Raw genomic sequence first — 70,148 nt, forward strand, 5'->3', positions numbered from 1 at the left:
GCGATAGCGGTCGTGTTCGAGCTAGCATGCCCCGTTGCATTTGACATGTGGAGATCTATGACATTTCATGTCTTCGTTGACATCTGCACTCCAGAGAAGATTTCGTCCACTCATCCCTTCATGGCATTGCCAAAATATGATGTCTTGAGGCAATATCGCACGTGCCATGCAAAACAACGGCTCACTTTGGCATCGGATGCCAAACCTTTCTCCAAGTGTCACTACAGTAATACTCACATTCCTGCGTCGGACACCAAAGTCTGTGTAAATAACGGACTCCGATTTCGGCCTTTCGACACAACGACAGGCGCATGGGTAACAAACGCACTACTACGATGCGACGTCACCAAGATGTGCACTTTCATTCTCCCGAAGGGACCATATAGTGGTTTGCAGCAGTACCTTGCAGGGACATCCCACACGTCAAACGAAGTCATAGCCAATCAGGCGGACTGTCACAAAGACGTGACCATCCACGAGTTCATCGCATTTGGAACCTTGCGGAGTGGACCGCGTTTGCAATGGATGAATATCCTACGTGAACTCCGTGGAAGGACACTCAATCTTCGACGCGAGGAGGTTCATCTACTGTTGGCCCAAGCTATTTCACAGGTTGGCCCATTTTCGTCCGACGACAGCCTTGTTTGGCACGAGGAATTGAACAGCGTGCCCTTCCTTGGTGCAATACTCGGAGAGCTGGAGGATTTGGTGACGGGCGTTGAAGGAAATTGGTTGGAAGGTGTCACAATCAGCACTATCGTCATGCTTGTGTCCCGCGTCTTGTCCTCCACTCAGGAAAAGAGTGTCAAAAGTCACGGATATCTGCTCCTTCAAAGGATACGAATTGCGACTTTTACGTTGCTGACGCAACTATTAGAGAAAATGCATGCCAGCAACGAGGAGACGGTCAGCCGAGATTTACAAGGACGCATTCGGGATATGGCAATCACCTGTCGCAGCACTTTCGATGTCGACGGAGACACTTCACTGCTCCTGACGTCGAACGATGACATCAAGGTATTTGCATATTGTGCGGTCATGATCTATGATAACACTCCAAGCCAACTGGACAATCTTCCGCAACATTCCAAGTTACTGCTAGAACGAGACAAGAGATGTTGCCACGCGTTAGAACCCGCTATTCGTCGATATGCAGAGTTTCACAGGGAGGGTCTTGATTGCGCGGTGGCCAAGATTTGGGGCAGCTACAGACCAGGAACTCCCTGGAGGGCACTGGCAGCTCCGAATTCTCGTTGGCTCCTGGCGCAGACTGCGCCTTCTCATTCCCAATTACCACAGGACGTGCACTTCAATTTGATTAGCGGATGCTTACTTGTTGACGGGAAGGAGCTGGGCAAGCTCCCTTCAACGATAGTACAGCATCCCACTTACCGATCGATTTTCGGCAATGTGAGTCTTTGAAACTTGTATCTTGTTTGATACAGGCTCATTTATCAACTACAGAAAGTTCTGGACATCGTTCCGGCTGATATTCGTGGAATGGAATATGCGACACGCGGGAACTTCTGTGACCATCAGGTTAGTGGTCTCTCTCATTGTAATCACTCAGTAACTAATGACGCACTCGCTTGTTCCTGAAGGTGTCTTTTGCTCTCCGTGACTCGAACGATCTCATCATCCGTGCAAAGCATAAACACGACTCCACTATCCTTCAGCTCATTCCGAGCCAAAAATTCGTGAACGACCTGCCGACCACCTTGGTTGTGGGTCATATTCATTGGCTTAACCTGCGCACAAGTGAAATTGAGATTCGGCCAGCAGAAAATGCGTGGAAATCTTTATCTGACAATTGGGTCTTGCAATTTGCTGTTTCGGGTTCCTCAACGATGCAGAATTCCAGTGGTGCCACACTTGTCGACATACGCAGCAAAACGTGGGACATGATCTCCAAGAGGCTGCGTCCTCTAGAGGATGCCGGCTTCATCATAGTCACATATAACAAAGCATCCGGCAGCACTCCCTTGTTGAAGGCTGATTTACCTCGATATGGCCTCGAATTCTTCGTTGATGAGGATGGAAATTTGCAGTCCCGTAACATGCGCAACATGGTCGTTGATGTCATTCAGTCTAGTGGCACCATGTTTGGATTGGTCAATCAACTCATCCTGCGCCCGAAGTTGCAAGTTACGGATGAACATCTTCGCACCGTCATCATTCCGGATGGTCGTATCTCATACGCTGCTGATGGTCACCATGTCCGAGTCACCATAGCTCCTGAAGGTACTCGAGTGACATACCAGTTGTACAGGGTCGACACAGATCTACGTTGTCTCACGGGGAACGCAGGTCTGACGAGTAAGCTCTATCAGGCGCTCCTTCACGCTGTTACTAGCGGTTGTCTCCCTGATCCCCTGACAGGTCGAACAGGGACAGAGGAAGCGTTGCATCTCTTGCATTCCGCAGCTTGCCGTTCATTTATGAAGCTTCGCTCTCGTGACACAGGTCTTTTACGCGAGATCAGTTCGCTGTCAACCAGGCGCGTCTGGTATCCCACTCATCTTCAGAAGATGCAGACAATTTCGTGGTCTTGCCTTGCGCCCCTTGCACAGCACCACGGTTTTTATCCAGCCGCGAAATCTATCATGGACTACGGAATGAAGCTTTCGACTTTCTCAGAAGGGTCTGCAAACCTTCGGGCTGCCTATGAGCTTCCGCAGTTCACCAACCACCTTCTTGAGCGCGCGTCAGTTCGTGCTTCGGCGATCTATCCTGATCAGTTTTCTCTTCCACTTCCGCTTGGTGATACCGATGTCATCTATGCTTCACGTCATATTCCCAACAAAATCGCGGAAGAGAGGGCATATCAAAGCGCCTTCATGGTACATCAGTGGCCCAGCAGACTTCCAGTACAACGGAATCTCGTCAGGTTATTGGCTCAGTGGCAAAATGTCAAGGGCGTTGGCGAGCCGCTCAGTTTGCAGTACTCTAAAGACTGGCTTCAACCGACTTTTCCGGACGTCTTCCTTTCTGCGTACGACTGCTGTCGTAGGGCTACAAGGGAAGACACATTTCGGCTGGTGTTTACCCTGGCTTCGATATCATACAGCTCGTTGAATGATCATGCGCTCGTGCCAACGCTCCTAGCCTTCGCCACAGTTCCCGAAATTCGCAGTCTGGAAGACCCACCGGACTTCACCTCCTATAATCTCTCGGACGGTTTGATGCCGTCCGATACGAGATTGGACAAAATCATCAGTTCGTGCTCCAAAAATTATGAAACGAGCCAGGAGAGGCACCTACCTGCAATGCCTGGCGAAACTGAAAAGGCTCTAAAGAAGCGCCGTCGTTCAGCTTTCCAAGACAGATGTCTCTTTGAAAAGCAAGTCATTCTCCGCATGGTTCGGGATATCTGGCCATGCGAAAATTCTCCAGCACTTAGCATGCTGCAAGTGACGTGCCACAATCTCAATGAACTACAAGGGAAACTTTCCCCAATATTTCGCAGCTGTTGGCGAAATTGTTGCCTGAAGCTGCACCTGGATGGCCTGCAGGAGATACTCAACCGATTCTACACGCCCGGACCTCCTTCGAAACTACCCTCTCAATATCATCTTAATGTCCGCCTTGAAAGCTCGAATGTTGCATCACCGGCCTCATCTGTTAATGCCCAGTACCTGTTCGATAGAGATCCGCCTATGACAAACCCATGGAAGTCTTCCCAAATTCTACCCAACGTCAATCGGAGAGATTTGGTATTTCCAGACTCTCAAGTCACAGCGAGGTTGCAACAGCTGATCAACAGCTTTCGCGCCAGAGGATGTGACAAGTTTCGCCTCAAATACGCCGACGATCTGGACCAGAGTCGGTCGATTTACTGTGACGAGAAGATTGTTGCTGTACCGGACTCCACACCGTATACGATGGAACTATTGCTTCAGTACCACTCTCTCCATAGCCAACAATTTCAATATTCACTCGCATCTATCTTACATGCCCTCTCCCCTGTCTCTGCTGCCGAGAACACGTTATACAATGCTGGATTGTGGCCTCGAGTTACACCAAATTTCCTTTTCACTCGCATGGCTTCTGCAGCCGGAAGTTCTTTGGGGACGGCTTGGCGTGCTGCTCTTATTCGGCTGTCGCAAACACTTTTGCAACTGCAACGCTCGCGAAGGCTGCTGGTCTTTGCTGTTAACAAGAACTGGGTCGAGTTCTTCAAGGAGTTGGAGAGCGAAGAATGTGAGGTTGATTCGCAGCAGTACCCTGACTGGCTTTTAATACAGGTACACTCCAAAGAAATCGCTGATTAACAGTAACTGATGTTGTCATTCTTAGATTGAAAGTCAGTTCCTGGCACGGCCAGTTCAGGTCAAGGTTGCGCTGGAGATGATGTCACCATGCACGGGAAGAAACACTTCTCTCCAACTGAACATGGGCGAAGGCAAATCCTACGTTATCGTTCCCCTCGTAGCAGCCGCACTTTCTGATGGCCACAAACTGGTCCGAGTAATCGTGCTGAAGTCGCTGTCGGCTCAGATGTTCCAGCTCCTGGTCGAACGACTAAGCGGCCTTGCACAAAGGCGCATTTTCTATATTCCATTCTCCCGCGCCCTCTCTATCAACTCGTCAAAAGTGCAAATGTATCGTGACCTGATGCAAGAATGCATGGATGCCAAGGGTGTCTTGGTCGTGCAACCGGACCATATCCTGTCGTTCCAGCTGATGGCTGTCGACCGTCAGCTGTCCCTTCAGACTGAAGCTGCTAAAGATATGCTGCACACTCATATGCTACGGACTCAGCTATGGCTCGACAATCACACACGCGACATCCTGGATGAAAGTGATGAAATTCTGCACGTCCGCTACCAGCTGGTGTACACTGTGGGTTTCCAAAGGTCGCTTCAAGGTCATCCAGAAAGGTGGACAACGACGCAACAAGTGCTGAGTCTCGTTGCGAAGCACGCTGCTCGGCTCATAAGCGAATTTCCCTCTCGTTCAGAAGTGTCCACTCGTGAGCACGGAGGGTTCCCCTTTCTTCGTGTTCTGCACCCGACAGCAGGTGAAGCATTGGTCCGATGGATTGCAGAGGACGTCATCAATGGCGCCCTTGGAAACATCAGCTTCGATCAAGCATCTCTTCCTGTGAAAGAAGCTGTTTGCCGCTTTATCGTGACTGAGCATATATCCAACGCTTGTGTCAGCATAGTAGAGGATCGCTATAGACACACTACGGTCTGGCCAGGCCTCCTAGTCCTGCGTGGACTGCTGGCATGTGGTATCTTGGTGTACGCCCTCAAAGAACGCCGCTGGCGCGTCGACTATGGCCTTGCCCCAAAACGAACTATGCTAGCTGTTCCATTTCGCGCAAAAGACATGCCCTCGCTACGGGCAGAGTTTGGCCACCCGGACATTGCTGTCACCCTCACGTGCCTGTCATACTATTACGGGGGTCTCACACTCCAGCAGTTGATGTTGTGCTTCGAGCTCCTGCTGAAGCAAGATAATCCTACCCTCGAGTATGAATCCTGGGTTGCTGGACTTCATTCCGTCCCAAAAAGTCTGCATCAACTTAGTGGAATCAATACGGAGTCCACAGAGCAGCTCCATGTCCTTCAACAACTGTTCGAATCCAACAAGGCAGTCATAGATTTCTACCTTTCCCACGTAGTTTTTCCAAAGGAAGCAAAGGCATTCCCTAGCAAGCTCACCTGCTCCGGGTGGGATCTCGCTCAAGAGAAGAGACATCTCACGACCGGCTTTTCTGGTACCAACGACAATCGCTATCTTTTACCAAGCTCGATGGTGCAGCATGACCTTGATTACCAACGCAGCACAAATGCCCGAGTCCTGGCGTTCCTTTTGCGCCCAGAAAACAATTGCTACAGACCCATACCGTCGGGCCAGAAGGTGCAACATTTCATCGATACCTTAGTTGCACAAATCCCCGAGGTCCGCGTGCTCCTGGATGTGGGTGCACAGATGCTGGAATTGAAGAATCAGGAGTTGGCCGAAGCCTGGCTTCGAGCCAAGCTCGACGCTCAAGCTGCAGTGTTTGTGAATGACGATGATGAAATTGTTGTTGTTAGTCGGGATGGATCAGTGGAGCCCCTTGTGTCGTCCCCCTTCGCCCAACAGCTCGACCAGTGCGTAGTATATCTGGACGACGCGCATACCAGAGGAACGGATGTCAAGCTGCCTTCTGGGTTTCGAGCTGCAGTCACACTTGGTCCGAAGGTCACGAAAGACCGCCTGACACAAGGTTCGTGATTTCAGAGTCCATGCCTATCGATTTTGACAATAACCAACGACACAGGATGCATGCGAATGCGGAAGCTGGGCAATGGACACTCAGTGATGTTCTTCGCTCCGACTGAAGTTGACCGAAGTATTCGCTTGGCAACTCAGATGGCTGATACAGACCGTCTTGACGTTGCAAATATCCTACACTGGGCGATGCTCGAAACCTGTCTTGACATTCAAATGCGTTCATTCCATTGGGTTCAACAAGGATCGGATTTCAACACACGACATTCCGCATGGACTCAATTCTCGCGCGTCCCTACCACTTCGATTTCCACCCTGAAAACAGCCTGGTTGCAACCAGAGGAGCGCTCATTAGAGGATATGTACGCACCACGCAGTCCTTCGCAAGTATCCCTCGTTTGCGATGCAGACATCCGAAGGAAGTGTGAAGAGCTCGGAGTTCTGATGGGACCCGAAAGGAGCATGGATGAGGAACAAGAAAGGGAGGTAGTCCACGAGGTAGAGAGAGAACGTCAAGTTCAAAGACCGTCCAAAGTACAACCTGCAGCTCAGGACCTGCATGTGGACGTTTGTCAATTTGTCAAGACCGGCCGAATTCCCACAGGGTCCCCCGCATTCATTTCAGCGCTGTCTAGCCTTGTCAACACCACTGCTGGATTTCATGAGGGCGACCAGTGGGCACACAATGTTTTAGTCACCCGTGACTTCGCTCGTACGGTGGGAACTTCCCTTACCAAGCAGAAAGTGGATGAATACCTGCGTCCCGTCAACTGGATCGTATCCAGTGACATTGGAGTGTTGGTAGTCATGAGCCCGTACGAAGTAAACACGCTGCTGCCTGATATCCGCAACAGCAACGCAGTTCAATTATATGTCTATACCCCTCGGACCACAAACACGATGAAGGCATGCGATGATCTTCGACTCTACCGTGTTCCTTCGACGCCACATCTGAGACCATCGAAATTGCTAATTTGCCAGCTCAACTTGTTTGCGGGTCAACTCTACTTCTCGAGTTACGAGATGTACCTCAGCACTTGCAACTTCTTAGGGCTCAACGCGCCCGATCTGGTGGACGAGGACTTGATAGCCGACAGTGATGGATTCATCAGGGAGGAGAATCGCCCTTCTGCGAGAGCATCGTGTTCGTTCAAGCGATCCCAGCTTCCTCCGCTGAAGGAGTTGATTGGAATGAGAAGGAAAGGCATGGGGTATATGCCAACTCACCTCGGAAAGATGTTCAATGGTCGCATTCTGACCGAAGGGGATTTTCTTGACTGAGCGCCAGGTCTATTTAGCGTAAGTTTTCGCGCCTTTCTGCCAGATCATCAACTGACTGGTCAACAGCAATTGTGTCAACACTAGCCTTCATAATCTAATTCTGTGATGTTCTTCATGGATGTACTATTTGTAGTCAGATCTGAAACGACGTCCTGCCGCGTCACATACCTACACGTCAATCAGAATGCTTGGGTATTCTGCCCTGTAGTTGAAAGACTTGCCTGATGCATTAGTAGGTGTGGTTGTGTACTCATTCATACAGTTCTTCGATCAGTCATTGCTCGTATAACATGCAGGTGCAAAGTAATGCAAATGGTCGACGTGAGTCGCAGAAAATGTAATCAGTGAAATGCTGACCTTATTTTCATCTCAATGTCTTGCTTCCATCTTGAACGTTAGCATGAATGCCTCACACACGTCAAAAAAATCCGTAAAATTGCATGCACGACACATTCATCAGATCAAAATGACCAGTCACGACGTAATATATATCTATACCATTATGAGTTCTCCACGATCCAAAATTCGAAAGAAAGCATTGACATCAATAACAAGATGGATATGGATGTGGGCGTGTAGACTGGTTTGCCTCGTAGATGGGCTGGTCACGAGTCTGTTGGACGTGTACGTGGTAACATGCGGGGTCGAGTGGAGTTGTATTTAACATCCGAGATGCTCAACGCGTGTTATGCGTAGATGACGGTGGTGGCCGTGTGCAAATGTCGATCGTATTGTGCATATATGCAAGCGGTTGTAAGGGTACAAGGATATCGGTGAGTGGATATGCGTGTATCTGGGCAGGCGTTGGCACCAGGTGGAAGGCGTACAACAACGAGGTGGCAGTGTACACCACGAAGTGGCGGTATACAGCGAGGACAGGTGTATGAGGTACAAAGCCCATGATGTGGGAATAATCAATCAATCAGATACAGCGGTTGAGATGAGACGGGCCTAACGCGCCCGGTCCTGCAATAGCGCGCTCATACGGCGCATGAGCTTGCAGCTCGCCTGAAAAGCGCCAGACGAGTTCGCTGGTATAACCAAAAATCCTATAATCCTGATATTGATCAAGAGAAATTATCGCTACATTGATATTGCGTTGAGTCGTGTTGTGAGGTTTTGGGGCGGGTGTGATGTGAGGAGCGTGATAGAGTGGAAAGGTACAGGGCAAGGTGTGGCGAAGAGGTGAATGCGAGGAGGTGAATAAGACGATGAGGTGAATGCAGGTACAACAAGGTATACAACAAAAGAGGTGAGCCGCGAGTGCTCTGATCCAGCGAACGACGGCCAGCGCAATTCACCCAAGCGCAAACCTCAGCGTGCTATCCGCTTCTCCAATGGAAACAGGCTGTGTCATCGAGCCCATTCCTAGTCCTTGCCCGCCTGCGCTCATGCCTAGATTCTGTGCCCCCATACCGAGACCCTGCGTCCCGTCTAATCCAGTCTGCGCCCCTCCTAAACTCCCCACCATACCTTGTGTCCCTCCTAACACGCCCAGATTCATACTCTGCGGCACGCCATCAGCACCCATGCCCTCACCACTTCCCTGCGCACCAAGTTCATACCACCCCGCGCTCCCCGTCCTGTCCCCTTCAAGCATGGCGAATAGGAAACTTGTCCATTCACCTGGTACAGCGTGAGCGTGGGCATGTGTATGAGGTGGGTCTTCGTGGGGGTTGGGATGCGGATGTGAGTCTTCGTGTTGCTGCAGGGGTTGGTGCTCGGTGAGTTGTAGTGGTTGTGGGTTCTCGTGCCTCGCCATGTCCTCTTTACGCAGTTGCCCCATGCCCATACCCAAGCTCTCTGCGCACTGTATAGGCTGCAAATGCATATGATCTCCCCCATGTCCCAAACTCAACCGTCTCCTCTCGCCGCCCTTCCCATATACTTGCACACACCCCCACCTGCCCCACTCGCTCAGTCGTCTCCTGTCAGGAGGAGTGCCGCGCCCCATGAATGCGCGAGGAGGCTCTGAGAGAAGGGTTACATGGAGAGAGGAGAGAGGTGGAGTGCGTGGGAGGGTGGGTAGGTGTATTTGAGGTGGTGTTTGGGGTGAGTGTATTGGAGGTGGTGTTTGGGGTGTGGGCGTTGGATGTGATGGTGGAGGAGTTGATGTGGAGGGAGATGCTGGGGTTGAGCAAGAGGTTTGTGTGGGCGTTGATGCTAAGGGAGGGGTAGAAAGACGCTGAGGAGTAGAAGGAGGAGAGGGCGTTCGACGTGGAGGCGAACATGGCGGAGACCCACACAAAGGGCGCGGAGTTGGGATCGTATCTAATAAAGACCGCCCGGGCGGCGATGTAGATCTGGGAGGTGATGTAGCCTGTTTCTGCGGTGTAGGCGTTATCGGCGGCAAAATCGACGGAACCGTCGGGACCGTAGGGGTCACAATCGCCGGGACACAAGGCGCCGGAATTGTCTTGGTACCTTCCACATCCATCGAAAACAAGCCGTCCTCGGCCTCCGCATCCTCTTCGTCATCATCATAATCATCATCATAGTCACCGGAAAGGTCGCATTCATCCAAATCTTCATCTTCATCCTCTTCGTCGTCCATATCAAAATCAATAGCTTCAAATGCAGTTGACTTGTAGGTGTAGCTTGCATGTTCGAGGTAGGAAGCAGGTGTGTAGAGACGGAAACGGGTGTTGGAGGAGTGGGTGGATGGGGAGGGGAAAGGGGTACGTGCTTCGGATGCGACGAGGGCTTTGATTGTCTCTATGCCGTAGCGACGGAGTCTGAGGGACGTCAGTGGTGTGGAATCAAAATGAAATTAGAAGACTCACAGAAATTCTACTCGTTCTTGACATGCTAATTTCCAGATGTTGATTTCTCGATCGCGGTGCGGTGCGGGTGTGTAGTCGAATGAGTTTGATTGGGAGAAAGTGGCTGGGGTTGTGTTATGCGATGGTAATAATGAAAAAAGGAGGAACATACGTTGTTGGGGGTATCCATTGGACTGGTTGTATCCATTGGTATACTCTTGGGTGGGGAAGGCTGGATTTGAAAAAGCACTGTCTTGAGAGGGAGAAAAATCGGGTTGGGGAATGAACTGGTTAGAGAAGCCACTGGAAAAGGAGGTTGGGAATGAATTTGACCCGAAAGGACCGGGCTGAGATGATGGGAAGGGGATTGTATTTGAAGAGAAGGGGTTTAAATCTGTGGGTGGGGGAAATGTGGGATTTGACGCAAAGTCTGAAGAGTTGGTATAAGCTGGGTCACTTGGAGGAAATTCGGGTAAAGGATCTAATGGGATTAAAGAGTCAAGATCAAGTGGCGTCGACGACGGCGTTTGTTTTGTCTCCGTCATCACTTTTGACTCTGTCGTTGGTATTGACTCCTCCTCCGACTTGTTCTCCGTCGTCAACTTGGGCTCCGCTGATGCAGGCTCGTCATGATCCTTGGGCGCTAAAATACTTGGTTGATCCGCAAGGACATTCCGAAGGGATTCTTGAGTCGTAACTGGTTGTATAGGTAGATCGATGATTGTTGGTGCTAGAGGTGGGATGTGGCGTGGCTTTGGCACGTTTTGAGCACGGGTTCTAACTCGTACTTGGCGGATGCGTCGACGCACCTCGCCGACGTTACCATGAGCGATATTCGTATTATCATTCTCTTTACGTCTCTTTCTCCTATGATTAGTCTCAATATGAGGGAGTAGAAGACCGTCCGTGTCGAGCGCTAGACGCTGACGTTTGAGTGCTCTGAGTGCACGTGGAGTGAGCTCGTCATTCTCGCTGGTAGTAGAAGTATGTGGTTCTTCTAATTTATTCAGAGGATGTCGTTTAGTTGTATAGTGGTGGTGATGATGATGATGAGGGTGTTGTGCTATTCGGGTGGAACGGCGAAGGACGAGGTCAACGGCAGCCATAGACAACGAGTCCAGTACAATTCGATCAGGAAATAGAAATTGCAAAATGAATCAACAATCAACGAATCACGTAAGCGTGCACGGACCAGAGTCACGTGAATTATGACCTCATCAGGCCTAGGGTTCCCCGCCGCCCGCGTCCTATGTTCCCCACACTGCCCAAATAACAATCACCTCCCATCGAACAGTGAGTGTTAGCATTGATCTTCTAAGAACATGGCCGGGCTTAAAACGATACAACAAGACGTACAGTAGATCGAGTGGCGGTCCGCGGCAGTGGTTGCGGCTGTTGCCGCAGCAGTGGCGCACAATGCCCTCGGCCTCGGCTAGCTCAAACCACTTGCTCAGTTGCTGTGTGGTCTCGAATCGCTAAGTGCAACCAACTGTCTATCACGTAACCATATGTCATGACGATTTTGAGTATAATGAGCGTTGAACAGTCATAGTAAGTATATTTAACGAACACTAGATCGTTGTGCACCCAACATCCCTCACCCATCCCTCGAATATGACTGTAATCATAAATGATCCAAGTTGGTGGCCGAGAATCAATTCAAATGTTTTTTATAGCTATTGGATAGGTTCGTCGCATCAAAATGTCTCGATCTAGTGACATTGACTTCCGGTGTCGCAGTTGCCGCTGGTGTCGTGGTGGTATATGATTGGAGTGAGCAGGACATTGTTCCAAAAATACTAATATTCTTATGATATTTCTAGTTCTAATACTTGAACAAGAGGTAGGTCAGTGCTATTGCCGCAGCCTGCAGCCAACTCGCTAAGAATGGTGTCATAGATTGAACTGATCTGGGTGAGTGACAGTCAGCATCAGCAGAAACACAGGAAAATACAACGAGTTCACTACAGAAGCAACGCTGGTCTCTCATGACAGTCCTGTATTTGGTTGTTCGTACTTCATATTGTGCTATAGCGTGGTTGTCAAGTTGTGCTGACTCCAGACTGTTCTAGATACGCTGTATTGGAATACCATATTCTGCTGTGTCGAGGTCAATAAATTGACACTGTGCTAATACCTCGTCTCTCACGATCAGTATGTATATACTGGGTATGTTTCATATGCGCTGTGTTCGATTCCTCTGACTGGCGGCACACAGAATTTGCGCCATTTGTCTCTCTGACAAATGCAGTAAGTGTTACACAACCATCTCATTCCCATCCAAGTGAATACACTGATTTGTAGGGGTGAGTGAAGGTCTTAAAATTGAACGTGGCTCAACATCATGACTACACAGGTGTAAGTCTGAGTGTTTGATCCTAATATAAGGGTGATCACTAATCAGGTGTTCCAGGCAACATTTTGTATTACGCAGTAAATGGGACAAGTGTGGTCATAACTGCCATGGTGGGCGGTGAGTCACTCAGCTGCAATACCTCGGTGATAATGATCTGACTGAAACATAATCCAAGTCATCATAATTGCGCGGTTACATGCCATGTATGAAAGATCTAGAATGATCCTTATCGTTCTTGTTATTATCTTCCTAGCTGTTAACACCGCCTGCGGAGTCATCACAGCAATAGGACTCAAGGATACCGTATTTGGTAAGCTTTGCTTGTGGACTTGAAGAACACAACTCATTGAATAAACGCCAGAGGAGCTGATCCTGTCTGGCACGTATTCATGCGATCTTGGATATGAGGGGAATATTCGGCTTCTGAACTCAATGAATTGGATGCTCTACATTGTTTGGGAGGTACTCGCACTCTGTCTTTCAGTCTGGATAGCTGTGAAACACTTCCGTGAACTGCGACGATTTGGCCAACGGACAGGGTCGACCATCGGTGACTGTTTCAGAGTGCTGATCAAATTTCACCTGCTTTATTTTGCAAGGTGATTTTGTAATGTGAATGTGGTTATTTTTCTATGCTGAAGTTCTTCGCGTGCTAGCTTCGTTTGTGTCTCTTGCCTCGAGCTTGCAATTCTCTCTCCAGAACTTGCGACTTTCACTCCAGAGCTCACGGTACGCTAACCTGTCGCTGACATCTGCGTGTAACTACTTCTCATCATTTTTGTAGAGCTCGAATTCTATGGGAAATCAGATACTTGTTGGTGTTGGTGCACTTTCAATTTTCTTGGGCGTGCAGATGTTTGTGCTGGGACCTCGTCTTATCCTTAGCATTCGAGAACATCACACTAAACTCGTGGCCGGCTCTGACGCAGCAGAAATGAGTATGACTTCGATTGTCTTCCTGGAACGTGCTCGTGTATCAATTAGCAGCGCTGTGTAATACCTTCGGATCTAATATCTTCGTTTACTTATCGACAATGTCTGCGATCGGAAGGAGTTCGGGTTTTTCTTCAATTTCAAGCACGTACCGTTTAAAGATTGTGAGATACAAATTGTCATGAAGTTCATGCTATCGACATGCGTTCTTACTCCAAACCCCTAGTCAGACCATCGAAGACACTTGTTCCTTAATCCTGATCACACTTAAGCATATCAAAATTATAGAATGTGAATGACCATGACGGCCCTCTGACATCACTACAACTTGACGTGCCTCTGAAATCACATCAAATAAGCCATCTGTCTCTGTCTCTCGCTGTCCTTCAGCAGCCGTTGGCAATACTTTGTTGAGCCAGGTATCGCCAACGTACATGGCATGTTCCCGGTGCAAGGGTTAATAATCTCTCCCCCCTTAGAAGGAGTGAACTGGCGCAGGAGGCTGACTCTGCAATGGAATGACTGGCAGTCTGGCGAGGCCATCATGGTACGAGTCTGCATGGGAGGCAACCAGGGCGCTCGTGAGTGTTAGCATTGATCTTCCAAGAACATGACTGGGCTTAAAATGATACAACAAGACGTATGCCAGATCGAGTGGCGGTCCGCGGCAGTGGTTGCGGCTGTTGCCGCAGCAGTGGCGCACGATGCCCTCGGCTAGCTCAGACCATTTGCTGTGTGTATATCTAGAGGGTCTCGAATCACAAGTGCAACCATCTGTCTAACACGTAACCATATGTCATGACGATTTTGAGTATAGTACGAGCGCTGAGCGCCGAACAGTCATAGTAAGTATATCTAACGAACACTAGATCGTTGTGCACCCAACACCCCTCACTTGCTCGCACCCATCCCTCGAATATGACTGTAGTCATAAATGATCCAAGTTGGTGGCCGAAAATCAATTCGAATGTTTTTTATAGCTATTGGATAGGTTCGTCGCATCAAGACGTCTCGATCTAGTGACATTGACTTCCGCTGTCGCAGTTGCAGCCGGCGTCGTGGTGTTATATGATTGGGGTCAGCAGAAGATCGTTCCAAAACTACTGATATTCTTATGATATTTCTAGTTCTAGTACTTGGACAAGAGGTAGGTCGATGTTATCGCCGCAGCAGCTAACTCGCTAAGAAAGATATAATAGATTGAACTAATCTGGGTGAGTGACTCACAAAGTCCCATATCAGGAGAAAAACAATGAATTCGCGACAGAGACAACGATGGTCTCTCATGACTGTGCTATATTTGGTTGTTCGTACCTCATTTTGTGCTATAGCGTGGTCGGCAGTTGTACTGACTCTCCAATGTTCTAGACACGCTATATTGGAATACCATATTCTGTGTATGTGTCGAGGCAAACAAATGTATACTGCTAATACCTTATCTTTCACGATCAGTGTGTATATACTGGGTACGTTTCATACGCGCTGTGCTCGATTCTTCTGACTGGCGGCACACAGCATTTGCGCCATTTGTCTCGCTGACAGACGCAGTAAGTTTTACACAACCGTCTCATTTCCATCCAAGTGAATACACTGATTTTTAGGGGTGAGTGAGGTTCTGAACATTGAACTTGGCTCAACATAATAACTAAACAGGTGTAAGTCTGAGTGTTTGATCCTAGTACGAGGGTGATCACTAATGGGTATTTTAGGCTATAATATGTACTACGCATTAAATGGGACAAATGTGGTCGTAGCTGCCATGTTGGGCGGTGAGTTAATCAGCCGCAATACCTCAGTAAGATCGACTTCACTGAAATGCTATGCAAGTTATCATGATTGCTCGGTTGTATACCATGTTTGAGAGATCTAGAATGATCCTTGTCATACTTGTTGTTGTATCCCTGATTGTTAACATCGCCTGCGGAGTAATGACGGCAATAGGACTCGGACATACTCTACTAGGTAAGCTTTACTTGTTGAATTGAAGAACGCAATTCATTGCATAATCGCCAGAGGAGCTGATACTCTCTGGCACATATATATGCAATCTTGGATACGAGGGGGATGTCTGGCTTCTGAACTCAATGAATTGGATGCTCTACACTGTTTGGGAGGTCCTCGCACTATGTCTTTCAGTCTGGATTGCTGTGAAACACTTTCGTGAACTGCGACGACACGGCCAATTGATGGGATCGACCATCGGTGACTGTTTCAGAGTGCTGATAAGATCTCACGTGCTTTATTTTGCAAGGTGAATTTTTAGAATGTGGTTATTTTTTCTATGCTGAAGTTCCTCGCTTACTAGCTTCGCTTGTGTCTCTTGCCTCGAGCTTGCAATCCTCTCTCCAGAGCTTGCGATTCTCACACCGGATCTCACGGTGCGCTGACCTGCCATTGTCATCTGCGTGTAACTACCGCTCATCATTTCCGTAGAACTCCAATTCTATGGGAACCCAAATACTTGTTGGTGCTGTTCCAATCTTGTCGGGCGTGCAGATGTTTGTGCTGGGACCACGCCTCATTCTTAGCATTCGAGAATATCACGCTAAACTCGTGGTCAACTCCGATGCAGAAATTAGCATGACTTCAATTATCTTCCAGGAACGTGCACATGTATGAACTAGCATTACTGTATAGTACTTTCGAATCTAATAGCTTTGCCTCCTTAATCGGTAACGTCTGCGATCGGAAGGAGGTTGGGTTTTTCTTCAATTCTAAGCACGTCATCGACCTGCGTTCTTACTCCAAACCCATACTCAGACCATCGAAGATACTTGTTCCTTAATCCTGATCAGACACTTCAACATATTAAAATATAGAATGCGAATGACCGTGACAGCCTCTGACATCACTACAACTTGACGTGCCTCTAAATGACATCAAATAAGCCATCTATCTCACGGTCTCTCGCTGTCCTTCAGCAGCCGTTGACAATACTTTGTTGAGCCAGGTATCGCTAATGTACATGGTATGTGCCCGGTGCAAGGGTTAAGAATCTCTCCCTGCTTAGAAGTAGTGAACTGGCGCAGGAGGCTGATTCTGCGTTGGAATGACTGGTAGTCTGGCAAGGCCATCAAACTCGTGGCCGACTTTGATGCAGAGATTAGCATGAATTCTATTGTCTTCCAAGAGCGTGTACATGTACCAACTAGCGGTACTGTGTATTGAATATACACTCAGTTGGCTATACAAGCAACTGTATTAGTATATGTACCTATTGAATATACACTGAATGAAAGTATTAGCTAGGTAAGTAGACCGTAAACGAAAGTGTCTCACCTCAGTTGGCTATACAAGCAACTGAGGTGCATATAGATGACAATGAACAAAGAAAAACCGTACGTGATTATGTAAGTAAGCAGTCACGTGTTACGATAACCGTTATCGTCGTTTGTACTGACTTCCAACACTCCTTCTCAAACGATGACTCTAACTCCTAGCTCGTGTGCGAAATGCTTCGCCTTAACGCTTGGAAGGGCCTTCGCTAGCGTGTCGGCGACCATGTTCTCCGTCGGGCAGTATAATAGTTCGATCGAGCCGTTCTCGACGCAGAAACGAATGTAGTGGTATTGAATATCGATATGCTTGGTGCGTGCATGGTAGCTTCCGTCTTTGGTGAGTGCGATTGCTGACTGGTTGTCACTGTATAGTGTCGTTGGGTGCTGCAGCAACCGAAAAACTTCCCTGATGAAACGACGAAGCCATTGAGCTTCCTTGGCTGCAGTGAGTGGCCGCTATGAATTCTGACTCTGCAGTTGACAGGGTTACTAGCTCTTGCTTTCGTGAGCCCCACGATATTGCACCGCCGTCAACCAAAAATGCGAATCCGGTTATGGCACGTCTGTGCTCTTGACTGGTGCCATCAGCATCAGTATACCCGACTAACCCTGCACCACTCGTCCCAAAAGTGAGTCCCAACTTCCTCGTTCCCAGCAGATAGCGGTATACCTGCTTCACTCCTTCCCAGTGCATCCACCCTGGCTTGTCTGCAAACTGCGCAAGTGTTGAGATGGCAAAGGCTATGTCTGGACGTGTTCCGATGGCCAGGTACATTAGGGATCCGAGTGCTGAGCGGAATGGGACTCGTTTCATTTCAGCAACTTGTGTCGTCGTGGTAGGGGATTGGTCCTGTGTGTACTGAATACTTGGGTCCATAGGCACTGCTGCGGGTTTAGCATCAATGAAGTTGTACTTCGTAATGATAGCGTCGACAAATGATTCTTGGGATAACGAGACGGTGCGTGCTTCACGGTTTCAAGTGACTTTCATGCCGAGTAACCAGCTGATGGGTCCTAGGTCTGTTATTCTAAATTGTGATGTGATTTTCACCTTGAACACTTTAATTAGCTCCTTCGAGCTGCCAGTTATGGTGCAGTCGTCGACGTGTGCTGCGAGGATGAGCAGGTCTTCTCCTATGTGTGCTGTGAACACTCCCCAGTCACTTTCCATCCGCTCGAACCCTAATTCGGTGAGTTCTCTGCACAAACATTTGTACCATTTTAATGTGCCTTGTTTTGATCCATACAGCGCAACTCGAAGCTTCGCGACCTCGTCCTTTCCTCCTAAGTCCACTCCTGGTGGCAACTCCATATAGATCTCTTCATCCGCATCAAGCTTGCCATTCAAAAACGCACTGTGGAAATCGAATACGTCAATGTCCCAGTCTTGGCGCACGGCGATAGCGAGAATCAGTCTCAACGATGCGAGACGAGCCACTGGTGCATAAGTCTCGTAATAATCAACACCGTATACTTGAGTGAAGCCTCGTGCGACTAGCCGGGCTTTATACTTATCGATTTCTGTTACAACTTGGATGGTATCTGTTGGCGACGCTCAAACAGAGCGTGTGTCATCAACGGTCGAGGACGTCCTTGGGCTAGCCCAAGGTTAGGGGTCTTACTTGGCGAGGCTTCGGCAAGTAAGATTTGATGCCTATGTCCGAATCAGGTAGCTTACGTCAGGCGGGTGCTAGACGATGAGCTGTATCTGCCAAGGCTTACGACACCCGAAGGTTAATCGTAAGATCGTCGTTAATTAGAAGGACGGAAGTCCGACTAGTTAACAGGGGCTTTGCTCGTCGACGAAGTCGATGAGTAAAGATCGAGACTATAGGCTTATCTGCGAAGAGCAGATAAGAAGATAGAATATAGACTGCTGGCTAGGCAGAAGGGATCACTCTGGTGAGAGTAGGAGGTCAAGAACCAAGTAGATTCAAGTTAGGGAATATAGTACATGGTAGCGAGTTTATATAGAGGACTGGAGGCGTATTAGTGGGTGATAACTCGTACTACCAAGAGAGGCAAGCGGTAAAGGGCATAACCATAAAAGGAAAGCACGTTCGGGTTGAGACACGGGTGAGCCAGAACGTGCTTGATAAGAAAGTGAGTCAAAGTTCGAAATAAGAAGTGAAACGCGCAGGGGCACGATCGTGCAACTGCGGAGCTAAGTATAAGTCGCATGTGCGACTGTGCACTGAGTCAGAGATCAAGAAAGGGAAAAGGGCAAAGGGGATGCATCGTGCATCATATCATAGGTTACCGTCCAGATGGTAAGGGCAGAGGGACTGTCCACAGGATCAGTCAGGTGGTGGAACGGAGCATGGATATGCTTCGTCAGCAAACGGATCTGGCCAGATGTACTGGCTCTGCTGAAGCGACAGGTAGAGAGTGAAAGGGAATGAGAGGATGACAAGGATGACAAGGGTAAGGTTGGGGTAAGGGTATGACACGAGGGCTGATACGAGGAGGATTAGGAGAAAAATGGTAGGGGCCCAAGCGTCTAGATGTTCTTGTAACAATTTCTCCTGCAGCGTTCCTTTTAATCTTGAAGACCCACTTGCAGCTGACAACATTCTTGTTCTTGGGCCGCTGAACAATGTCCCAGGTACGTGCTTCGTTGAGACTCTGTAGTTCCGCATTGACGGCGTCTCTCCACTTCGCCCAATCAGATCGTGTCTTCGCATCTTCGATGGTGCTTGGTTCCAGGCCTTCAGCCTCACTCATTCCTGCGAACATTGCATAAGCGGTAAGTTCTTCATCAAATCCCAATTCTCTTCCTAATCCTTCTCCAGACGCTACCATGCCACCGCTACCTTCCTCTCTCTCTTCCTCTACCCTTTGCATCCCTCTAGGAATGATTGGCTCGCCACTCCTACCATCGTGAGTACCTTCGCCGCTTCGTAACCTGCGCATATATGGTGATTCTGTTCACTGACGAGTAGATCGTCTAGGGCCAGGTGGCTGCTGTTTGAAGTTTGGACCTAGTGGATCGTTTTGAGGGTCTGGGTTTGGTGGGGGATTTGGATCCTGGTGTGGATTGGATGGGGCTTGGGGATTGGTCACTTGCTGATTGGCTTTTGTAGTTTCGCTCTCCTTCTCAATCGGCGAGTTTGGCCTTAGCACTGGACCTTCCTCGTGCTGCCTCGCGAACGTTACATTACGTTCGACGGCAATACTCCTCCAGTCCTCAAAATAGATCCGATGGGCTCCACTCTCGGCGTCAAATCCTATCCATCGACCTGCGCATGCGCGCATGTCTAGCTTCGAACCGGTTGGGTCATGCACCCATACCTTGTTCCCCCAGATTGGTAAGTCTGCTAAGTTTGGTTTCTTGCTGTGCAACATCTCATATGGAGTTTTCCCTTCTAGCGAGCGTGTGGCAGTGCGATTCTTCATGTAGACAGCGTGTTTGATGCCTTCACCCCACATATTCTTTGGTAGACCACTTGCATGTAGCACTGCACGGACACGTTCAACGAGTGTGTGATTCAACCTTTCAGCAACTCTGTTGTGTTGTGGGGTATCATGGGTGGTGAGTTTCCGTTCTGTCCCTTTTGCTCGAAGATGTTGAGTGAATTCATCACTCAGGTACTCTCCGCCACGATCTGACCGTAAACACTTGACCCGAATATTGTGCTGGGTCTGCAACCATGCCTCATAAGTCTTGTATGATTCAAATGTTTCGGACTTTGACCCTTGGAGGTATAGGCATGTATAACGGGAGTGGTTGTCTGTAAACAACACGTAATAGGTCTTCCCACTTGGTGTTTGAACTTGGGAGGGTCCCCACAAGTCAGTATGGACTTCATCGCCGAGGTTTTCACATCGTTTTGGGTCTCGCTCCTTCCCTATTGGTTTGCGTGTGGCTTTCGCATATTTGCACGATTCGCACTGACCCATGGTAGCACGATTGGGGTCTAGCGTGACTCCTTCTATCATCCCCTTTGCTAACATCTCTCGAATAGCCAACAGGGAGATATGGGCCATTCGTTGGTGTAAGTCTTCCATAGACTGGACCTTAAACGTGTTCGTGGCTGCTGCACTTGGGGTAGGTTCATTTCGAATGCGATATAATCCTCTACTGACGGTAACTTCACCTAGTGTCTTGTTCTTAGCATCTAGAATTCGGCACGAGTCTCCACGAAATAAGGCCGCATAGCCTGCGCGAGTGAGTCTGCTGATCAAGACCAAAGTTGCTCCCATTGACGGCGCATAAAGGACATTTGTCAACAGGATGCGAGTCTTGGTGTTACCGTTAGGGATTTCGATGGGAAGGTCACCTTTGCCTATGGCATCAAAGGTACGTTTATCGGCTGCTTCGATCGGGTATGGGGGAATTGATTTGAAATTAACGAAGCGGTCACAGGTATGGGGACATGTGTTGTGATGCACCACTGTCGTAGAGATCAACAGATGCTCTGTGTGTGTTCGTGTTGTTTCGTGCGAGCTGGGCACTGTCAAACGATATCGACAATGTGTCTTGAGGTTTGGGTTCATCGTCCCAAATATCTTCAGTGCTCGCTAACCACACCCCATCAGGTTCAGAATTGTCCTTCGAGTTCGATGCATCCGCATTTGACCCGCTAGCCTTGGATTTGTCGTCATCTTTCGACTTCGACTTCTTCCCACGCGACTTCCACCCTTTCGGTGCTTTACCAGCTTTGCCTCCTCCGTCTTCCCAGCAGTCCTCTTTCTTGTGACCTTTCCAGCCACAATTGTTGCAATTGTATGGAAATTTGGGCTTCTGCGAGTGCTGCTTGCCCTTATATGAGGTCCCATCGGCCGAGAAAGCTACGTCATCGCTCTTCAACTTCCCTTTTGTCCCGTTCTGGATGAGTAATTGGTCGTACTCATTTATAACAAGATTCATGAGTTCGTGCACGGTGGGTGTTTTCTGATGCAGCTGGATACTTGTCGAAACAGCTGATAGGATATTGTTATAGCTGCGTGGGAGCGATGCGAAGGTGATGTTGAAAAAGTCTTTGTCTGGGACAGGGTCACCAGCTGATGCTAGCTCTTCTCGTAGTTTTCGCAATGTGTCTACGTGAGCTCGAGCATCCCCGCCTTCCTTTAGTTTCAACTCGCCGAGCTGACGACGTAATTCCACGGTGACGGCTAGTGATCGATTCTCGAATTGGTTCTTCAGTGTGTCGAAGAAGTCCTTCGCAGAGGTTAGGGAGAGGAGTTGAATGAATAGAGTATCTGGGACCAGTACTGCTATTTGTTGCCTAACAATGACATCGTTCTCGTCCCACTTCTTGATCGCAGTCTCGTAAGCTTGCATTTCAGCTAGCTCTGTGGGTGTTGTAGGTGACCATCCAGCTGCTTGTCCAGCTGCTGGATTAACTGGCATCCCTAATCCTGTAAGGTGCCCTGACAGTCCACGAGCTAACAACGAGAGTTCGAGTCTGCCTTTCCACAGAGGCCAATCCTTCCCTGAAGCATCCAACTTCGGGACTCTCCAGAACTCGTCTCCATGTTTAACATTCGAGGACATTGCGTGGGTGATCTTTTTCAGTTGCGGAGCTCAGGGCTCATAACCTATTGAATATACACTCAGTTGGCTATACAAGCAACTGTATTAGTATATGTACCTATTGAATATACACTGAATGAAAGTATTAGCTAGGTAAGTAGACCGTAAACGAAAGTGTCTCACCTCAATTGGCTATACAAGCAACTGAGGTGCATAGATGACAATGAACAAAGAAAAACTGTACGTGATTATGTAAGTAAGCAGTCACGTGTTACGATAAACCGTTATGGTCGTTTGTACTGACTTCCAACACTGTGTAGTGAAAGGCTTGCGGAGTGGTCCGGAAGGAGAAATTTTGTCGAGGATCCATCACAATATTTATTTAACATATGGTATATTTGAAAAGCCTAGGAAATCTTAGCAACCGTCTATGTCGTCGAATGAGATAATTTGTAATTTACAGAGCACCCGACAAATTTTTCCTTGCCTACACAGTACTGCTAGTTGACACATGCACACGTCCCTCGAATGCAATTGATGACATGCACGTTGTTGTGTCGGAGCCATCCACGAGCTTAGCGTTATATTCCCGAACGCTAAGGATGAGGCGTGGCCCTACCACAAACATCTGCACCAGCAACATTATTTCGACAAAGCTGTCATATATATCAGCTCCTACGGAATCTGAGTTCTATAGAAACGATGAGTACTCGTCGCATGCAGCGACAAATAGGCATACCGTAATCGCTGGAGAAAGAAAACCAAGCTGGAGGCAAGAAATGGCAGCAAAACTAGCACGCGCAGAACCTCAGCTTAAAAACATGACCGCATTTACATTACGAGCTCACCTTGCAAAGTAAAGCGCGTGAGATTTTATTAACACCGTGAAACAGTCCCCGATGGTTGATAGTTGGAGTCTTCGCGATTCACGGAATTGTTTAATGACCACCCAGAGGGAAAGACACAGAGCGAGGACCTCCCATACAGTGACGAGTGTCCAAGTCATTGCAATCAGAATTTCGTTATTTCCCACGACGTTGATAGTGCATTGGTAGGTTCCGGAGAGGATAAGCTCCTCTGGTATACCCAATGAGTATGGCAAGTGTTTCATCCATAATGAAGGCTTACCTCCTGAGGCCATATTGTCGGATTTTGGGATGATTACTCCCACAAGCGATATTAATGGCGAGAAAGATCGCAACGAGAAAGATAAGCATGTTTCTTGATCCATGATACATAGCGTATAAGCGAGCAATCATAACGGCTGACACAGTCAAGTCAATACCATTAGCATTGGTGTATTGCAGTTCGGTAGCTCACTGCCCAGCATGGCGGTCACGACGAAAGTCGTCCAGTCTAGTGCGGAGATCATAAAATTGCCTGAAACACCCAATCGGTGATCGCCCTCGTGGGATTAAATACTTGAAACAAACTCACACCTGTTGCGATTATTTTGAAATTTGTACTGAATTTAACCAACAGGGCAGTTCAGGATCTCACTCACCCCTGCGTATGAAGTTAATTGAATGGAAATGAGACATAGGCAGAGAATACTCACTGCATCTGTTACCGAAACTGTCGGAAGGCTTACTGTATTCAGCTTGTCAGAAAACACCAAGACACCGCATACGAGACATACTAAGAAGATACATGCTGATTGCCAGAGAAGGCTTGTTAGCGCAGCATCACCTTCTTGGTTTTATACACGTACACAGCGTATGGTATCGCAATATAACGTATCTGGGATGTTTTGGAGTCAGCACACTGACAACTTGCCAACCGTGCTTGTAACACGAGGTACGCACACCAAGGTATAGAATGGTCATGAGGGACCAGCGTTGCCTCTGCCCTGAATTACCTACTGTTCTTCTGACGGATAGCTTTACTCACCCAAATCATCTCGACCTTTAATAACATTCTTAGCGAGACGATTACTTCGGTAATGGATCAACCTACCTCTTGTCCAAGCGTCAGCACTACAAATATGATCAAAATATTAATAGTCCTCGAACACTATGTCGCTCACCCCAATCGTATACAACCGCAACAGAGGCAGCAACTAGGAAACCATAGGTCAAAATTAAACCACAGACTCATCGTGACGGGCTCCCCACGCACCAGCAAAATAGCTGTAGAAACGATATGAATCGATTGTCGGCCACCAACTGGGATCATTCGAGACTAGTGTCATATTGATGGTCACAGTGAGTGGAGTCTTGGTGGACATATAACGACATTTTTCGTGTTAGATATACCTTCTCCCGGCGCTTACCACTTCTATAACTAGGATTTACATAAATGTGCACGTAAGGTCGAAACAACAATTGTATGGTGTTTCAGTGAGGCGGCCGCTGTGAGAGGATCGCATCAAAAACGATTTACATAGTCCATCAGATTTATTCAAAACTATTTTTATACTTCCTGATAACGAACTTGTGTTCAGTTTCTTATAGGCCTGGGAGAAGGTTTGCCAAATATTCAAAGTCTTGACTCTTGATTCCACCAATAAATGTTGTCGGGGACCAGCGTGGTACGGATAGGGATGGGCTGCTGGGTTTAAATTTGCCCATCATGAGCCTTCGTAAAAATTATGTAACTAGACGGGTCTAATACAACTTGAAGGGACCCACTGCCGGGCCCCGTGATGTTCTGTTTCAGTAGATCTTTGTATCTTATCGTGTCATTATTATTTTTCCTGCTAACCATGTAGATCTCGCCTTACTAAAACCACTACACCGCTTTTACCCAAACACGTCGTCCCACCACATTCCAGCACCAACCCCATACATCGCTCGCGCACTCTCCAGCATCCCGACATCTTCCCGCCACACAATTTGCTTGTTGCTGGGGTCAGTTTTGTTAGTCTATGACAATATCAATGTCGAGCAAGACACGTCAGGACCTCGGAAGCGAATAACAGTAGCATTGACCATGCGTTGAGATGATGAGTAGGACTGTACAGTCACTCTCTCAAAAGAAAGAAAATACATTGTATGGGGAGGAATGAGACTACAATTTAATATGAAATATTGGTTAGTGTCCTTGTGCTGCTGCGGGATGATCATGGAACATCGTGATTGTTCGTCTGATCTGGCTCATAGTGTGCACTGTCTTCGGGGCGGATTATCACTTGCACCACGCAGGATTAAGAGGTGTTGATTCCCCGAGGAATTTGAATTGTCCTGGAGAACTTGACGGAAAACCGCTCAAAAACCGCTCTTGCATTGTATCGTGGAAGCCCTTGCCGGCTTCGACTCCCTTGATGAATCTCGAGACCTTGACGTTGAGCCTCGTCTTCATTGTGTTATAAAACTGGGAAGCTCGATGTATTCTCTCGTTGTGTCTGAGTCAAGCATCGACCCCGGGACTTTGTCAAGTCCGACGCAGCCTCTGTACTCTGTACTACCGTAATGTCAAGCCTCATTCAAGCTGGGTCAAGCTTCAAGCACCACTCATACCACAACAAGTTCTCCGCAACATCTTCGCAGTCTTTGCGCTCCACACTTACCTGGACCGCGTCAAACCTTTTTCATGCCACGTCAAGCCTCACCATTTCAATTGCCATACGTACGCTGTGTCGTGTCAGCATTTCAACTGCCTGTCATAGCACGGCGACAGAGTTTGCTATTCAAGGAGATGAGTTGCCCGCTCTGCTAAATAAATTTCTAATTTGCAACGTTGGTCCTTTATTCAGCGGTAACTCTGATGGGCACATCTTTGCAGTCTGCAGACGAGTTATCCGAAGTTGTAGTTCCTTCGCTGCCGGCTGAAGATGGCAGTGTGCCCGTTAAACGTTGACATGCTTCGCAGAGGAAGGCAAAGAGACAAACACGTGTTTCTGTAATGAAATAACAAAGGGATGGTCAGGGCATGCCACATGTTAAGTACATAAGTGGTGCCTACACGATTTACAAACCATAAGAATAAAAACACGCATCATAACACGGGGCTTCTTCGCATCACTCGATACGCCCACGCGAGAGTTGTTTTATTGTCCAAGTCCGAGTCTCCAATGTCTGGTGTGTGAACACAATTGGCCTTCTTCTTGCGCACTTCGGCCCGGGAATAATGTTTTCGAGGGGCGTTTGAGTTGTTGACTGCTTGGATTTTGACATGGTGCAAGGTGAAAAAGAGCTACTTTCAGTAAACAAGAGTCGTACCCTGCAGTCGCCGGTGAATGATGTTTGAAAGTCCGACTTGTTGCGTTGTCCAATGCCAATCGAAATCCACCCCAAAGTCACCAAAGCTGATTTCATTTTCTGAACCCGAAATCGAAATCGGCCTCCAAATTGAACTACGCCTAGTAACTGCCGCACTTCATACAAGCTTCGGCCTGGCGCCGCTAATCTGAGTGGACGAGCTGGCGGTCAAGTCATCTATTAAGCACTTTGGCTGTCTCAGATACACCATCAGGAGGTACGGATAACAATAAAACAGGTGCGCACGTCTGATGAGTCACCAGTGAATCTCATTATTTGAATGGTTGCAATATTCACAGTGGAAATTCACCATAATGACCCGGTGACCGGAAAAACGAGATGGGCGTCTGAGTCACGAGTGTTCAATTCCACCGGAGTAGATTAGGGTCTTCTCATAACATGGTTGGACTAAGATGATGCAAAAAGAGATGGATCGAGTAGCTACTAATGGTCCAGGAATTTACTGTCTCAAAAGAGAAAGCTGGGAGAGTCAAGGGAGAGTAGCAGCGGTCGTGGCAGTTGCCACAGTAGTGTTTTGACGATGCCCTGGGCTAACTTGGTAAGCTTACTATAGGAACAACCATGATTTGCCGTGTCTAAATTAGCTCTAAGCACAGGAGGGTCTTCCTGATGCAAACCACAGGCACAAGGTACCTATCAGCTATCCATCACCATCAGTAACCAAACCATCACGCCGATTTTGGTGATATTAATACTACAGGCGCTGAACGGTGGTATATCTAACGCTAGATCGTTCCACACTTTAGCACCTCCCCACTTGCTCACCCTCAAACCACGAACATGACCATAGTCTTGAATGATCCCAGTTGGTGGCTGACGATCGATTCGAACATCTTTTTCAGCTATTGGATAGGTTTGTTGCATCAAGATGTCTGGATCTAACATTGACTTGCAATTTTGCAGTTGTCTCCAGCGTCCTGGTGGTATACGATTGGGGTAAGCAGGACAGTGTTCGTGAACCGCTGATATCCTAATGATATTTCCAGCACTAACACTTGGACGAGAGGTAGGTTGATGTCATCGTCGAAGCATCCAATTCGCTCAGAATAGTGTTATAGGTTGAATTGGTCTGGGTAAGTGGCAGAGTAAGGAAAGTATCAGAATACAATGAATTTGGTGCAGAGACAGCGCTGGTCTCTCATGACTGTACTCTATCTTCTAGTTCGTACCGCGTATTGTGCTATAGCGTGGTTGGTAAGTTGTGCTGACTTCACAATGTTCTAGATACGCTATATTGGAATACCATTTTCGATGTATGTGTCGAGACCAACAGATTGGCACCGTACTAATTCTCATCTCTGACTATTAGTATCAATATTTTGGGTATGTCTCATGTGCACTATTACCTTCTTCTGACCAACGGCACACAGTATTTGCGCCATTTGTCTCACTGACAGATGCAGTGAGTATTACACAACTATCTTACTCCCATCCAAATGAATACAGTCATTTGCAGGGGTGAGTGAGATTTTGAACATTGAACTCAACTCAATATAAAGACCCATTAGGTGTGAGTCGGAGTGTTTGATACTAGTACGAGGGTGTCCACTAACTGGGTATTTCAGGCAATATTATGTACTACACAATAAATGTGACAAGTTTTGTCGTAACTGCCATGTTGGGCGGTGAGTTAATCAGCTGCAATACCTCTGTGATAGTGGCTCGACTGAAACATAATGCAAGTCATTATGGTAACTCGGTTACATACCATGTATGAAAGATCTAGAATGATCCTTGTCATACTTGTTGTTATCTTCCTGGCTGTTAACGTCGTCTGCGGAGTAATGACGATACTAGGACTCAAGGATACTGTAGTGGGTAAGCTTTGCTTCCTGACTTGAAGAACACAGCTCATCGGACGAATACCAGAGGAGTTGATACTATCTGGCACATATATGTGCGATTTTAGATATGAGGGGAATCTCTGGTTTCTCAACTCGATGTCCTGGATGCTCTACACTATTTGGGAGGTCCTCGCACTGTGTCTTTCAGTCCGGATTGCTGTAAGACACTTCCACGACCTGCGACGACTCGGCCCATCGACGAGATCGATCATCGGAGACTGTTTCAGAGTGCTGATAAGATCTCACGTGCTTTATTTTACAAGGTGATTTTGTAATGCGAACGTGGTTATCTTTCTATGCTGAAATTTCGCACGCACTAGCTTTGTCTCTGTTTCTTGCCTCGAGCTTGCGATTCCCTCTATAGCGCTCACGGTGCGCTGACATGTTGCTGACATTTGCGTGTAACTGCTCATCTTTTTTGTAGCATTCACATTCTGTGGAAACTGAGATACTTGTTGGTACTCTTCCTGTTTTATTGGTCCTGCAGATGTTTGTGCTGGGGCCACGCCTCATTCTTAGCGTTCGAGAATATCACGCCAAACTCGTGGCTGACTTCGATGTAGAAACTAGCATAAATTTGATCGTCTTTCAGGAGCCTGTACATGTACCGACTAGCAGTACTGTGTGGTATCACGCTACATTCAGAACTCTATCTCATCGAATATAATATCTTCGTCTCTAGCATGGCTGAATCGACAACGTCCGCAATCGGAAGGAGTCTGAAGTAAATAAAGGAAGAAACTGACATGTTAAGGATCACTGCACATCAAGCAAGCCGTCTATCTCTCTCGCGTGCTGTTCTTCAACAGCTGCTGACACTACTTTGTTGAGCCAGGTATCACCAACGTATATGGCATGCAAGCACCGGTTAAGAGGCTTTTCTCCTTTGGTACACCCTGACAAACGGTTGTGTAAATCGGGTGAGGAGATCGTGTTCCGCTGGCGTCATCGAAGCAGGTTAATGATATCAGACACATCGACAAATACTGGCTGGCAAGCTTCGTCTGATAGGGAGTGAACTGGCAGAAGATGCTGAATCTGCATTAGAATACTGGCAGTCTGGTATGGGCATTGAGGTATCAGCGGCGAGTCTGTACATGAGGCAACCAAGGTACACTGGCCAATAAAAATCAGTTTTATCCATCCATCAGAAAGTTAGGCCAATAGACACTCTGAGGTAAGTCTGTCACGGACTCCGGGGGTATTGTATGCATCTCGCACGCCCACGGAGTGGGGCCCATACGATACCCCCAGAGTCTGTAACAGAGTTACCCTCAGAGTGTCCATTTCCCGGACGTTCTCCCATCCTTACAGTCTGAATTTGTCTGATGGTACGCTGAGAACTCATGAACAAACTTTTTCACTCAAGGAAAGGGATGATGAAAGCGGTTCAGAGGACGTGAAAGGAGTGTGGCTTACATGAGTCCAGTTTGATGGAGCTACTGAAAGTTTGATCTTTGCACAAAATATGGGAGAACGGACTCCAGGGGGTGCTAGAAATCTTCGTGTAAACTCATAGGGATGATGAAAGCGGTTCAGAGGACGTGAAAGGAATGTGGCTTAGTACATGAGTCCAGGTTGATGGGGCTACTGAAAGTTTGATCTCTGCACGGAATATGGGAGAACGGACTCCAGGGGGTGCTGCAAAGCTTCGCGAACGTTGGTCTATGGAGGGGATCATGGATGGAACTAACACCAGAGAGAGGCAGACTAGGTCTAAGTCATACGTGAGAACAGCGGAAAAGTGCTTTTCAGGGTGCCGGTGAACGTTAAGTGCTAGCTTCGGTGAAATCCTACAGCCACACGCGTTGATTCATCGGTTTGCACAGTGGCGGCGGCCGGGAGCGGCCGTGCAGTATCGCTATGGTGACTGGCACGGAAACCAGCAATCTCGGAAACACGCCGCTCCGGATGTTAAACTAAGTCAAAGAGGCAAGCTGAGAAAAGATAGAAACATACATGTACTGCTATTCGAAAGAGTGAAAGGGTCTTTGGGGTGCTTCGAAGCGTCAAGGTGCCCAGATCATGCACCGCGTCATCTCGTAACCTTTCATTGCCTCGAAATTACTTAATTAATATATATTAATATCAATTTCAATTTTCAAGCATATATATAGCAATGCCCGCTAGACCTATTATATACCTGGCCAGATGCGTCTAGAAAAAATCATCTTGAACCCTGCAGGGTAATACTACTGGTTCAACTTGAGCGAGAACGTTCTGAACATTTATTGTTAAATGCTGACAGGTAGCGTTATGTACCCGTGTAAGGGTGAACGCAGAGAGTGATCGTACCTGGAAGTTGTTTATGAATAAGACAGGGACACCGGTGGTCCCTTTAGACTAGCAAGTACTGTCCTACATAGAATCCTCTCAATGGACATTAAAAAAGGTTGAATACTAAGAAGCGCAAGTGTGAGTGTATTCGTAGCGACAAAGCAAATGCAGGGCAGCAGTACTACTTGAACTAAATGGGTATAGTAGTTTGATCATTAATATTGATGGTTCGCAAATCAAAATATGTTACGTACACAATACTTACTTCAACTACTAACTTCAAAGGGCTCCATCGGATAGGCATACAGAAATGTTCATTACCATCATGCCGAAATTTTGGTGATACGGGCGCCGAATGGTGGTATATTATGTAGCACGAATGCTATCGTTATACACCACCAACAATCCCCACTCACTCATACCCATCCCTCGAGCATGACTGCAGTCTCAGACGACCCTACTTGGTGGCCGCTAATCGGCTCGAATATTTTTTCAAGCTATTGGATAGGTTCGTCGCATCAATATGCTCGACCTAACATTCACCCACGAATTTCGCAGTCGCCTGCGGCGTCGTGGTAGTGTATGATTGGGGTGAGCGTGACAGTGTTCAAAAACCGCTGATATACTCATGATGTATCCAGCATTAACACTCGAGCAAGAAGTAAGTCGATGTCATCGCTGGAGTGGCAAACTCGCTAATAATATTCTCATAGATCGAATTGATCTGGGTGAGTAACAAGAGTCCGATATCAGGTGAAAAGAGAATACGATGAATTCGCGACAGAGGCAACGCTGGTCTCTCATGACTGCGCTGTATTTGGTTGTTCGTACTTCAGTGTGCTACAGCGTAGCTGGCGGTTGTGCTGACTCCAAATGTTCTAGATACGCTATATTGGAATGCCACATTCTGTGTATGTATCGAGGTCAACAAATCGGCACTGTGCTAATAACTCATCTCTCACAATCAGTGTATATCTACTGGGTATGTTTTATATGCGCTGTGTTCGATTTTTCTGACTGGCGGCACACAGCATTTGCGCCATTTGTCTCGCTGACAGATGCAGTGAGTATCCATATTCCACACCCATCTCTATCCTATCTAATGAATACACTTATTTGTAGGGGTGAGTGAAATTCTGAACATTGAACTTGGCTCAGCATAATCACTACACAGGTGTGAGTCGGAACGTTTGATCCTACAACGAGAGTGACCATTAATTGGGTGTTTCAGGCAATATTATGTATTTTGCATGGCGTGGGACGGGTGTGGTCGTATCTGCCATGTTGGGTGGTGAGTTACCCCGCTGCAATACCTCATTTGATATTGACCTGATTCAAACATGATGCAAGTAATCATGATTGCCCGGTTATATGCCATGTATCAAAGATCTAGGAGGATACTGATCTTCCTTGTTATTATCTTCCTGACTGTAAATATTGCCGGCGCAACAATCACAGCAATAGGACTCAAGGATACTGTAACTAGTAAGCTTTACGTGTTAAATTGAAGAACACAGCTTATTGAACCACCACAGAGGAGATGATACTCTCTGGCACGTATATGTGCGATTATGAAGATGAAGGAAACAGCCAGCTTCCGTCTTTAATGCTTTGGATCCTCAACACTATTTGGGAGGTTCTCGCACTGTGTCTTTCAGTCTGGATTGCTGTGAAACATTTCCGCGAGCTGCGACAATTCGGCCCATCGACAGGATCGACCATCGGGGACTGTTTCAGAGTGCTCGTAGAATCTCACGTGCTTTATTTTGCAAGGTGAACTTCTGATGTCAATGTAGTTATCTTGTTCTCAAGTTTTGCCCGTGCTAGCTTCGTTTGTGTCTCTTGCCTCATGTTCGTTTCTTTCTCCCCAAAAATCTCGGTGCGCTGACCTGTCACTGACATGTGCGTGTCACCATTGCTCATCTTTTTTTAGCAATCACATTCTATGGGAACTCAAACACTTAACGGTGCTCTTTCGATTTTAATGCTCGTGCAGATGTTTGTGCTGGGGCCACGCCTCATTCTTAGCGTTCGAGAATATCACGCCACACTCGTGTTCGACTCTGACGCAGAAATTAGCATGAAGTCGATTGTCTTCCAGGAGCGTATTGATGTACCGACTAGCAGTACTGTGTAGGACAATGCTTGCCGAGTAGTCCCTAGGAAGAAGAAATTTATTCAATATATGGTGTTTCGAGGTATATATATATTTGAAAGGTCTTAGCAAACCTATGTCTTGTTGTATCGCTTCTGGAACAAAGCAGTCACCCGCCCGCACATACACAGTGGCAAGCTGAGATTATCTGGAACGTCGAGCAACTGACCAAGCCCTTGATACCGATACTAAAATATGAAAAATCAGTATAAGTTGCCTATACAATTGATACTACGTCAGTCTTACTGCGGTAGCGTTTACCAAGGCCACTGCAATACATGCGTAGGATTTGCACGAGGGTCCTTACAATTTAATGAAGTCCATTGGGATCTAGATAAGTTGGAGCACATACGGAACCATCCTGCTGAGCACGAACTGTCAGAGTAAAGCGCTGACCGAGACACAGACATACATACACACACACAGCCGTTGGCACCGATCACAGTCGCTCCTAGATCGCAGGGACCAGGAAATGTAGAAATGGCGTGTCCGAGTTTAGATAGCTAATAATCCGAGAATTCGACATATCAATCACTGTCTCGGATCACCATTTGTCTGAGCATGAAGAACCAATAATTACACTGATCGCAGAATCGTGGGTTGGGTATGTATGATGGCCCTGTCGAAGTCTTACAATTGAGTTAGAGCTTATCCTGGATGAAATTTCATAGAAAAAGCCTACCTCTGAACGTCATAATGAATGATTCGTGGATCGATGGGCTGATCGCTCCCAGTACTATGATCGTGCCCATGATGCAGAAGTGGAGTTGAAGGCGAAGAAGGGTAAAGATGGGACACACTCAAATATTTTTGGTAGGAACATTATGTCTTAGGCTGTTGGGGCGACCAATAAAGAGCACAATATATCAGAAGAATCAAGCCTATCCATGATGATCACGAGGAAAATAAAGTTCCGAAGAGAAGCGTGATTCCGATGATGGCGGCTGTCAGTCTGGGACAAGTAGAAAGTGGTTCCTTGCGGCGAACAAAGTCCAGCCCCGCAGTAAATGTATCAGAACTTAGGAATTGGATGATGCTTAGAATGGAAAATTGGGAATCTCAATATTTCGGTTTGTTCCGCAGTATACACACTTGTACTACTTGTCCTCCGATAAACTCAGAACTCCGCTACCTGTCGTGCACGGATCATTGTCAACTCGTACTTTGTACAACAACACATACGAATACCAATCGTACACAGAAGACGGGACGACAACACAACGGACTCGGCAAACACCGAAGGTTGTAATTTGAAATCACTTCACCATCAAGGGATCAAAGCATCCGAATCTCCGTCATGTTGATTTTAGCAGTAGTATATCTAGCAGGTTGAACGCTATCGTTATACACCACCAACATTCCCCATTCGCCCATACTCATCCTCGAATATGACCGTAGTCATGAATGGTCCCAGTGTGTGGCCGATAATCAATCTCGAAATTGTTAATAGCTATTGGATGGGTTTGTCGCATCAAGATTCAAGATCTCTAGATCTAACATTGACTTGTGCTTTCGCAGTTGCCGCCGGCGTCGTGGTGGTATACGATTGGGGTGAGCAGGACAGTATTTGAAAACTGCTGATCTTCTCATAATATTTCCAGTGCTAACGATTGGACAAGAGGTAGGTCGATCTTATTGCCAGAGCCCAACTCGCTAAGAATCGTGTCATAGATTGAGTTGATCTGGGTAAGTGACGAGAGTCTTGTATAAAAGAGAATACAACAAATTCGCGACAGAGGCAACGATGGTCTCTCATGACCGTGCTGTATCTGCTTGTTAGTACCTCGAGTTGTCTTATAGCGTGGCTCGCAAGTCGTGCTGACTCCGAAATATTCTAGATACGTTATATTGGAATACCGTATTCTGCGTATGTGTCGAGGCAAACAACTTGGCGCCGCGCTAATGTTCATCTCTGACAATTAGTATCAATACTCTGCGTATGTCTTATATGTGCTGTGTTCGATTCTTCTGACCAGCGACACACAGCAACAATGCCATTGGTCTCACTGGGAGATGCAGTGAGTATTACACAACCATCTCATTCCTATCCAATGAATACATTCATTTGTAGGGGTGAGTGAGATTCGGAATATTGAACCTGGCTCAACATAATGACTACACAGGTGTGAGTCGGTGTTTGATACTAATACCTGAGGGCGATCACTTATCGGGTTTTTTAGGCAATATGGCATCCTACGTAATAGGTGGGACAAATGTGGTCGTAGCTGCCATGTTGGGTGGTGGGTTACCTAGCTCAATACCGTTGTGATATTGACTCAACTGAAACATCATACAAGTTATCATGATTTCCCGGTTACATGCCATGTATCAGGGATCCAGAACGATGCTTATCTTCCTTGTTATCACGTTCTTGGCAGTAAACATCGCCTGCATGGTAATAGGGGCAATAGTACTCAAGGACACGGTAGGAGGTAAGCTTTACTTGCTGACTTGAAGAACCTGAACACAGCTCATTTGACAAACAACAGATGAGCTGATACTCTCCGGCATGTATATGTGCCATTATGTATATGATGTGGATGTCCAGCTTCTTACTCAAATAATTTGGGTGCTCAACACTGTTTGGGAGGTCCTCGCACTGTCTCTTTCAGCCTGGATTGCTGTGAAATACTTCCGTGACCTGCGACGATTTGGTCCATCGAGAGGAAGGACCTTCGGGGACTGTTTTAGAGTGCTGATTCGATCTCACGTGCTTTATTTCGCAATGTGAGCTTGCCATGTAATTGTGGTCATAGTTTTCTGCTAAAGTCCTGCGCGTGCTAGCTTTGTTTGGGTCTCTTGCCTCCAGATAGCCACTATATCTCCAGAGATCTCCGTGCGCTGACCTGTTGCTGACATCTGCGTGTAAACATTGCTCACCGTTTCTGCAGAATTCGAGTTCTATTGGAACTCAGATATTCGATGGTGCTCTTTACATCTTATCGGGCTTGCAGCTGTTTGTGCTGGGACCACGCCTTATCCTTAGCGTTCGAGAACATCACGCTAAACTCGTAGCCAACTCTGATGCAGAAACTAGCATGAATTCGATTGTCTTCGAGGAGCGTGTATATGTAACGACTAGCAGTACTGTGTAAGGACACACATAGCGAGTGGTCTGCAGGGAGGAGAACGTTGGTCGAGGATCCGTCGTAGTGTTTATTTGACATACGGCGTTTCAAAGCATATCTAAATGTATATGAATCCAGTTCTTGTCGTATCTCTACTGGAATTCAGTGAACCGCCCGCCCACACTTGTACCAAATGAGCCGAAATTATTCTGAACGTCTCGCAGCCAACCCAGTCCTCAATGTCTGATACTGAAACGAACGAGAATCAGTATAAATTAACGACACAACTGACTCTAGAAGTGACTGCGAACCGACAATCTGAATTTTGAAGATACACACATGTATCACAGTCGCTCTGGAGTACCAATAACCGTCCCACCCAGCAACTCCACAGCACACTACCCAAACCGTGCATCGAAATCCATTCAGGATCACAGACAGGAAATCCACGAATTCTTCGGAGTACAAAACATACGATATCCAGATCAGTCAGTGCAGATGTTACAACGAACACGTGGCTGAGATAGATCAATGACGATCGTCTGTGTGTTATGCAAAGTTCAACGATATTGAGCGTGATAGATTTTAAGAAGGAACTGACAGCTTATATATCACGAATGCGCGAGGTAAGAACATCGAGCATGGTAAGTGCAACAGCACACAACGTGCTGCTACTTCGCCTTCGAGTAAAAAGAATGATCATGATTCATAAATTCCAGATAACATGACATCGAAGAGTTTATCACAGCATGAGCATGAGCTTATGTGAAAGAGTGAGATGACGCACAAGGACGAAGATAGAGTACTTGTGCGTTTTCTGCAAGCGTTGTTGACAGGAAAGTAAAATTGAGATATAAACAATGATGTAATCGGTAACTGAAAGTAGCGAGACGTTACTGCAATGAACTGGGATGTGGCACTAGGCTGTAGAAGAGACATTGAGATGAAACATGGATGTGGGAACAAAGACTTGGCACTGACAGAGACAGTTGTTCGTCAGTTGGGGGTGGGCGTTTTGGCGACGGTCTGAATCAAATTTTGCTGGGGTTTCCAGACCAATATTATCTGTCGAGGTGAAAGTAGTGAGCCGGAAATACGCCTGCACTAAGGGAAAAGTGAGAAGAAGATACGGACAGGGAAAAGCAGACGAAACTCTCGAGTTTGAGGTAGCACTAAGTGAGGTTTTCGGAAAAGCACGACACTACCAAGACACTAAAATTAAAAGGGGAGTGGTGAGTGGGTAAGCAGAAAGGAAGAAGACAAGAAGGACGCGTGTCGACGGACACGCGTACATACGCGGTTGCTCGTTACTAGTTTAGCTCAAGTAAATTTCAGGACTGGGTAGGAAAAGGAAAACAACGCGTCTGTGCTCAGATAGGCGACGCAGGAAGAATTCCGTTTTGAGGAAAAAACTCAATATTATCTGTCTGAGCACAAAAGAAGATTGGGAAAGGGTGGCCTTCAGAGCACTAGCAGAATGTCCTTAGGCGCAGGGAAGATTGTGTCTGGAGGGTCTGTCGGAGGAGCAAGACTTTAGTCTCATATATCATAATACACACATAGAGATGGACCGGATAAGACAGAGATTGGACAACCGCAGCCGTCACGGTTATATCGAGTCTCGGCAAACACCGAAAACACTCTCGTTGCGACGACGTTGCCAACCATTGACCAACAAATCTCGGAGGTCCCGTATCTTTCGTACCATGTTTTATGCCGGTATCACCGATCTATCGTGTCTGGTATCTGCATCTATCATCCAGTTTTTGGATCGGGAATAGTGAAATGGCGGGGCTATGAGATGATCTACTTCTCGGACTGTGGCGGCTATGCGTGTCACAGCGTGTGCAACGCGGAATAATCAGGCTACGGTGCAACTTTCATAGCATACCCATGACATTGCTGAGCATGTTAAAGGCCAGGATGCCATCGTTGGAAATTAGTTGCCGACATCGCCAATGACTGGAACTTTCCTGGTATTCAAGTAGTCGCTGCGTAAGGAGATCAAAATCTACTTTGATTATTGAGGGCTTCTTTTCAATGTACTATCATTCGCACCGCAATGCTTACTTCACCTGATCAAGGGTCTTGTGGCGGGATTTTGGCAGGTCGATATTATTGCCAGAGCAGCCAACTCGCTAAGAATCGTGTCATAGATTGAATTGATCTGGGTAAGTGACTAGAGTCCCGTATCAGCAGAAAGAAGAAAATACTACAAATTTGCGACAGAAGCAACGACGGTCTCTCATGAGTGTGCTGTATTTGCTTGTTCGTACCTCATTGTGCTATAGCGTGGCTGGCAAGTTGTGCTGACTCCAAAATGTTTTAGATACGTTATATTGGAATACCATATTCTGTGTATGTGTCGAGGCCAACAACTTAGCACCGTGCTAATGCTCAGATTAGTATCGATATTCTACGTATGTGTCAGATGTGCTGTGTTCGATTCTTCTGACCAGCAGCACACAGAAAGCGTGCCATTGGTCCCACTGGGAAATGTGGTGAGTAGTATACAACCATTTCAATGAATGCACTGATTTGTAGGGGTGAGTGAGATTCCGAACATTGAGCCTGGCCTGACATAATGACTACACAGGTGTGAGTCGGTGTTTGATACTAATACCCGAGGCCGATCACTGATTGGGTGTTTCAGGCAATTTTACATACTACACATACAATGGGACAACTGTGGTTGTCACCGCCATGTTGGGCGGTGAGTTACCCAGCTGCAATACCTCGGTGATATTGACTTGACTGAAACATGACGCAAGTCATCATGATTGCCCGGTTGCATGCCATGTATCAGGGATCTAGATTGATGCTTCTCTTCCTTGTTATTATCTTCCTGGCTGTAAACATCACCTGCTGGGTGATGCTGGCAATAGGACTCAAGGATAGTGTAGCGGGTAAGCTTTCCCTGTTCACTTGAAGAACACAGCTCATTGGACGAATGCCAGAGGAGCTGATACTCTCTGGTATATGTATGTGTAATTATGCATATGATGGTAACAGCTGGCTTCTGTTTACAATGATTCGGACGCTCTACACTGTTTGGGAAGTCCTCGTACTGTGTCTTTCAGCCTGGGTTGCTGTGAAACACTTCCGTGACCTGCGAAGACTCAGCCAATCGACAGGAACGAACATTGAAGACTGTTTCAAAGTGGTGATAGAATCTCATGTGCTTTATTTTGCAAGGTGAACTTGTCATGTAATTGTGGTCATAGTCTTCTGCTAAAGTTCCGCACATGGTAGCTTTGTTTGTGTCTCTTGCCTCCAGCTTGCTTCTCTATCCCCAAAGATATCTGTACGCTGACCTGTCGCTGACATCTGCGTGTAAACATTGCTCACCGTTTCTGCAGACTTCATATGCTACCGGAGTTGTGACACTCCAAGGTGCTCTTGAAATTTTAACGAGCGTGCAGATGTTTGTGCTGGGACCATGCCTTATCCTCAGCGTTCGAGAATATCACGCTAAACTCGTGGCCAACTCTGATGCAGAAACTAGCATGAATTCGATTGTCTTCCAGGAGCATGTACATGTAACGACTAGCAGTACTGTGTAGGGACATACATGGCGAGTGGTCTGCAGGGAGGAGAAATTTAGTCGAGGATTCGTCGTAGTATTTATTTAACATATGGTGTTTCCAAGCATATTGAAATTAAGGTTTATGCATACCAATCCATTTCTTGTTGTATCTCTAGCTACTGGAATACGTGAATCGCCTGCACCAAATGGCAAGTTGAAATTATCGGCTTTCCGCCTGATCACCGCTATTGACTGCAGGTTGATGCGACCTGGTCGCGGCAGTTGCCGCCGATTTCCATCTTAGGTACATGGAGGAGAACTTCTACTGGTTCTTATCTTCAATATTGGTTACATCATGTCATATCTGCGTGGTTGGTTCTCGCTTGATACCTCAAGCTCTGCGATCGATGTTGAACCCAACGACTCCTACTCAAACCAGTCATCTTCAGTCCCTGAAGTCAATGAAGAAGATGAGGACGATGGGTCCGATACAGCAGGTGAAAACGACGAACCGCCCGCTTTCCCTGCAATTAACAGTGCACAACGTGCTGCTACTTCACCTTCGTCATCTTCAAACTCATCCAGTGGATTCAACGTACCAAGCATACTCACTGACTCTGCATTAATGCCCCCGCCGCCTGTGCCCGGCCTTGCTACACGTCGACCAGGTGTTCCGCCTCCACAGAGTTCATCATTTCTTCTTGCACCTATGACTACGACTCAACCACCCAAACGACTTTCCAAACGAGATAAAGTGGCTTTAGCGCCTGGATTTGGTCCTCTTGATTGGGGAAATCTTAAAGCATCTGGCCAGAACTTACGCGTAAGCAAGTCGGTGCATCTCTAGTACTGTGTAGTGAAATTTAATCAGGGAGTTGATGCATTAATACGCATCCCACCATCTGTACTTAAGCTACACAACAAGAAAGAGGATGCTTGGACAGCGATCAATGGGAAGGTATATAATATCACACCCTACCTCCCATATCACCCAGGTGGTGAGAAGGAGCTCATGAGAGTAGCGGGTAGAGATGGAACTAAGTTGTTTTGTGAGTAAATTCGTATATTCGTATAGGTTACACCATTGAACGGGAGAATGTAGCTCTGACGCACGCATGGGTAAACGCGGATTTCATGCTTGATGCATGCCTGGTCGGATTCCTAGTCTCAGAGCCAACCTCATGATTGATTGGACAGGACGTTACATATAATTGTATAGACTAGAACTGCAGGCTTCTATCGATATCTGTACTGATCACTTGCTGTGCTACAACGGGAGCCGCTCAGGTACTGTGATATACTTGACGCCAAATCTAGACCGTCACAAGATGGACATTTAAGCTGTGGCTGCTTGTATGTTCTTCTTTCTCTAAATTTAATGCGAAGCCCTAACATGTGACTGCAAGAGTTATCGCAAGCATAATATCCAAGTGTCGCAACTCACTGCAAGATTATGCAAATTTACTATTACCTTGATCATCACGATGGAAGCGTTGCCATACAGCCGAAGGTACCTCTGAAATCGAGTCGTCCGTCAAAGTATGCAGAGATCTATCGATGGCCATTTATATGGCATCCAAAAAGGGAAGTGAGTTGTAATATGGTTGCGCAATAAGACCTTCGACTCGCATCACATTCCTCATTAAGAGGTCGCCTGACCTCCTCGTTCCGGTCAAGTTCCTGTATAAAGTCGAGGAATATGCAATGCAGAGGCTGACGTTATATTCTTCCCTTCTAAATCACGTCAACATGGCACCGGTAGCTACCACTGAGGAAAGCGGCAACGGAACCGTCGGCGCTGTTGCAGAGTTGAAGAAAGCTCAAGCCAATAAACCGATCGAGGACACTCGTATCATAAATCCCTTCTACTCACCCAGTGCTGGTAACGAGAACGACGATGACTACCAATATGCCAAGTACAAGGTGAGAGACTTTGGAGTCCGATCTCACAGCCAAACACTGATCCTTCACCAAGCCCCACTTCCCCGTTTTGGATTGGGAACCACTCACAGAAATCGAGGTCACCGACCGTGGCCTCTTTGCAGACTCAAGCAAGGCTGCTCTCTTCGGTGCTGCACAGAAAGTGAAACACCTTACACCCGCCATTGGCACAGAGCTCGTTGGCGTCGACCTCCGGCAGCTGACGAATCAGCAAAAGGACGAACTGTGGGTGCCAAATATTTGACTGCAGCTATGTTTTAACGAGTTTATCTTGCCAGCGCCCTTCTCGTTGCAGAGAGAGGTGTTGTTTGTAAGTGAACCTAAATGATCTCTTACTGGGCTAACTAACGCATCCCTTGTGTAGTCTTCCGAGACCAGGAGCTTAGCATCCACGAGCAGCTTGGCATTGCTAGACACTTTGGACCCCTTCATAAGCACGCAACGACCCCCATCCCTCGAGAACCGGGACTTGAGGAGGTCCACGGTGAGTCAGATCGTTCCAAAAACTGCGTGACTGTTAATTTCATCCTTCAGTCGTTTACAATGATGCTTCACGACGCCCTGACAGTAGTGCTTTCTCGAAGATCGAGCTTTGGCACAGCGATGTGACGTATGAGATCCAACCGCCGAGTACCACGTCCTTGAAGGTGATCACTGGCCCTGAGTATGGCGGTGACACGCTCTGGAGCTCTGGGTAAGTAACAGAATATGGCCCATTGTACAAACAAGTTATCCTGATGATCATAATCACGTACAGTTATGCTCTTTATTCCTCCCTCAGTCCAGGCATGCAGGCATACCTCGAGGGTCTTACAGCTCTGCACAGTGCAGTCGCGCAGGCAGATGGATCTCGTGCGGCTGGCCTCCACGTCCGTCGCGAACCCGTCGAAACCATACATCCTGTCGTTCGTGTCCACCCAGTGACTGGCTGGAAGAGCGTTTATGTCAACCCTGGCTTCACTCGTCGCATACTCGGTGTCCCCAAACCTGAATCCGACACCATTCTCAGTTTCTTGTTCCACCAGGTGGCCGAGAATGTTGACTTCCAAGTGCGCTTCCACTGGGAGCCGAATTCAGTCGCGTTCTGGGACAACAGGGTCAGTGCTGTCCATATTTCACGAAGAGCGCAGAGTTTGACCAGATACTAGATTGTCGCTCACACCGCGACTTTCGATTTCTGGCCTCAAACTCGCCACGCACTCAGAGCTACGCCTCATGGCGAGAAACCTGAGTCTGTTGCAGACTATGAGAGCCGTACAGGCAAGGTGGCGAAAGATCGCCAGATTGAGATCTGGAAGGAGCAGGGAATCGAAATTCCCCGGTCGAAGAAGGGTCTGTCCCGGGCACGCGGATATAATGACTGAGATGTTAGTCTATGTTTTGATTGCAGAATATGACAGAAGAGACCAAGCCATTGTGGCTTCTAGACAGGGCATGTGAATAATGACGCAGAAAAGCCTTTGATCCAAACAACTTTGAGAAAATCGCTAGTGAGTACATTCAACGCACCCTTTGCAACCAGTCTTTATTTGAGTTCGAGCAATTCAGAAATCTATTTACAAGGAGCTAGCGAGCGTCCTCACGTTGAAATTGATCTCGATCTAGATCAAAATTGGTCGTGTTCTGATGGACACCGCGTGTGCATGAGTGGTCTATAGCTGGATGTCAATTTCATCAACATAATTGGAATCAACGCCTGGGGGTTGATAAGACTTCTCAATAACATTGGCATGTCGATCTGCGATTCTAACTCTGAATAGCGCTCAAAGAGCACCTTGTCGAATTTCTTATCGAGAAGCTATGTTCTCTTTCGAAATCGTTTGAAGCCTTGAAGGTAGATCCACCAACTTATATTGACAATCACATGCATGTCAAATTATACGACATTGTATCATAAACATGTTACGAAGAGACCACAAAACGTTCAAATTCTCTAATCAAAATACACCCAGATGAATCGTATGATTCTTCCTCCTTGTCAGTCCTCAAACATCGCGAACGAAAATGATACGTACATATGATAGTCATGGGCTCTCAGAACCCTCGCCGTTAATTGCACTATTGAAACTTAGGCAGCACTTTGCCAGACGGAATAGTTGCCTTCCGTCCCGTTCGATCGCAAGCGATAGTGAAATAGGTATACCATCCCGTGCTCTGGCACCCAAAAGATCAGCAAAGTTACGCAGGGCTCTTGTGCGGTGACCGATACGTCCTGAAGTCTCCGCGTCCATGTCTGAGTGATCCTCAAATCCTCGTAAGGCGCGTTCGTAGTCGAGCACACATCGGATCAGGTGAAAGAACTTTCCTCCGTCCCGCTCGACAGCCTCTATGATGCGATTATCCGTTTCATTCTCGCGGAGGCTGTCGAGCCAGTCGGCAAATTTGGAGCAAAGTGAGACAATTTCTGCGTCTGGGCTTGAGTTTGAGAAATACGATGATCCATCGGAAGATACGTGTTCATCGCTCTTGAATGCCTCCCCATACTGAATATTTTCTTAGAGTCAGCGTAGCACTTGTGCAGACTTGAAAAAAGCTACCTGTTTCCTTGGAGGCTGGCGTCCAGTGGTTTTGCGAGCGATATTCTTCTGGTGGCGTTTTACTCCGCCAGGAATGGAAGTTGGAGTTGGATGAGAGCCTGACACCGAGATGTTAAACGACATGTGAATGTGTAGTACGAAGCACTAAGCAGGTATCGAGCTTCAAGCTTCAAGGTGCACGTCTGAGTCTGCACGTGGGAGAGAGTTACTGTTATGTAACAATTTTAAGCGTGTATTCCTAAACCCTCAGGCATGGCAAGTTGAAGTATCATATATCATACTCGGATATGTCGCATCTCATGGTCATACTATGAGAGGTCCAGTAGAGTCATGACCCATGAACTGCACTCACATCTCCTTCGTATCTTTTTGGACTCAGGTACAAGACCTCCAATATTAATCTTCAAGATCAGATGGAACTTTCGGAGATTCGTTAACGAATGAGCCACTGAGGGTATGTGACAACCACATTGCCCACGTTGCTAGAAGGTTGCGTACAACGAAGTTTCTAGAGTTATCTAGGACCAGCGGAAGTGATCAATAACAGGGCATATGGTGTAGCTGGTTATCACATCCGCTTAGCATGGTGCTAGCGTGCGGGGGGTCTCCGGTTCGAGTCCGGATTTGTCCACTGTTTTTGCACAAAAATCAATTGCAATGGACTCCATGGCCAGCAATTGTTTTTATCGAATTTTCAAATCCAAAGATCAGTCGTCGATAATCGATCCATCTTTCCTTTTTTGTGATAAACCAAATACCTATACACAGGCGCCTTGCGTTCAAATAAGGAATTCGATATTCTCGAACGTTGCAGAATGACAATCGACACATACCTAGAACGCCAAGTAACTTCGAGAACATCCTCTTACTCATTCATGACGCCTATATAACTCCTCGCCAGTGTCGCCTATGCAGCCTTCAACAACTCACCAAAGCGCCTTCTCTGACCTATCACAATAATGTCTCTTATGTGCACATTCTACAATCCCTCAGAGCTCGACAAGCTATTTGACGATGCTTTCAATGCTCGCTTACGTCCCTTCCCTAACCACGAGGGTAGTACTGTTTTGACTCGCCGGGATCGGGCGTTCCCCAGGTAAGCGTGATAATTTTCATGACTTCAACCCTTGATGATACTGACTCGCACGAACACAGGATGGACCTACATGAGAACACCGAGACCAAGACTGTAACTGCGACATTCGAGCTTCCTGGTCTCAAACAAGAAGATGTCAACGTAGAGGTCCACGGAAACCGCTTGACCATCTTCGGAGAGTCAAAGCGTTCGGAGAACTATGACAAGGGCGGTTATGTGGTGCAAGAGCGTTCATATGGCAAGTTCTCCAGGACCCTTCAGATTCCTCAAGGAATCAAGGTGAGTACGCTGACTCCATAAGTCTGGTGCAGTGGTTCAGTGCTCATGACGATTCTGTAAACAGGCTGAGGATGTCCACGCGATGATGGAGGACGGAGTGCTCACTGTTAGCTTCCCGAAGGCTGGACGGGACCAGCAACCTCAGCGTGTTACGATCGCGTGAAGACGCGGTGATATTTTTTCAAATCTGTATCGTTAGGACGTTATAGTGCAGATCTAGTGTATGATAGCTGATGTATGATAGATACACCACCTTATATTGTTTGTATTCAAATCAAAGTACCTCCTCAACTAGCAATTCCCCCGAGTGCTGGTGAACATCGATCTAACCTTTGACACTGCACCGCAAAGTCGGACCACACAAAGATAATGATGTCATCCCATGATCTGAGATCGATCGGGATTTCTATTCTAGTTGACTTTGACACTTTGTAGATTCAACTTTGTTTCCGCCCTGATCAATCAATTAGATCTGTGGAGAAATCTCGAAACAGTACATACTTGACACCAAGTCCGCCCGCTCTGAATCGGCATGGGTGTCAGGCGCCAGTGGCCCGCTACCCGCCGCTAAGGCTTTATACTTCTTATAACCTTGCCACACAACGGACATCCTGGGGCTAACCTTATTCAGAGCATACATTCAAGAAAACGGTCATGATCAGAGTCCGCTTGGTTTTACCATAGCACCACCATAGCTTTCACCCATGCCCCGATGCACATTAGACACAAGAAATTGAATTAAGCCTGAGGTATATCGGCTAAATATGTTCATACGAGTAGAACCGTGATCTTTCGAGAAGAGACAGTCTAATTTGTCGTGGCATACGTATACTCAGTGGTGGCGAACCCGACTCTAGGAATTTGTCGTGTCGTACACCGAGTAGAACCGTTCGCTGTGTAAAAATAGATCAGCAATTGATTTTCCCGGTAAAAATGCAGCACAACGTACAGGAAACAGTAGCCGTTCGTAAAATCCAAGCCAGAACCGCTGCTGTCTCCACTGTCACTGACCACCAGATATATGTTGTCGGTGGTACCGCCAATGGCGCTGTTCAACGATCGAGGCCAAATTTGCCCATTCGGGGTGAGCTCATATGTAATTCCACCAATAGTGAAATACAAAGATGAGAGCTGCTCGTACTGGTCGGGGGAGATCTGTAACAAGCCAGTGGTCTTATCAAGAGTTGCCCCCGTCGCAGACTGATATAAATTGAAAGCATCTGAATAGTGGATTAGAGAAAGGTTCTGATGTTATACAAGACACGCACCGGACGCAATGAGAATCAGTGTGGTTCCGGTATCGACGATACCAGCTGTCTCATCCAAAATGGGCGTAGACCCATATCTGATGGATTGATTAATGCCCCAAAATGTATTCGCTGGATATGCCGATGTGATGGGCACATAGTTGATGCTTCCAGTAATTTTTGAGGCGTCATAACTCCCGAATGTGAGTTCTCCACTGCTATCATCAGAGGAAGCAGGTGCGAAGAACACTCCGAGTACTTCCGAGCTAATTTGTTTCTGCGTATAGAGGTTGTCCATCACAGTTGCGACTTCATATGCATCATCGACGATGCCCTGCGTTAAATCAGCCGGTCCAAGGCCAAAAATTCCATCCAGACCACCCATCCCTGAGGTTTTAGATGCGACGCCGATAGATTGGTTCTCGATGACCAGATCAGAGTTGAGCGTTACGGTATCTGTGTATTCTTCCCCAGAAACAGAACTCCCATCGGCGTATGGAACTTTCTGCAGACAGTTTGACAAAATGCATGTGCCACATAAAAAAAATGCTCACGAATTTATTGAGCGTATCCCGGCTCGCGGTAGTCTGCGTGTAAGCCTTGTTGCCCCCAATCCAGGTATTCGAGCTTCCGGTGTCTACTAGAAGTGTGTCTGTAGAAGTTGACAATGCGTCAGAGAAATAATTGCAGGAGCACAATCAACTCACAGTACGTTGCTGGACTCCCTACGCCAATGCTAGCTGTGTATGTTGTCACAGTATTGGTTGCATTGACGGAAGCGCTGCCGCCAGCTTGTAGGACTTGTATTCGAGCTCGATCTGCAGCTGCGATGTTCTTGATCCCGTACGAGTTTATTCTGACGGCGAGCTTGAGAGCAGCTGTGCTTGACGCTGTCCGAGGACGAGGCAAAGCGCTCGCTGACAGCGAGAAAAAGGCAAGCACTGGCAGGGCAAGGAGAGATGAAAGCAACCTGGAGGGAACCATCTTCCTGATTACATCCTTCCAGTTGGGCCGTTTTATATGTGGGTCGGTATCAAAACATCAAAACGTTATTCTGACGGTATCACGGAGGCGAACAAATAGCAAGGCTTCGATGTGACTACGTTGACTTGAGATGTGACTAGGCCCGGGGCTCATTGCGTCGAGATACGTTCAAGTCTCATGAAATTCACTCATGCAGGAAATGAGTAAGTGGGCGGCCCTAGCTGCAGTGGAAGTCTGGCGATGAACGTTGAATGGCCTGCAGGATTTCACTACAGAACCTGTTTAGCAGAATCCCTCAGTAGTGGTGTCATCGAGAAGCGCGTGATTCTGCAATTTCAGACTTATTTGAATGTTATTTACATGTCGAAGTTCCGCACTTACCTGATACAAAGTTCAACATTCTGGAAGTTCTGAAGAATGCGTTCAAACGCAGACTTCGCTAGTGGCGGTAGCTTGAGCCAGCCATGAAGTAGTTGTGTGGTTTGCATTGATAGCGGAACGATGAATCTATGAATGAAGACTCAGACGGGTGTTGTTGATGAATTTCATCATGATACTGCAGTTCTGAATGCCGAAGTCTGCCGAACGTGCCACACTGCAAGCGGAGTTTAGGTGGTTGTACTTTGCAAGATGCGAGAAATGCCACGGCTTTGCGGCACAAAGCGTCGGACCTTCAGCAGCACACTTTCAAGAACATCAATTATCTCACTCGCTAGTGTCTTTGTCGTAATTCTGAAAAGATGAGCTTGTGTTTAGCATAACTCTCGTCAATTCTGTAACATTAAGATCTATATAAGCCAGACATCTTGAAATGTGGTGCATCTTCTATAACCAGAAAGTAGAACCGACTCTTGAGTTTCAAAATTTACGACTTCATGGGAGTCGGAGCGCAACACAACTCGATGTGGTCCCTTTGCAAAACGTTTAGCCAATGAGGACCAATATGAAACATCCGCTAGTTAGATCCCTCCCGTAGATAAGTTTGTGAGTTGACGTTCCAACCGGTGAGTGCTGTCCGAGTAGAAGACGTTGACGACCGGCAACAAGGAGTGGCCCACCTTCAGATGACTGTGAGACGACATGCAAACAAATGGGTTATCAGGGAGGAGGGTTGTGTGCTGGAACCATTGCAGCTTCAGTCTCGGAAGTTTTCGCTTCTGCTGGAGTTGTCAATGAGCATGATGTCACGATTCACGACAGACAACCAAGCAATTATGACGTCGACAAGCCTCAAGTATGGTTACCTGTCGGAGATTAAGGCGAGCTCGGTGTATAATGAACTCGATGAGGCAGGGTTACCGCCTCCTATACGCCTAAGTTTTCGACTTGAAAGTGAGCGTTTGTCGAGACCGGCGGAACTCCGCAGCCTTTTGTAGCAGCGGATGGTGTACTCGAACCTAAGCAAAGACTGGTTACGAAGGCTGCGTTGAAGTAGTGGTACGGGAAGTCTGCTATCCGTCAGAGCATCAACATCTCTATGTAGCAATGTTTTCTTGAATCAAAGGCTGTTGCTGCGCGACCGGTCACCCACTCTGTCCAGAAGCCGAATGGCTCGTGCTTCTGTCATACTCTGCAATCGAAGCATAGACTAAAATCTCAGTCATTATATCCGCGTGCCTGATACAGACCCTCCTTCGACTGGAGAATCGAGAGGTATACCTGCGTACCTGGACTGAGGGAGAGCATGACTGCGCGTGATCATCAGGATAACTTCTTGGCATAACGGGCTATCTTCTGCCACGTACCCAGAGCTCCAGAGCGTGTCGTTGCCATACTCGAGAGCAGTAATCACCTTCAAAGACGTGGTACTTGGTGATTGGATCTCATGTCCCATCACTGTGCCAAAGCCCAATGCTAGCGTCAGGGCATTGTGCAGTGTCATTATAAGCGACTGGAGGATGAGATTAACAATCAGATAATTTTTAAATAATCCGACTCGCCGTGAACTTCCTCAAGTTCCGGTTCTCGAGGGCACGGCGGTCGACGTGTGTTTATGAAGGGGTCCAAAATATCTCACGATGTGAAGCTGCTCGTGGATACTGAGCTCATGGTGACGAGAGACTACACCAGAGATGCGTTAGCCCAGCCAGTTTCTGCCAGTAGCGTGGTTGGTGTCCACGGATAGTCTGCACCACAAGGAGGGCATATCCGCGGCAACCTCTCTCCAACATCGGCATATCCTGGTAAACTTCTGGCGAAGATATTTGGTTCTCCCAATGACGGTTCTAATATATAGGGCGTGCTTCAACTGTGAGCTCGATGTCAGATTGATTGGTGTTTGAAAATCTAGCCATCGTCAACACGACTCGTCGTATAGAAAGGAAAGCACGGTTACCTATACGCTGGGAAGTTGACAGGGCGCGATATGTTGCGACGTATGAGCCCAAGGGTACTCATTGGTCAGAGTCTATGGGCAGGAGAGGGGCGTAGCTATTTTGATGGTGATCGTGACAACTACGTGACTCGCATAGTCGTCGCATCAAAATAGGCCCCTCTGTGTGGCTAAGTTCTACATTCCACTGCCAGATGAAGTTGCACGGGTCCATGACCATCCCTTCGTCATTTTATCCACAACAGGGTCGCATAATTTTCTTTTCCTTCCTCTCTGGATCTTCTGCGAAGCACGTCGACGTTTAACAGGCGCACACTCTTCAGCCGGCAGCGAAGGAACTACAACTTTGGATGACTCGTCTGCAGACTCCAAAGATGTGGCATCAAATTCTTGATAGGTGCGTAATTGATAGCGTCACTACCAATCACACACCTATCGAGAATTTGAGCTGCAGCAAAGGCTCAAAGCAAGTGAAATTTGTCCTGAACAGTAATGTCTGTCGTTGTGCTGTGACGAACGGTTGACGTGGTGACGCATGGTGTGAGTTTTAACGCAGTGACGCATGGTGTGAGTTTTGACGCAGCATGTAGTAGGTGTGACGCGACACTGAGGAGGCGTAGATGTGATGGTTGAAATGGTGAGGCTTGACGTGGCACGGAAGAAGATTGACGCGTGACGCGGCAGAAGTAAGGGTGAAGGTTTACATTAGTGCTGAGACTGCGAAAATGTTGAGAAAAAACTTGTTGTGGTATGAGTGAATTAGGCTTGACCTGAAAACCAACTTTAGATCGGATGCGATACAAAACCAACACAAGATGCACCAAGCAGGGGACAAGCATATAAGTATGATGAGAATGCAGCCTTTGTAAGCAAACAGACACTTGCGTATGTTGATCATCGACTAGGATTCAATCATTCCAGATGGCAAACATGATTTGTACCCAGTGTCAATATGGCGCGCTTAGAGAGAAGATGCGTGGGAACATTTCTGTATGAACTTGAAATCTGTTAGCTCAGTTCGAGCTTCCTGGTTTTAAAAAGAAGTCAAGGCTCAACGTCAGACATCCAGGTCCGGACTCCTTGTAAACTACCTGGGAAGTCGAGGGCTGCTACGATATAAGTAGTGCGCGCGCCTCCAACAAATTCTCCAAATTCCTCAGGGAACGCACTCGATGGTGAATACATCTTTGACAATTCTGCATGGCCTGAGAATATCCAGCAAAGATAGTACTCAGTACGTACGAACTAAATCAGACAAGCAGTCAACATTCCATGACTGACATGCGGACAAGATCTGATAAAGCACGATAAAGATCTCCAAGATCGATTAGATGCCACGTTTTCGAGAATGACATGTTGACGCCCTCAATCGATCGAGATTTCTATACTTCAGCTTCCACCCCGATCAATCTAGATCTTGAGCGACTTCTTGGATCTTGACTTTTGAATCACCGATGGGTAATATAAATACACTATGCACTATGATTCGAATAGAAAAACTATCAATCAGAGGGGGAAAAAACATGTATCATCGTATCATGCATGGTACCCTGGGCAGCAGCCAAAAAAATTACAAGTTCATTACTGAACCAAATCATTATATGCGATATACATATAGAACAAACAGTGGGTTGCAGGGGTGATGGAGGATGCAAAAGATAAAATGAATTACAAGAGCTCATTAACGAAGCAAAGTCTTGGAAGAAGTCGGAGATGCGGACAGTGCGATGCGTAATACAAAGAACAACAAGGAAAACAAGTTTGTGAGATCAGTGCAAAAGAAATTGAAATCCCGATGTGGGTGGATTTGATGAGTACAAACCTCGTGAGATCAGCATGAATGGTTATAACCCCCGGCGTGATATCAGCACGAATAGCTATAGCCCCATGTATTATCATCGTACCCCTTCCTTATTGTGGGCAACGATAGACCTAAAATTATCAACTCTCAAAACTTCACTGCCTCAGCATCGAATGCGACTGATTAGCAGGGGGAAGGTACCAAGGTGGCGTAGGCGGCGGTACGGGCCGAGACGAAGGGTGGTGGACAGAGGGTTGGTGATGTCCTTGCCCGGACGTAGATTGATGATGTCCTTGCGCCGATGCAGATTGATGATGTCCTTGCGCAGTAGATTGATGGTGTCCTTGCGCAGTAGATTGATGATGCCCCTGCGACGACGCAGATTGATGATGTCCTTGCGTGGTCGACTGATGGTGCCCTTGATTCTGTTGAGAAGCAGGCTGCGCAACAGGCGTATGCGATGCAGCAGGTGGGTGACGCGACGTAGATCCCGATGACGAATTACCAGTTTGATGATTCACAGAAGAGGCCGTGTGATGGCTTATGGATGGCGTTTGATGGTGTTGCACAGACGGCGTTTGGTGATGCGCAGATGGCGTCTGATGGTGCGTAGAAGGCGTTTGGTGGTGCTGCACAGATGGCGTCGACAAATGAGTCCCAGAAGGCGTCGCATGATGAGGCATGGACGGTGTCTGCCCAGACGGATGATGCGCAGATGGATGTTGCCCGCCCATAGGGGACTGCATCACCCGAGCCGACGATGGGCGCTTAGAATGAGCAGGGCGCGGAGGACGCGTATACGTCCCGCCTGCGCTCGACTGCGAATTCAGATTAGGATCTTGATCCTGCATCGCATCGCCGGCGTCCGTGTTGATCTGGAACGAGCCTTGATGGATGCCTAGGTTCATCTTGTCGTCTCCTCCGCCGTTCCCACTCCCACTCCCACTTCCGCTGCCACTTCCGTGTCCGTTTCCGCTAACTGAATTCATGACGGCTCCACCGGCAGATCCGCCTCCTAATGCAGCTCGCCCACCCTTGTCGGCATCAGCAGCTCGCGCACTTGCGCGTAGCATCTCCATATCGATGCGCTGGATCGAGGGCGTTTCCCCATTTGCGAGCGCTTTCTCGCGCTTACGCACAAGCTTCGCGTAGTCTGCGAGCGAGGATGGGGTATTGAAGCGAGTTGGAATGTAGCGAGTTAGAATACACGTGGCAAAAAAAAAAAAACACATCAAAGAGTCATCAGCAACCAATCCCACAAAAAAACCTGAAAAAAAATCACATACGCAATCCACAAGCATTACACAACGTCCTCGCACCGTCCGGTCCTCGTCTCCACTCTGGTGTCTCCCGAATATTGCAGGAATGACACTTTCCAGGAGGTGTTGCGCGCTATCCACCGCACAGCAGCAGTCAGTACCAAACACCGTCCAAGTAATATATATATATAAAACGACTCACACTCCGCTTTCGATACTTATTCTTCCCTCCACTCCCTCCACTCCCACTCCCACCCAACGCAGCAGCAGCAGCCATAGTCGTTAGCGCCCTCTTAGTTCTTATAAGTTCCATATCCGCTTCAGCCATCGATCGGTCTTGATCCTGTGACACACCCAAACCCGTACCCGTTCCAGGAACCTGCGCCGCTCCTAACCCCGACGGAGATGCGAGAGGAATAGGAATATGCCCTGCCGATGAAGACGGGGCGATACCAGGCCCAGACCCAGGAGGTAGCATGCCTTCTACATCCTCCCAAGGCCGCTTCGGCGCCCGATCGGGCGCATCTATATCCATTATGTTCATTCCTAAGCTGGAGCTTGAGGTCATATGTCCTTTCACGGCTGCTTCTAAGGAGTGGGGGTGCACTGAGACGAGTGCGTGGGACCCGGATGGGGAAGTGAATGCAGGTGTCGAGAGGAGGGAGGATGGAAAGATGGGTGTATCGTGTCGGAGTGCTTCGAGAAGACGGACAACTTCTCCTGCCCGCGCCGTCATTTCTGCGAGTTCTTCTGCAGGCGGTTGGAAATGTGGATTGGAAGATTGGAGGGTGGCTGTGGAAGGAGGTTAGTCTTTCGATTGGAGTGAGGGGAGGGTAGAAGAGAATTAAAAGAGACGAGACGAGAAACTTACAGTAATGATCTGCAAATTTATACAGCGCTGTACAATGCTGAACGATCTGAAGAACCAACGTTAGCATCGCGTCCATACTCATCCCTCAAACACAAGGCAAACAGACGAATGAAAGACTTACCTCTCGAATGACATCTTCCTTGCTCATCCTGTCACCTCCCGCAAGCCTTTGAGATCCTTGAGACTGCAATTGAGACTGCGACTGCGAGACAAACCCCGTAGATCTCGCTGGACCTTCCAACATCATAGGCGGTCTTGGCTGAGGCTCGAATGGTGTGGGTCTCGCTTGCGACTCAAGAACTGCAGATCGTGGTTGAGGCTCAAATGTCGGTCTTGCTTGTGACTCGATCATCGTCTGCCTCTGAGGTTCAAACGTCGACCTTGGCTGAGACTCGAAAGCCGTGGGTCTCGCCTGTGTCTCAAATACCGGTGGTCTTGTCTGCGTCTCTAAATTCGTCTGCCTCGGCTGAGGCTCAAATACTGCCTGTCTGCCTTGCGTCTGTGTCTGTGTCTCGACCCCCGCTCTCCTCACCTGCGACTCGAACGCTGGTGGCCTCTGTGATTCGAACGCCGGCGGCCTCTGCGTCTCCATACCCACACCCCTCGGCTGCGTCTCCATCGCCACTCCCCTCACTTGTGTCTCCAACCCACTCCTAGTCTCCGCCGCCACAGGTCTCGCATCGCTCGCCGACTGCCTCTGCAATAAAGCAGGCCTCACTTCTACAGCGCGAGGCTCGACCACGCCTAAATTACGATCGTTGGAAGTCGTTCCGCGTTGCTCGCGTGAAGGTTGAGGTTGTGAATGAGAGTGAGGTGTTTGGGATTGTGGCTGTGATTCCATCACAGACGAACGTTGATCGACCCTGCCCTGTTGCGCATCATGCGAATAACCTAACTGCTGTTGTTGTTGCCTTTCCCCCGGATACCCCCGCACCTCTGTTTGCGAATAAGTACGTTCTACAGGGGGAGGGGGCGCATATGATCTTGTATCCTGCGCTGGGGGATAGGGAGGCGCAGGTGGAGGGTATGTATTTCGTGCTTCTTGGGTGGGGGTGTATCGCGTGTCTTGCGTTTGGGACTGCGGTGGAGCCGGCTGCGGCGGAGGTGCATAAGGCCTTGATTCCTGAGGATAGGGACGGCCATGTGGGTCATAGGCTGGACGGGCATCCTGAGGGGGATAGCGCGGATCCTGATAGGTCCTCTCGATTTCAGGGCTTGTCTGATAGCCCCGTTGATCGGCTGGATAGGCCCTTTGTGGATCTGGATAGCGCGGGTCTTGGTATGTCCTCGCATCTTGTGCTGGGTAGGTTGCACGTGCATCGTATCTAGGGTCGGGAGTTGTGGTATAGGGTGGACGAGGGTGGTCTTGGGTGTAGCGCGGGTCCTGTGAATAAGGACGTGCGTCCTGAGTATATGGGCTATAGGCGGCGCGTGCTTCCGCTGGAGTGTACACGCTTCGATCGTCTGGCTGTTGTGGGTCACGTGGTGGGTGTGGATAGCGGGGGTAGGTAGTTGTTCTGTCGTGAGCAAAAGGGAGTGTCTTGTCGTCTATGAAATTTCTTGTTGAGCTTGTTGTGCTTGTTGTACTTTCTGCGGTTGTTGGTGGTACGTATTGAAAGGAAGAGTTTTGAAATTGTTGATATGAAGTTCTGTGTGGACGTGCAGAGATTGGGGTTGGATAGGCTGTTGGATCTAGTGTTGTTGGTACTAGGGGAGTTGTACGAGCGAATTGCTGATTTGGTGGCCATGCGGCGCTTAGTGGAGTTGGGTATACAGTATCTTGTTCTGTTGTCGTATGGGCTAGTTGTAATGATTTTATTGGTGGCAGTCTGACTTGAACTTCGGCTGTTACTTGAGGTCTTGCACGACGAGCTGGCGAGGCCATAGATCTCCGATCTGAGACCAGATACCCGATCTAATATTGACCTGAAAACAAAAAACAAAATATAAAACAGTTGCCAGCCGTACAAACGTCGTCGACAATTGAAACTTTGAACGAGAAGACGAGGAGGCAGCTGGGGTGAAGGGCGTTCCCTGCGTTTTTACTAACAAAAGCGGAGAATCAATACAAAACACGTGGACTATCTCGGATCTAGCCTCACCAAAAACACGTTCCTATGGACAACGAGCCCGACGATGAGCTCGATGATGAGCACGATGAGCACGGATGAATACGTAGTGAGCAACAAAATGAGCACGAAGTGAGCAATATCGCTCGCTGAGAATTCGCTCAATCTAGATAAATTCAAATAAAAAAATAACTTGTTTTTACTAGACAAAATCGGCGATCCGATTCCCGATAAAGATTCCCGCTCGTCGTACGTTCGGGCATTTCTCGATTCGTCCCATATCGCCGGAATCTTCATACTGGCACTTTACGATATTTCCGATCTCACAGCGATCTCGTCCCTTTATTTAAACGACGACTTGCTCCTCGTCTTACCCAGAGCTACTCACTTCACTTGTTCGTTTGCTCACATGGTTCTACGCTGCTTTGCCTTTCATTCATGTCGTAAGTACTTCTTCAATGGTGCTCTCATGATCACTCAAACAGATGATGAGTTGCTTTCGTTCACTCTTGGGTTATCTCGCTGAGCTTCGACAGACTCCAAGGCCACTCTGAATTTGATAGGTGTATGTATACCATAATCTTTTGATGATGCTACTCTATAGGCCATACATACCCAACGCACATCATTGCCATTACTTGGTTCTTTCATACTTCGTGCTCACAGCTGATGACCCAGTTTCGTCGAAATATCGGCTGTCTGAGCTTGGAAGACACCCTACTGAAACACGCATTCGTGATTTAACATCACGCTCGGTATCGCTGAATGTACGTTGTTATATTTCAGTGATGCGTTGTTTCATGCGTCCTCAACAACTGATCTTGGTATCAGATGATTCCATGACTCGCCGATATCACACCCTACATTTACTCTTCACGCACGATTCGTTACTATTCTCTGCGGCCCAGATGAATGATAGGATGGGGCCAGCAGGTCATGAGGCCTTGATGATCAAATCGATTTGAGCGGTACGGATGGAACGCTATTAGTACTCCATGGACTCCAAAGCGATGTATTTTCATATGCTTAGTCGGTCAATGGAAAACTTGATGTGAGTAAGGTGATTACGTAACGTTGACTTTCAAAAGTCTTAGGTCCGTTCCGCTCATATCCGCGATCCTATATTCATTTCGTGGCTGGTCGACCTCGTGGACTTCGAAGGGCCATCAGCGAGGAGAAAGTATCTCTCTAACGCCTCCCAGGCACGCCTGTAGGTTCTCCCTCGATCTGGATAAATAAAAAAACTTGGAATACAGCGATCTTATGCCCGATGGATCCTCTCGTTCTGCCATCGTTCGTGTATTCCCTCGTACTAATCATGCTGACAGTCGATGCTTTATCTATTCTAGGCTATCACCGCTTCTATTTAGTGCGGGGTTGGAATACACCCCTGCTTCAAAGACCATCGATACACATCACGTCTCCATCCCCTGGAACTTTGTCCTCACCGGCACCCACAAGTTCTTGGTCGTTGCATGCAACAACTCATGTCACCCTTCAATGTGCCTGCAAAATACCTTCGAATGTTCCACGTTTTTCGGGCCCGTTTCCCACCTTATATCGTACACGTCATTCAAGTGATTAGTATTTGCTTGCCCTAGGAGCGACTGCGGTAGATGCCGAGTCGACGGGCGTATCTATGTATGCACGTCTGTATCCCGTTCGGTGTTTTACTCTGATGGTCATGCTTAGCCGGGGCTTCCAACAGAATATCTTGGTCGATGCCTCTTGAGTACTTCAATAGGTACGCTTGAGGCCCTTCTACTTGAAGCTCCGATTCTCTACTAATCCTCCACCCCACTCTCATCACTTTACCATGCTGATTCGTCAGTCGAGCCACGAGTCCACGCGATTTATACATCTTCCCTCTCCGTTGCCCGGATGGACGAGAATACATCTCAGACTAATCAACCATAAGCCGTCTGGGCTTTAGGTTTACAGTCGCTTCGTCATCATCTTTATGCCCAGACAAAGGAACGCCACGTAGAGTCAGTTATTTCGTTAATCTATATTATTCTCGTTCATTTCAGTATCGGGAATCAAGGGCTGGGTTGGCTGTAAGACGTTCCGAATAATTTCAGCTTCCGTGCAGGCGATTCACGTACTCCAGTAGAGATACAACAAGAAATGAATTGGAATACATGGACCTCAATTTATGTAAATATGCTTGGAAACTCCATATGTTAAATAGATATTACGACGGATCCTCGAACAAATTTCTCTTCCCCGCAGACCACTCGCCATGTATGTCCCTACACAGTACTGCTAGTCGTTACGTGTACATGCTCCTGGAAGACAATCGAATTCATGCTAGTTTCTGCGTCAGACTTGGCCACGAGTTTGGCGTGATATTCTCGAACGCTAAGGATAAGGCGTGGTCCCAGCACAAACATCTGCACGCCCGATAAAATATTAAGAGCACAATCGAGTGTCATAAATCCGATAGAATCTGAATTCTGCAGAAACGGTGAGCAAAGTTTATACGCAGATGTCAGTGATAGGTCAGCGCACATCGTTCTCTGGAGAGAGATAGACCAGTTGGAGGCAAGAGACACAAACAAAGCTAGCACGCGCGGGACTTTAGCAGAAAAATATGACCACAATTACATGGCAAGCTCACCTTGCAAAATAAAGCACATGAGATTGTATCAGCACTCTGAAACAGTCCCCGATGTTCGTTCCTGTCGAATGGCCGAGTCTTCGCAGGTCACGGAAGTGTCTCACAGCAACCCAGGCTGAAAGACACAGTGCGAGGACCTCCCAAAAAGTGTAGAGCGTCCAAGTCATTGTAAACAGAAGCCAGATGTTACCTTCATATGCGTAATTACACATACATATACCAGAGAGTATCAGCTCCTCTGGCATTCGTCCAATGAGCTGCGTTCTTCGAGTCGACAAGTAAGCTCGCCCGCTACAACATCCTTGAGTCCTATTGCCACCAAGACCCCGCAGGCGATGTTTACAGCCAGGAACACGATAACAAGGAAGAGAAGCATCGTTCTGGATCCCTGATACATGGCATGTAACCGGGCAATCATGATGACTTGCATCATGTTTCAGTCGAGTCAATATCACAGAGGTATTGAGCTAGGTCACCCACCACCCAACATGGCAGTTACGACCACATTTGTCACATTCACTGCGTAGTACGCAATAGTGTCTGAAACACCCAATCAGTGATCAGCCTCAGGTATTGGTATCAAACACCGACTCACATCTGTGTAGTCATTATATCAGGCCAGGTTCAATGTTCGGAATCTCACTCACCCCTACATATCAGTGTATTCATTGAATAGGAATGAGATGGTTGCATCATACTCACTGCATCTCCCAGCGAGACCAATGGCATATTCACTGTGTGCCACTGGTCAGAAGAATCGAACACAGCACATATGTCACATACACAGAGTATTGATACTAATTGTCAGAGATGAGCGCTAGCATTAGCACGGTGCCAAGTCGTTGGCCTTGACACATACACAGAATATGGTATTCCAATATAACGTATCTGGAACATTTTGGAGTCAGCAATACTCGCCAGCCACGCTATAGCACAACATGAGGTACGAACGAGCAAATACAGCGCAGACATGAGAGACCATCGTTGCCTCTGTCGTGAATTCATTATATTATCTTCTTTTCTGCTGATACGGGGATCTTGTCACTTACCCAGATTAATTCAATCTATGACACCATTCTTAGCGAGTTGGCTACTCCGGCAATAAGATCGACCTACCTCTTGTCCAATTGTTAGCACTGGAAATATTATGAGAAGATCAGCAGTTTTCGAACACTGTCCTGCTCACCCCAATCGTATATTACTACGACGCCGGCGGCAACTGCGAAATCACAAGTCAATGTTAGATCAAGATATCTTGATACGACAAACCTATCCAATAGCTGAAATCAATGTTAAGACCGATTACCGGCCACCAACTGGGATCATTTATGACTACAGTCATATTCGAGGATGAGTATGGGCGAATGGGGAATGTTGGGGTGTATAATGATAGCGTTCATGCCAGATATACCCTCGTTCAGCCCTTCTACTGCCGAAATCTGCATGATGAAGATGGATCCTTGATCCCACCTCAAGACCCTTGATCGGGTGAAGTAAGTATTGCGGTGAGAAATCGTACAACAAGAAGCCTTCAAAAAATCAAAGTAGATTTACACAGCTAGTGCTGAATAACAGGAAAGTTCCAGTCGTTGGTGGTGTCGGAACTTATTTCCAACGTGGTTCTTCGGGCATTTTTTGCTGCAAACTTGCGAAAATCGAGGAGTGCCCCATGAAACTCGATCTAACACAGGTCCAAGCGTGATGCGATCAACAAAAGCATGTGCACTCTTTTAGGCCTCGCTAGCCGAGCCCGAGACATAACAGCCCTCTTATGGAACAAGGACTGTTCTGCAGCATAGCACCAGAGAGGTCAGACAAGAAACCGTGACACAGAATGGGTGGAATATATCTCACCTCATCCGTCGCCTCATACAGCTATCATAATTATATATGAAGTCAATGAACAAAGAGATGGTAAGCATAGAGCCAACCTGATACTAAACAGCCAGATACATACATCCCGATTGGTGGTTGATATTTTTTGAATACTTATGCAACACCATCCCAAGGTCGCAAGGCAAACTGCATATGGGAGAAAAGAAGCCTATATATCATGGGCAAAATGAGTATTGCGGCGCGAAAGCAGCTGCAAAAGAGGAAACCTTTGTTAGTAGAATTAGAATGTGATTTGCAGACTAGTATGTATGCACGCGACCAGTCAGACACTGGGAAAGTTCCAGTCGTTGGTGACGTCGGCAACCACGTAACCAACACAGGTCTAAGCGTGATGTGATCGCAAAAGCATCTGTACTCTCTCGGACTCGCTAGCCAAGCTCGAGGCTTCCAGCCAGCTCCCCTCATTGCTTTTGTAACAAGGTCGCATTATGTGGCATTGCATCAACTCAGAAGGAAAACAACAGCGCACCATAGTATTTGATGCATCCAATCGTGCACTTGATGCCATGGCGATGTATTGTACTGGCAGATACATCTTGAATCATGCTGTGTGATTGCTACCTGTTACACATAAGATGCCGTCCAGGCTAGGTCGAAAAATAAATCGCACATGTGAAATAAGAAGCCCAATTTTTGATCGTACAGGCTCATGAGATGGCCATTGCGTTTCAGCGATGTTTTGCAGTTCTGACTTGAAAAAAAGTCGGTAAAAGCTGTCAGTTACAAGCGAGATCCGTCAGATGAGCAAAGAGCGCTATTGTCGGACCTTCATCATGCTCAGCAATCTCATAGGCAGAATTAAAAGTCGTACCGTAGTCTGATTGCTCCACCTTGCACACGCATAGCCAAATACCAAGAAGCAACCATCTCATAGCCCCGCTGTCTTAGCTTTTCCCCGTCTAGAGTTACCGTGTAGGTATATCCTGTGTTGGGCCGTAGATCAGTGCAATCGAGTGTTAGATACATAGAAACTATGACATACCTACCTGTGGCGACACGAAATAACGGGGATAAATCAAGGCTTCATAATTTCCCTAGACGGTGGTAGAGGAGAAACAGAAAACAAGTGTCGAAAAAAACTTGTCAAAGGGTTCGTAAAATATGGAATGGATGTTCAGATTTGTCTTGATGGGTGTGTAGTTATAAGCACGAAATGGCCACTGTGCTTTCAACTTTGTAGATGAACGGTGAGTAAATAGCGAATCACAGCACGATCGACGAACCAAACAGACAGTCAGGGGCAACGACATAGATTAGTTATGGCGTAGGTGCTATGAGACCTGGGTAGGGCCAGGTTTGCTGTGGCTGCAGGCGCATTGAGGCTTCTTTGATGGAGTATGTTGGTCAACGGCTGTGATCAGTAAAGTGCTGCTGGTTATGCTGGTAGTCCCGACGAACATTTTGAAACTGAAGGCTCAAGACGCACAGGACACTTGACACGATCAATAATATTAGTGTTTGCAAACACACGCCAAGTTGACATACATAGTACGAAAGATACGACCTCCGAATCTGTTGATCAAAGCCACGGAACTGCCTTCGGTATTTGCCGAGAGTTCGAAAATGAACCAACTTCTACAAAAGGCTGATACATATTCCTATAATACATATGAAACTACTCCTGCGACAGATCCTCCAGAGACGGTCCTCCCCACGCCCAAGGACATTCTACTACCGCTCTGAAGGCCACCCTTTCCCCATCTTCTTTTGTGCTCGGACAGATCATAGTGAGTTTTGTCCTCAACACAGAATTCTTCCTGTCTCCTATCTGAGCACAGACGCGCTGTTTTTTTCTTCCTTTTTCTATCCAGTCCTTTTACTCAAATCATGATCATTCTTTTTGCTCCAACAGATCATAATTCACTTTTGAGATATCAGCTGTCTGGACTTCGACAAGTAACTCCAACGCCACTCTCATGGGTGTACGTGTTTTATAATCTTGCTGGACAATTTACACTGATGGGCGTGCTATAGCTAGTAAGATTTCGACATACCATACATACCCTAACGCACGATTCGGCGATCATCGTAATTTATTGCTTCTTTTTCGTTCATCACGTCGTGCTTCTGCATTCCCTGGTCCCTGATATTCTCGCCTCGCGTCCAATCCAAGCGGTCCAGATGAGTAATCACACAATATAGATGCGACAGTTACAAGCCATATGAACTTCTATAGACCGTGCGCACTTCTTTCTCCTCCGGTCTTTGTGTTGAAACAGCTGATAGATGGTAGTAAGTGTGGAGTTCTGCTCCATCAGCTGTCCGGACTCGAACATACTACTCACGCAGCACCTGGGTGAGCAGATAACGACTTGTTGAAGTGAAGTGTATACTTTCAAGTCATTATCTCTTCGCTCCAGTGCAACTCTGAGGTGTGTTCTATGTATGTATGCATCTCGTTCGGTGCTTTACTCTGACAGACGTGCTACTGGGCAGGATCGAAACAGGTTGTTGCAAGGGCCCTAACACACATCTGATGCATGATTTTCAGTGATGCGCTATCCTGATCAAAGTAAGTATTCCAGAGTCCTAATATTTCGTGATCTGTATCTCACCAATACTTTCGCAGGCACAGGTGCGCTTTATGCCTTTCGACTTGAAGCCCCGATTTTCTGCTTTACTCTCCACTTACCATGATTGATGTTCTTGCCTCACGCATTTGTGATATATTCGAACCGTCAGTCTCTTCTTAAAACCTATCACACTCAATATTGTTGAATTTTGCATGACACACAGACTATCGTCATTGATCTATCTCGGCCACGTGTTCGTTGTAACATCTGCACAACGACTAATCCGGATATCGTATGCTTTGTACTCAGACAATGTGTGTATGGGAGAAGAATTCGTGGACTTCCTGTCTGGACTTGGCAGATCACAAGGGTCATGAATGCATATTGATGCACGGTATGGGCGGTGTGCTGGGGAGTTGCTGGGTGGCACGGCTACTAGTACTCCAGAGCGACTGTGATATGTGTGTATCTCTAAAAACTGTCGTAGTCACTCTAGCCGTTGCTCAACCGAAGTTCTTATGCAAGTTACTCCATCCTGAAGCGGCACACTAACCTTGGTGCAGCTGAATTATATTGCAATAGCCATGCGCTAAAGAGCTGCGCCGCTGGTCAATGGAAAAATTTGATGAACTATTGGAAAGCATGGAAGGTAAGGTGAGATTTTGTCCGTATGGACGCCCATTCAGAGACTATTTAACGCCTCCCAGGCACACATTGATACAGGCATACAGTGAGCCACGAATACTTGAGTCCGCGGGTGAGTAGCTACTTCGTTCTAGTAGCAATACAGCAAAGAAATAGGTTTGCCTAGACCTGTCAAATATACTTCGAAATACCACGACGGATCCTCGACCAAATTTGTCCTTCATGCACGCCACCTGGTAAGTATGTCCCTACACAGTACTGCTAGTTGATACAAGTACATGTTCCCGGAAGATAATCGAATTCATGCTAGTTTCTGTGTCAGAGTCAGCCACGAGTTTGGCGTTATATTCTCGAACGGTAAGAATGAGGCGTGGCCCCAGCACAAACACCTGCACGCCAATGAAAACTTGAAGAGCATCATAGAGTATCAGAACTCCAATGGAACTTGAATTCTAAAGAAATTATGAGCAGTAGTTTACGCGCAGATGCCACCCACCACTAAAAAGTCGCTCAATCTATCAAATAAAAAAAACTTGGTGATCATGATCTGCAGGCATAGGCCTGGGCCCTGGACTATTTTCATGTGTTTCTTCCAAGATTGGGTACGATCGTCATCTCTGATAGTCTGAGTCTGGGTATCAGGGACTTGGTTGGCTGTTAGATATAGACATTTCGAATAATTTAGACTGGACTTGGTGCAAGTGTGAGTGAGTGGCTATTTCGTTCCAGTAGTAATACAACGAGGAAGAGATGCCTAGATCTGTCAAATATACATACACACTTTGAAACACCATTAAATAAGTATCATGACGGATTCTCCACCATTTTTCTCCTCCCTGCACGCCACCTGACAAGGATGTCCCTACACAGTACTGCTGGTTGATACATGTACACGCTCTTGGAAGACAATCGATGTCATGCTATTTTTTGTGTCGAAGTCAACCACGAGCCCGGCGCTATATTCCCGAACACTGAGGATGAGGCGCGGACCCAGCACAAACATCTGAACGACCGATAGAATTTGAAGAGCACCTTGCAGTATCTCGAGAAAATATGGATTCTACAGAAATGATGAGCAGTGTGGTTATACGCATATGTCAACGACAGGCCGGCGCACCACGATCTTTGGGGAGAGATAAACAAGCTGAAGGCAAGACACACAAGCAAAGCTAGCACGTGCGGAACTTGAGAAAAAGAGAATCAGATTAAGATTACAATCATACCTTGCAAAATAAAGCACGTGTGATTGTATCATCACTCTGAAACAGTCTCCGATGCTCGATGCTCTGAGTCGCCGTAGGTTACGGAAGTGTTTTACAGTAATCCAGACTGAAAGAAACAGTGCGAGGACTTCCCAAACAGTGTTGATCGTCCAAACCATTGAGGACATAATCAGGCTATTTCCCACATACGCGAAAGTGCACATATGCGTGCCATAGAGTATAAATTCCTCTGGTGATTGTCCAATGAGCTGTGTTCTTCAAGTCAACAAGTAAAGCTTACTTGCTGAAGAATCCTTGAGCACCATTACCACGATTACTCCGCAGGTGATGTTAACAGCTAGAAATATGATAACAAGGAAGATGAGCATCATTCTAGATCCCTGATACATGGCATGCAACCGAGCAATCATAACGACTTGCATCGTGTTTCCGTGTCAATATCACTGAGGTATTGTGGCTGAGTAGCTCACCACCCAACATGGCACTCACGACCACATTTGTCCCATTCTGTGCGTAGTACGCATTAATGCCTGAAAGACCCGATTAGTGATCACCCTCATACTACTGTCAAATGTTCCGACTCACACCTATTGAGTCACTATATTGAGCCAAGTTCAATGGTCAGAATCTCACTCACCCCTGCAGACGAATGTATTCATTAAACAGGAATGCGATGATTGCGAAATACTCACTGCATCTGTCAGGGAGATTGATGGCATGATTCCTGTGTACCGCCGGTCAGAAGAATCGAACACGGGGCATATGAGACATACGCAGAACATTGGCACTGATTGTCGGAGGTGAGCTATTAGTATGGTACCAATTTCTAAGCCTCGACACATACACAGAATACGGCATTTCAATATAGCGGATCTAAAATATTAGGGAGTCAGTACTACTGCCAACCACGCTACAGCACAATATGAGGTACGAACAAGCAAATACAGCACAGTCATGAGAGACAAGCGTTGCCTCTGCCGCGAATTAATTGTATTCTCCTATTTGTCTTCCACATGGGACTCTGTCACTCACCCAGATGAGTTCAATCTATGACACCGTTCTTAGCAACTTGGCTGCTTTGGGGATAACATCCACCTACCTCTTGTCCGAGCGTTAATACTGGAGATATCATGAGAATATGGATGGTTTTCAAACACCGTTCTGCTCACCCCAGTCGTATACTACCACAACGACGGCAGCAACTGCGAATTTGCAAGTCAATGTTAGATCTAGAGATCCTAATGCGACAAACCTATCCAATAGCTGTTAAAAATATTTGTATTGATCACCGGCCACCAACTGGGATCATTGAAGACTACGGTCATATTTGAGGGATGGGTGTGAGCAAGCGGGAATGTTGGTGTTGGTGGTGTGTAAGGATGATGTTCGTGCTAGATATACAATGTCCAGCGCTTGTATCGCCAAGATCTGCGTGATTTGGATATGGATATTTGATCCCGCCTCAAGATTCTTGATTGAGCGAAATAAGTATTACGACTGATGCTGTACCAAGCAAAAAGAGGCCTAAAAGCCCTTGATAATAAAAGTTGAATTTTATTTGCACACACGCCACGGCTCGAACTTGGCTCAAACACCAGGAAAGTTCAGCCGTTGATGATTTGGCAAATTATTTCCAACACAATTCTTTGAATGTTTTTCTGCAAGCTTGCTCAGGTTCCCTATGAAAACGTGTAATCATCGATCTTACAAGTCTAGGTGTGATGTGATTGAACTTACTGTACAAATCGGGCCCGAGCCCGAGGCGTAACATCCCTTACGGAACAAGGATCATTATTCTCTGGCATAGCACTAGAAAAGTCGGATAAGGAATCCAAAACCAAGCGCATTATATTCCATGCATCATGCACTTAATGTCATGGTAATGTACTGCACTGGTAGACACATCCTGATTCGTATATTTGTTGAATACTTACACCATCCCAAAATCGAAAGGGAAATTGTCCACGCGAGACAATAAGCTGTATCACGCTAGAAGCCCGATTTCTGATTGTACAGGCTCATCTCGACAGCACTGTGTTTCAGTAAACTTCTATTTTGTAAGATTGGGATCAGATGGGCAAAGATGTCGTGAACACTGCCGCAGACTAAAAAAATCACTGGTCTCCGCAGCTCAGTCAGCATATGGTAAACAGCACTGCTAGAGCCCATCACCGTGACGGTGAAACCTTTATTCCAACGTAGTTTGACATTTCCACCTCCTACACATATGACTCTCACCACTGCACGCCATGTTTAGGCTTTCATTCACCCATCTCATGATTGCCTTCGAACTTTATGATAGGCTCATGTGTTTTGCGGTTATTTTGTCTGAGCGCTCAGACAGCGAAAAAAACACATGGAGTCAAGTGTCTAGACATTTCATACTGATTTTCAATTTTTCATTGTATTTCAGTTTCTGGCATCAATAACTGAGCTGGCTGTTAAACGCTCCGAATAATTTCAACTGGCCGCTTGGTGCAACCATATGTGAGTGAGTAGCTATTTCATTCCAGTAGTAATACATTGTACAACGAAGAATAGGTGCCTAGATCTGTCAGAGATACATACACCTCGAAACACAATATGTTAAATAAATACCACGACAGATTCTTGACCAGATTTCTCTTCCCTGCAGACCACTTAAGTATGTCCCTACACAATACTGCTAGTTGGTACATGTACACGCTCCTGGAAAACAATCGAATCTATGCTATCTTCTGGGTCGAAGTCGATCACAAGTTTACTAGTAGCGTTATATTCTCGAACGCTAAGAATGAGACGTGGTCCTAGCACAAACATCTGCACAACCAATAAAATTTGAAGAGCACCACCGAGTGTCTGGCTTCCAATAGAACTCGAATTCTACAAAAATGATGAGCAGTGGTTATGCGCAGATGTCAGGTCGGCGCACCACGACCGATGGAGAGATAGAAACAAGGTCAAGGCAAGAGACACAGAGAAAACTAAGATGCGGAACATCAGCAAAAAAAACTGGCCATATTCACATTACCGGCTCACCTTGCAAAATAAACCACATGAGATTGTATCAGCACTCTGAAACAGTCCCCGATCATCGACCCTGTCGATGGGCCGAGTCGTCGTAGAGTACGGAAGTGTTTTATAGCAATGTAGATTGAAAGACACAATACGAGGACCTCCCAAACAGTGTTGAGCATCCAAACCATTGAAATAAGGAGAATTTCGTTCCCCCCATTGCACATATGTTTGCCAGAGAGTATCAGCTCCTCTGGTGTTTGTCTAATGAGCTGCGTTCTTCAAGTCAACAAGTAAAACTCACCTTGTACGGTATCCTTGAGTCCCATTGCCGTGATTACTCCGCAGGCGACGTTAACAGCCAGAAAGATAATAACAAGGAAGATAAGCATCATTCTGGATCCCTGATACATGGCATGCAACCGAGCAACCATGATGGCTTGTGTCGTGGTTCAGTCGAGTCGATATCACTGAAGTATTGCAGCTGGGTAACTCACCACCCAACATGGCAGCTACAGCCACACCTGCTCCCCCATTTAATGCGTAGTATGTAATATTGCCTGAGACACCCGATTAGTGAACACTCTGGTAAAAGCATCAAACACTCTGACTTACACCTATTGGCCCATTATGTTGAGCCGAGTTCAATGGTTGAAATATCACTCACTCCTACATATGAGTGTATTCATTGAATGGGAATGAAATGGTTGCGGAGCACTCACTTCATCTGTCAGCGAGACCGATGACATATTTCCTGTGTACCTCCGGTCAGAAGAAACGAACACAGTGCATGTGAGAGTCATACGCAGGACATTTGTACTAGTTGTCAGAGATGAACTATATTAGCACGGCGCCAAATTGTTGAGCTCGATACATACACAGAATAAGGTATTCCAATGTAACGTATCTAGAAGATCGGGGAGTCAGTATAACTTGCCAACCACGTTATAGAACAAAATGAGGTACGAACAAGTAAATAAAGCACAGTCATGAGAGACCAGCGTTGCCTCTATCGCAGATTCATTGTATTCTCCTGTTTCTTATGTGGGACTTTGTCACTCACCCAAATTAGTTCAATCTATGACACTATTCTTAGCAAGTTTGCCGCTTCAGCGAAAATACGAACCTACCTCTTGTCCAAGTGTTAACACTGGAAATATCATGAGAATATCAGTTTTTGAACGCTATCTTCGCTCACCCCAATCGTATAACACGACAACGCCAGCGGCAACTGCGAGAACGCAAGTCAATGTTAGATCAAAACACATTGATGCGACTAACCTATCCAGTAGCTGAAAAAAATGTATGAATTGATTAATGGCCACCAACTGGGATCATTTGAGACTACGGTCATATTCGAGAGATGAGTGCGTGAGCCAGTGGGCAATGTTGGTGTTGTATATAGCATTCGTACTAGATATACCATTGTTAAGCGCTTGCATCGCCAGAATTTGCATGATGGAGAATGTATATTTGATCCCACCTCAGGCCCTTGATCTGATGAAGTGATGACGTATCATGCAGTGCGAAAAATCAGATTGGATTTTGATGTCGAAGTCTGACCAGTATTACGAATGCGACTACGTGAAACCCAGGAAAGTTCCAGTTATTTGGTGATGTTGGCGACTTATTCCAATGCCATTTTGGGGTGCTTTGCTGCTTTGCTTGCTGAGATTAAGGTGTAACCACAGGTTCAAGTTCATCCCGACAATGTTGTGTTTTAGTAACTTCTAACCTGAAAAAGTTAGATTCGTTAGATGAGCGAAGAGATCATGAGCAGACCAGGGGCCAGCGGCTTAAGCACAGCATGGAAAGGCACCAGACTAGTAGGCGTCACTGATGGTGATGCTAGCCAGTGCCAGTCACGAAAAAACCTGCTGACCAACAAGTTGCGGAAATGACCGCAGAGACTCGGACGCAGTCCCTGAAATTCTTACTTCAACATGGTTGTACAGTGCATATATAACACAAGTCCCGAGAAGCAAAAACCTCACCACCGCACGCAATATTTTCAGTTCAATGCATGTCGGTGAGTCAGAAAAATATCATAGTAGTAACCGCAGCTTACAATGGCTGTCAGTCACTTATTTAATGATCGCCTTCGAACTCCACGATAGGCTTGCGAATTCAAGATGAGAATCAAGGACACTAAATCTGTGCTGGAAGCCTGATCGGTAGATTTGATATACCTTATTGTCCTGCCATCGTTCGTGTCTCTGTGTTCTCGTCCATCTTCGTCCTCTACTAATGGGTGTCTAATATGATGATCCTTCAACGATTGGTATGCACCATCTTTGATATTGTGAAAACTTCCAATTTGTCGTGGTCACTCGACTCACCCTGGTATAGCCTATCTATTTTAAGCATCATCCAATTCCTAAGTTCTGATTCATTTAGTGCGTGGTTGAACTTTGTCCGACACCCATATTTCAAGAAGGAA

At 47.0% G+C, this 70,148-nt stretch overlaps 10 protein-coding genes and 1 non-coding gene across 11 annotated transcripts in view; 7 read left to right on the forward strand and 4 right to left on the reverse strand.

Annotated features, from left to right (window-relative positions):
• Positions 1-7,691, forward strand: part of EDB93DRAFT_118250 (uncharacterized protein) — a 9,641-nt gene extending 1,950 nt beyond the window's left edge. The window contains exons 2-7 of the mRNA XM_041450692.1: positions 1-1,410; positions 1,465-1,539; positions 1,602-4,244; positions 4,297-6,220; positions 6,275-7,524; positions 7,573-7,691. The exon at positions 1-1,410 is cut by the window's left edge and continues 1,649 nt beyond it. Coding sequence (XP_041301733.1) covers positions 1-1,410; positions 1,465-1,539; positions 1,602-4,244; positions 4,297-6,220; positions 6,275-7,506 — 7,284 coding nt within the window. The 3' untranslated portion in view covers positions 7,507-7,524; positions 7,573-7,691. The remainder of the gene's footprint in view (positions 1,411-1,464; positions 1,540-1,601; positions 4,245-4,296; positions 6,221-6,274; positions 7,525-7,572) is intronic.
• Positions 7,692-8,803: 1,112 nt separating this feature from the next.
• EDB93DRAFT_1108681 (uncharacterized protein) lies at positions 8,804-11,374 on the reverse strand (the record flags this gene model as incomplete). The annotated part of the gene is made up of 3 exons (XM_041447870.1): positions 8,804-10,241; positions 10,290-10,392; positions 10,441-11,374. 3 exons carry the CDS (start codon positions 11,372-11,374, stop codon positions 8,804-8,806), a joined length of 2,475 nt encoding a protein of 824 aa, XP_041301734.1.
• A 27,009-nt stretch (positions 11,375-38,383) lies between these two features.
• EDB93DRAFT_119624 (uncharacterized protein) lies at positions 38,384-39,560 on the forward strand. Its single transcript, XM_041450887.1, has 5 exons — positions 38,384-38,473; positions 38,529-38,781; positions 38,833-39,070; positions 39,128-39,179; positions 39,235-39,560. Exons 2-5 carry the CDS (start codon positions 38,637-38,639, stop codon positions 39,436-39,438), a joined length of 639 nt encoding a protein of 212 aa, XP_041301735.1. The 5' UTR covers positions 38,384-38,473; positions 38,529-38,636; the 3' UTR covers positions 39,439-39,560.
• Positions 39,561-39,756: 196 nt separating this feature from the next.
• On the forward strand, positions 39,757-40,586 carry EDB93DRAFT_1243428 (cytochrome b5-like heme/steroid binding domain-containing protein; the record flags this gene model as incomplete). The annotated part of the gene is made up of 3 exons (XM_041452139.1): positions 39,757-40,224; positions 40,273-40,450; positions 40,504-40,586. The coding sequence occupies 3 exons, from the start codon at positions 39,757-39,759 to the stop codon at positions 40,584-40,586; spliced, it is 729 nt and encodes a 242-aa protein (XP_041301736.1).
• A 564-nt stretch (positions 40,587-41,150) lies between these two features.
• On the forward strand, positions 41,151-42,706 carry EDB93DRAFT_1256252 (uncharacterized protein; the record flags this gene model as incomplete). The annotated part of the gene is made up of 7 exons (XM_041453916.1): positions 41,151-41,324; positions 41,377-41,567; positions 41,621-41,652; positions 41,707-41,826; positions 41,877-42,036; positions 42,100-42,439; positions 42,491-42,706. 7 exons carry the CDS (start codon positions 41,151-41,153, stop codon positions 42,704-42,706), a joined length of 1,233 nt encoding a protein of 410 aa, XP_041301737.1.
• Positions 42,707-44,425: 1,719 nt separating this feature from the next.
• EDB93DRAFT_t105 lies at positions 44,426-44,510 on the forward strand. Its single transcript has one exon. It is a non-coding gene; the product is annotated as a tRNA-Ala (tRNA).
• Positions 44,511-44,838: 328 nt separating this feature from the next.
• Positions 44,839-45,417, forward strand: EDB93DRAFT_1243430 (HSP20-like chaperone; the record flags this gene model as incomplete). The annotated part of the gene is made up of 3 exons (XM_041452140.1): positions 44,839-44,975; positions 45,035-45,254; positions 45,319-45,417. 3 exons carry the CDS (start codon positions 44,839-44,841, stop codon positions 45,415-45,417), a joined length of 456 nt encoding a protein of 151 aa, XP_041301738.1.
• A 528-nt stretch (positions 45,418-45,945) lies between these two features.
• On the reverse strand, positions 45,946-47,626 carry EDB93DRAFT_119787 (acid protease). The gene is made up of 5 exons (XM_041450908.1): positions 47,209-47,626; positions 47,056-47,153; positions 46,523-47,006; positions 46,204-46,474; positions 45,946-46,147 (listed from the first exon to the last, which is right to left on the reverse strand). The coding sequence occupies exons 1-5, from the start codon at positions 47,483-47,485 to the stop codon at positions 46,108-46,110; spliced, it is 1,170 nt and encodes a 389-aa protein (XP_041301739.1). The 5' UTR covers positions 47,486-47,626; the 3' UTR covers positions 45,946-46,107.
• A 1,462-nt stretch (positions 47,627-49,088) lies between these two features.
• On the reverse strand, positions 49,089-49,367 carry EDB93DRAFT_1265737 (uncharacterized protein; the record flags this gene model as incomplete). The annotated part of the gene is made up of 2 exons (XM_041454236.1): positions 49,089-49,173; positions 49,231-49,367. 2 exons carry the CDS (start codon positions 49,365-49,367, stop codon positions 49,089-49,091), a joined length of 222 nt encoding a protein of 73 aa, XP_041301740.1.
• Positions 49,368-51,472: 2,105 nt separating this feature from the next.
• On the reverse strand, positions 51,473-55,496 carry EDB93DRAFT_1265738 (uncharacterized protein; the record flags this gene model as incomplete). The annotated part of the gene is made up of 6 exons (XM_041454237.1): positions 51,473-52,771; positions 52,938-53,010; positions 53,080-53,669; positions 53,749-53,794; positions 53,870-55,265; positions 55,336-55,496. The coding sequence occupies 6 exons, from the start codon at positions 55,494-55,496 to the stop codon at positions 51,774-51,776; spliced, it is 3,264 nt and encodes a 1,087-aa protein (XP_041301741.1). The 3' UTR covers positions 51,473-51,773.
• A 388-nt stretch (positions 55,497-55,884) lies between these two features.
• On the forward strand, positions 55,885-57,031 carry EDB93DRAFT_1108689 (uncharacterized protein; the record flags this gene model as incomplete). Its single annotated transcript, XM_041447871.1, has 7 exons — positions 55,885-55,926; positions 56,024-56,066; positions 56,196-56,260; positions 56,422-56,458; positions 56,484-56,584; positions 56,848-56,868; positions 56,912-57,031. 7 exons carry the CDS (start codon positions 55,885-55,887, stop codon positions 57,029-57,031), a joined length of 429 nt encoding a protein of 142 aa, XP_041301742.1.
• Positions 57,032-70,148: the final 13,117 nt, after the last annotated feature.

Source organism: Suillus bovinus (genome assembly GCF_016758785.1).
Source record: "Suillus bovinus strain UH-Sbo-P2 chromosome Unknown EDB93scaffold_116, whole genome shotgun sequence".
NCBI lineage: Eukaryota > Fungi > Basidiomycota > Agaricomycetes > Boletales > Suillaceae > Suillus > Suillus bovinus.

Bases quoted from the DNA above. Each gene is read 5' to 3' on its own strand.
- EDB93DRAFT_119624 (XM_041450887.1), top strand. From the start codon at position 38,637: ATGACGCAAGTCATCATGATTGCCCGGTTGCATGCCATGTATCAGGGA. The intron at 38,782-38,832 runs GTAAGCTTTCCC...GACGAATGCCAG, and splicing joins ACTCAAGGATAGTGTAGCGG to AGGAGCTGATACTCTCTGGT. The intron at 39,071-39,127 runs GTGAACTTGTCA...CGCACATGGTAG, and splicing joins CATGTGCTTTATTTTGCAAG to CTTTGTTTGTGTCTCTTGCC.
- EDB93DRAFT_119787 (XM_041450908.1), bottom strand. From the start codon at position 47,485: ATGGTTCCCTCCAGGTTGCTTTCATCTCTCCTTGCCCTGCCAGTGCTT. The intron at 47,154-47,208 runs GTGAGTTGATTG...CAACTTCTACAG, and splicing joins AGGGAGTCCAGCAACGTACT to ACACACTTCTAGTAGACACC. The intron at 46,148-46,203 runs GTACGTTGTGCT...ATTTTTACACAG, and splicing joins ACGAACGGCTACTGTTTCCT to CGAACGGTTCTACTCGGTGT.